The sequence below is a fragment of the Equus caballus genome, chromosome 28, assembly GCF_041296265.1.
Source record: "Equus caballus isolate H_3958 breed thoroughbred chromosome 28, TB-T2T, whole genome shotgun sequence".
In the NCBI taxonomy this organism is placed as follows: Eukaryota; Metazoa; Chordata; class Mammalia; order Perissodactyla; family Equidae; genus Equus; species Equus caballus.
This window is the reverse complement of record NC_091711.1, coordinates 23,996,379-24,065,108: the sequence shown is the minus strand read 5'-3', so window position 1 is coordinate 24,065,108 and position 68,730 is coordinate 23,996,379. Positions and strand designations below refer to the sequence as shown.

At 41.5% G+C, this 68,730-nt stretch overlaps 2 long non-coding RNA genes across 3 annotated transcripts; both read right to left on the bottom strand.

Moving 5' to 3' along the window:
• Positions 1–15,957: 15,957 nt before the first annotated feature.
• Positions 15,958–17,156, bottom strand: LOC138921285 (uncharacterized). Its single transcript, XR_011433744.1, has 2 exons — positions 17,022–17,156; positions 15,958–16,127 (listed from the first exon to the last, which is right to left on the bottom strand). It is a non-coding gene; the product is annotated as an uncharacterized lncRNA (long non-coding RNA).
• Positions 17,157–25,517: 8,361 nt separating this feature from the next.
• LOC111771091 (uncharacterized) lies at positions 25,518–56,641 on the bottom strand. 2 transcript variants are annotated; one of them, XR_011433739.1, is made up of 7 exons: positions 56,509–56,641; positions 55,637–55,714; positions 51,096–51,201; positions 45,838–45,910; positions 45,475–45,729; positions 29,346–29,477; positions 25,518–26,147 (listed from the first exon to the last, which is right to left on the bottom strand). It is a non-coding gene; the product is annotated as an uncharacterized lncRNA (long non-coding RNA). The 2 variants fall into 2 exon arrangements; XR_002804729.2 differs by lacking the exons at positions 25,518–26,147; positions 29,346–29,477 and having other exon boundaries at positions 43,583–45,729.
• Between the last annotated feature and the right edge of the window lie 12,089 nt (positions 56,642–68,730).

The window sequence follows — 68,730 nt, the reverse complement described above, 5'->3', positions numbered from 1 at the left end:
CTTTGATTGACCCAGTAAATCTCCATCATTTCTGTTGGGGTAGAGCTTTCTTGCCAGGATACCTCAAAGGTTTTTGGTTGCTGCATTTGGGTCAAGCACCAACTGGATTCTAATCAGGTATGCCAGGTTGGGCAGGGGGTGTGTCACTGAGAACAGATCATGGCCACTGCTCTATAAGGCCTTGTCTAGGAATCCTCCTGGGAGAGACTGTAGGTGAGGACGTTCCCTGAGAAGTTCGTTGGAGGTATGACCATCCCTATTGTCAAGCATGGATGAGTGGATTTAGGGAACAAGTTGGATCAAGCTATCCGTTAACTTGCCGGAGCCCTCTTGGGATAGGTTAGTAAGATGACTAGCTGTGTTTAGAAATCCACTGTGTGGCTTTCTAACTCATTGTGTGGCCATGGAATACAAGAAAGCTAACTGTCCCATGCCTGTCCTAAACATGCCCCATATTTAAAACTTGAAACTTAGGCCTTATTGGTCTTAGTTCAACCCAGCTAACTGGTATCAGTGACTGTGAAAAGCACAGACACTAGAACAAAGTGTCTTTATTTCTGGTCCACCATAGACTCCTACTTGTCTCAAGTCGGACACCATAGATCCAAAGACAGATAAGACTTGCAACCAGTCCTTGCAGAGATCACATAAGAATAGACGTTATATTGTTTGATATAAATAACTGAATTGAAATGGCAATAGGCTGGGAGCCAGAGGGCCGGAGTTCTGGTGCCGACTCTGCCACTTACTGGTTGCATAAGCTTGACTCAGTTATTTGAATCCTCGAACCACAATTTCCTTATTTTTGAATGGGGATAATAAAACTCACCCTGCTTGTCTCTGTGCTTGTCAGAGGGACTAAATAAGATAATATATGTGAAAATGCTTTACTTTAAATTGCCAAAGCAAAACAAGGCTTTAAAAAATTATTGCCTTAGTTTTGGGTATTATTGGCAGGACCGAACTACTTATTACTGGCGCCATGCTAGTTCCTATCATTAAATACATTCTTTGTCCTCTCAAGGTCTTTGTGAATAGATTTAAAAGAAATCTGATCACGCTGGAAACATGTATTTTAGTGGTATGCATTTGGTTTCAAAGAACATCTGATAAAGGCTTTAAAAGTTTAAAAGTACAAACTGAATATTAAAAGCACCAGTTAAAAGTTAACGAAGCAAGGCCCATCAGGAAAGAGGCTGTTTCCTGAGGGTGACACCGTGCCTCTGTCTTTTGAAGAAGTTTTGAACACTCAGAGTTATGCTAGAAATTTCCAGAGGGGTTGATTGGTATAATGCCTACAGTTGTATCAAACTTTATGTAGGACTTTTGCCCATGGGCCCCCAAAGTTCCAGAATGATTGTGATTTTAAATGATTGATTCATGCTGAGTAAGGTATGTGAATAAGAGTGCCTTTTCTGATTTTAGTCTGGTAGAATGAGGTCTGTGAGTTGGTTGTTCACATAACAAAGTAGCAAGGACTTTTTTTTTGAGATTTTTTGATTCTCTGCATGTCCTTAGTACTGTCTGGGCCAGTGAGGACTTAAATTGTTTATGTTCTTGAGTGTTACTGAACTCTGTCTCCAGTCTCCCCAGTGCAACTGTAAGATCCTTGGGGACATAAACTGTGTTAGACTCCTAAAACTACTTACAATACAGTAATGGATACTGCGTTGAGAGACCATAAGCCATATTGAGGCAGAATTCTGAACAGGGGATAGTTATGCATTTTCACCCTTTCTGAGTTCCAGAATCTCACTGATAACAGTCCGGTATGGTTTGCTGGATCAGGTGTCTGTATGTGACAGCACTTGAAATGGTTCCTTAACTTTAGATTTTACGAAGCCAACAAAAGGATCTGTTGAAAATGACTCATCTACCATTGAAATGAGGATCATATGTAGTTTACTGATCATATCTCTAAACAAGGAACTAAAAAATATCCATAGTGGTATTCACCACCAGTTATCCTTAACTGAGGAACTGGCAGTGATGCTCAACCAGCATTGTGGTTAAAGAATTTAGGTTCTGGAGTCAGGCAGACTTGAGTTTGAATTTCAGCTCCACTACTAATCAGTTCTGACCTTGGTCAACTCACTTAATTCCTCTAAACCTGTTTTGCCATCAGTAAAATGGGGACAATCATAGTATGTCCTTGATAAGGGCTTTTGGGAAGATTAAATGAGGTGATATATGCTATAGTGCTTAGCAGAGAGCCCAGCACATGAGATGTGATCAAGGACTGGTAGTCATTACTGTTAGCTGAGGGACTAGTCTTTGAGCTGGTCCAGGCTGCAACCCATTTAACGTGCCCCTCAGCATCCTGTCTCAAGGGCTCTGTGCTGGGTCTTCTGTTGTTGCTTTATTAGTCACTATAGATTATTCCCTTTGTTTTTGGAGCCTAAGAATGGCTGCATAATGAATGTTCCTGTCGCTACCCTGAGTTAGAGTTAATCCTGTCTCATCTACTGATTGTATGCAGGGTCAGCCATAGTGACTGGAGGAGGATTTAAATTTCTGTAGCCAAAAGGAGTCACTTTCTGCCGGGAATGTAAACTGAAAACAGATTCACCATCCACTCAGGGCTCATGATGCGTAGCATCATTAAATAGCCCAGCAGCAGAGGCTCCGGCCATTATAGTTCAATCACTTCATGCCAAGCGCCATATGGCAGAAGGCAACTTCACGCTGGATACTGAAGCTCTCCATTAAATGAATGCCTTTTAATTTAATAATCATTAGCATTACATAGATGCTGAATTCAAGCATGGGCTTGAGGGAGAGGTGAAATCCGGAATGCTCTTTTAAGGTCTTTACTTTGAGGTAGGCCTCCGTCTGAATTGACGTCTCTTGAACTAGCCCAAAGTGAGTGGCCTTTTGGCATTAAGGATCATTTACTTCACAAAAGCATTGGTTTCTTGTTGGGCTGGGGTGCCACTGCTGCCAGCTGGATGTCAGAATCTCCTGTGAGCTCTGAGGTTTATGCCAGATCCGGTTCGTTTGGCCAAGGAGAATGTTAAGAGAGGGAACGTGACTCATTCCAGGTAAGCTTGTAATGAGTTGATACAGCTCTGCTGTGGGAAAAGAGTAATCCCCAGGAGCAGGTATCTCACCCTAGAACCGTTGGACTAGAGGAAAGTGGAGCTCTCTTTCTATGAACTCACACCTGTTCTCTGCTGACGTTCCAGACTTCTACCAGCCTTCCCTCAGCTTTCTCTCCCAGCACTGTTGGCACACTGAGGGCTTCTAGATTCAGGTCAAGGAATCATAGTTACATCTGGTCCACTAGGTTAGTGTTACAAAGGCATCAGCTAATCAGAACCCTCAAGCTTGGAGGAATGATTGTGGTCCCTGAGAATTTTAATATACTTTGAAATTTAATAGAGTTTGTAATGTTGCCAGATGGTATCCAACCAGTCTAGTTCTCACTTAACTGAAAGTCCCTTGAGAGTGGGGACTGCTTTTTGTATTCGTATACACCCCATCTAGCCAGTGGCAGACCCACAATACATGCATGTTGAATAAATGAATGAATAAATGGGTGGATGGATGGATGGATGGATGAAGCATCTGTAATGGGCTATTAAAGATACTGTAGTTTACATTTGGTGGAAGAAGCAACATTGAAGGGAATGAAATGGTTGCCAGAAGGATAGTAAGTACCAACCAATCAATGTGGAAGTATTAAGGGAAGGTGAGGAGAAGACAGTGAAGCCAAAAATAGATTGAGTTTGGTAGAACAGAAGCTCACAAGTAAAGATCGAGGCAAAATTCCCTTCTAAACAGACGCAAAGCCTATTCTTTGTCTTAAAGAAATTCTCTAACATCACTCATGCTTCCTTCTTGAGTCAAAATGTTTTTGTCTCTGTTTCAAAATAGTCCCTTTATTTCTATACTATATTTTGAGCACATTTTAATCTTTTCATGAAGGCAGTGGACAAGAAAAATGTTCTTTCTGTAAAAAGCTGCTCACCTTTTCTCATTTGTTCATTAAAAGTAGGATTTTCAAAGTGACACATCCAGACCATCCCATAATAGATTTCCCTGGAAGCAAGTATGCAAATGAAGGTTTGAGGTGAATTCAGTCCTTGAGCTCCACAAGTTTGAAAGTTCTTACAAATATTTCACAGCAGTCTAATAAAATCTTTCTGTTTTCCTAGGATGAAAGACCACATAAGTTTCCTCCTCACTTTCAGCAACTTCTCTAAGAACATAAGAGGAATTAAGCCTCGATACATTGACAGTGGCTATTGAAGATTTAGTTTCAAAACCATCAATTACTCTCAGCCCAGCCTTAGAAGTATTAAGTGAAAGCCATCATGTAAAGTTATAATTAGAGATCGAAAATGCTGACCAGGGAGCTCATACGGCCTTTCAAAATGTTCCCAGGAGCTTGCTCAATTTCAAAAGAACAAAATTAAAGTCAACAGGGGGAAAACATCCTCTAACAATTTCAGGGTGAGAGAAGGGTAGCAGCCAGAAGTAACTTTGATTAGAAGCTTGTCCCCTCAGCTTCCCTTTGAGACCATCAATAAAAACTACTACAACATAAGACTGAGTGACATCCAGAGTTTCTTTGTATATCAAACCTTTTGGGTGTGGAGTTAAGAAGCTTAATTCTGCCGTGTGGAAGAGCAGAAGGCCAGCTCCCATATGGGAATTATTTCATGGTATGAAGAATTAGAGAGCAGAACCAAGCACATGCCTAAGAACTGGGGAAAATTTCCTACAACTTAGTAAGATAGTATAGTTTTCATTTCTGTCACCCTGGATAAGAGGCCTGTGATTTTCAGCCCATTAGGTCTATAATTTAACACACAAATGTTTATAAAGACCTACTATGTGTTAGCCATCATAATGGCATGGGGACGCAAAGACTGGCCTTGTCCTCAAGGAACTCGCAGTCTAATGGAAAGAGAAAGGCAAATAAATAGGAAAGTGATTGAGACAAACTCATGGTCTCTGTAACTGGAAGAGAGGGGCAGGTACAGGGAGATAAAGAGAGATCTTTTTGTCTGTATGGAAAGTGGCTGCCTGTTTGGTACATCCAAGGCAGTGCAGGTTAGGTCAAGATTTCATGAGCGGGGTGGGAAAGCTAAGCAGAGTCAGCATGAAGGCACTAAAGAGGAAAATGGCTTCTCTTTCATTTTACCTCCTTTCCTCTCCGTGGTGCCCTCTTGTGGGAATGGCAAAGAGCCAAGAATGCTTAAATAATTGACTTCTAAAATGTACATTCACTGACAAAAATGCTGGTGAACAATTAGGTCTGTTTAAGTAAGACATCTGACACCCTCCATTGCAATGCTGGAGGGGAGAAAAGCCAAGGGCAACATAAAGCTCATGACTTTATCCCTAGGGGTTTACAGTAAGAAACAATTGGCAACAAGACTTTCAAAAGTTAACTCTCTGATAGCAACACCATCGAATGAACCTAAAATAATGCACTTTGTCACCTGTCACCCTTACCCTCCCTGTGAGAGGCCTGCACATGCCTTCCTTCCTAATTATTTATCTGGAGCCCAGGGCCAGGATTGGGAGTGCCGTCTATGGGCTGTGTTGGGGGAAGAGTGCGGTAATCAATTACTGATGTCTGCTGAGGGCATGGGATGGGGTGGGTGACAGCACCTGTGCTATGTATTTGCCAACCCTGGACTAGGGCATATTCTCAGTAAACTATGTCTGCAATGTAACTGTTGCCTATAAAGCTAAAATGCATTCAATTGTAACTTCTCTGGCATGAGATAATGGTGATTTTGGTGACATACAATGGGAATTTTCACAGACTTTACCAGCATTTTTCACTATGACAGACACACTGTGGTAGATACTAATAGTCCTGCGATTAGATAGATGTACTCCGTTGTAGAACAGAGACGGTTCATTTGTAGTGCTCACATCCTGGAGGATGCATCTTTCGAGACCTTTAAGTCTCCTGTGGTCTGGTTTGATACTTGCCAAATGCCTCTGAAAAGGAAGGATCCTGATTAATTGAAACCTGTATTATTGTTACTGGAAAGTTATTTCTTCAATGGCGACAATAATAGTATCTCCTTGATAGTAAGTTGGCTTTTGGAGATATATGCCAACTCTTTGTAAGTGCAAATTGTAAAGAGATTGATCTCTCTGGGGGTTTGGTTAATTAAGTTTTTCAGCTTAATTGCTCTGCAGTGGGACTTCCACCCCGAGAACGCTCTCCCACATAGAGCTCTAACTTCAGCAGCAATAGGGGCTGAGTTGCTTGCTTGTTGCTGATTCAAAGTTGGTCGCTGTTCCTAACAGCATTGATAACCAAGCTGGTCAGTGCTGCTCTCAATAGTAGATGATATTACAGTTGGTAGCAAAAATGATTCAATTACGTTGATAATAATGTATCCTTTTTCATAATGTACTTTTTAGTTCATACTTTTTTTGGTTAAAGATGGAATTGCAGACAGAGGCATATTTTGGGCACAGTCAAAATTTCTTTACTAGTGAATAATCTAACATCATCATCATTATCTTTTTTAAATCTTATTTTTAAAAAATTATTTATATATTTATTTATTTTTTCTTCTTCTTCTCCCCAAACCCCCCCTAGCATGTAGTTGTATATTCTAGTTGTGAGTGCCTCTGGTTGTGCTATGTGGGACGCTGCCTCAGTGTGGCCTGATGAGCGGTGACATGTCTGCACCCAGGATCCAAACCAGCGAAACTCTGGGCTGCTGAAGCAGAGTGTGCAAACTTAACCACTCAGCCACAGGGAAGGCCTCTAATATCATTATTAATGTTAGAGATTTAATTACCTTTTTGTGTTTAGTGGCATAGTAAATAAAAAGAAGTATAAGACAAATAGCTCCGTGTTCTACCATGTATAATCTAGTTGGGGACACAAAAGATGAGAAGAGCAATAATGATGCAAGGTAGTATACACTTCATTACAGAGGTGTGCTGGGGTTGCTCAGACTGGCTTGCAAGAGCCAACTGCTAAATTTTCCAGAGTTTTGTTAGCTGGTTGCTAAACACAGCCATTATTAAAGATTAAATTATATAAACTTATAATTACAGAAGTTATATTAAAAGCAAAGGTAATAAATGGCTGAAACTCATCACTCCCTAACTATTTGACTACATTTTGCTAATATCTCTGATCTTGAAGTTACTCATGTCTATTGTATCCGTATGGTGGAAATTCTCTATAATGGCACGCACTGTGCATCTCTTCCCAACTGTGTTCAGTGACATCCGGTTGGGGGCTTGAAATCAGCCACAGAGGGAACATTTACCCTACGGAAACTGATGAGCTCTACAAACCAAGACTTCCTCCTCTCTCTCTGCTCCAACCAGTTGTTAAACATTTGTATAGCACGCCACTGGATTCAAATATCGAATAGGAAGAACAGACACTAGGAACTATCACAGGTCAGAGGAGAGTGCCGGGGTCAAGGAGGCAGGTTTACTAAGTTGGCTCTGGAGCAAACTTGTTTTGATGTGGGTCAAGACCACCCTCAGGGACATTTAGAACCAGGACAAATCACAGAATGCGCACATGTCCCCAAACATTTCTATACAGGCGAAATCAGGTTAACGTAAATATTAAAAGCCTCTGAAGGTGAAACAAAGTAAGTAAGAAAGTAGCGGTGAGCCTGAGAGGGGAGTGTGTGAGGGTGTAAGGTACTAGAACAATCTCGCCCACTCTGGCTGGGGGCCAGGAAATGAGCAGATAACGATGGTGATGGCCTGTCGAGGGTTAAAGGCCTTTCTGTGCTTCTCTTCCTGCCAGTAGCTGAAGCCCCAGGGTCGAGGTGTTCCCTTTGATCTTGCTGTATAACTGTAACAGAAAAAAAGAAATTGAAATAAGAAAAAAAAGGTAGGCTAATCGAGAGAGTGTATTTAGGTGGCTTTCTGGAAGTGGGAGAAGCACCGTCTTTGAACTAGCACCCTGGGTCACTGTTCTTTTCTACTCCAAATCATTGCAGGCCTCGAAAGCCTCCTGGGAGAGAACAGGGGCAGTTACTGGTTTTTAATCAAGAAGGTTTTTCTTGATGTAAAGAAAAAGAAACCTAAGAAAAAAATTAATAAACAAAGAGTAATAATAGTGAAACAAGGTGATAGTGACGAGCATTAAGGAGTTTTGGAAAAGTAAAAAGTAAAAAAGAAAGCATGAGCCTTAATAACTGGCCGCTGAGTAGGCTCTGCAGCCAGCCCTGGGAGGACCATCATGGGGAAGACAGAGGAAGAGGAAGCCTCCAAGGACATGGATAGGATCCATTTGTCCCTTGGGGCTGGAGCTGATGTCAGGTGAGGAGAGGCTATTAATGGCATGAGATTCTTATCTGAAGAATACAGGTACCATATTTTATCGATGCTGAAGTGCCATTTTCTTACAATTTAACAACTTTGAAATTAGGTTGCAGCTTACCATTGATGGTGTCAAAGTCACTGTTGGTCAGGTGGCAGACATGACATTGCTGTGCTCACAGAAACTTGGCATAGGTGTTCATATCATGGTCAGGTGTTGCCTCATAATCATGTATTTATATCAAATAAATTTAACACAACAGAAAATGAAAATTTCTAATAAGAAAGCATGGGGTCGTGGTTTAATTGGTGTCTCTTTTCCTCCACGACAGATTAAATAATGGTGTGTCTTGTGATCAGTGGCACTTTAGCTTCAGTGAAATACAGGTTAATTTGCTGTTTATGTATCTAAGTTAACTGTTTATAAATTTGTGTCCTATTTACACACATTTGGGGCTTCTCATGTAATATTAATAGTTTCTGTTGAAACAGAAATGTGTGAGTTTGATCCAGATGATCATCCAGAGGTGACTATTCTGTGTTCAGAGTTGGCTGACCATTTACTAAGTTTCGTTGTTCATTTATAATAATGCGTGCCCAAACAGAGACCATTTTGGCTTGGTACTGCTGGCTGCTAAAGCTTATAATTATATGTAGATGGGTGAGTTTCTGGGGTTTTCTTGGCATCAAAGAGTTGAGCCACACTCTCATCTGTCCTCTTTGTGATGGTGAGCTGCCGCTGACTACATCAGATCAGTGTCCTCCAACGTGGGCGGCTGGGACAACACCCAGCAATTTGGTATTGGCTCCCAAATGGCTCTGCAAGCAGAGTGAATGGCGTAGTGATCAGAGAGCGAAAACTCTGGAGATGGTGGGTGGTCATGTGTCTGGAGTGGATTGGGTTGGTACGGGAGAAGGGTTACAGGTAAAGATGGTGAGTTTGACTGGTGCCGTGTATGGGGACAGGTCAAAATCAAGGCATAAGATGCACGCTGACATCCATGGACAAACCAGCATACAGAATCTTTTGTTAAGTGAAATGAGCAGGCTAATGAGGGAGTAGGAAGCAGCCAGTCAATGATGCAAAATTCTTGGCAGGCTTTGTCAAAAATCAGGGCTTCTCTTCCGGGTGCAGAGTTGTAGGGCATAATCCATTTCACAGCTGGTGGCCTGTTTTATTTTTCAGAAGGGATCGGAGAGGGACGTAAGAAACCTATCCCCTGGTGGCACAGCAGAGGCAGAGGTGGGGAGAGGGGATCCAGCTCATTTATTTCCCTGTCATTAGGCCCCTGCAAAAATACAGACTAAGGATTTAATTGCACTGTTGGCTTCTATCTCTAGAGAAGCTGAATTAGTAATTGCATTAGCTGGTTACTATGCTTTGCTCGTATGGGGTAATATAATTTTAACTACTGCTTCCTAATTATAGGGTTTTCATTATTCTGAAAATCCCATTCAGCATGTGTTCCATTTTCACTTTTATGAAGTGTATCGTGGAAAAACGGGGGCTGCTTCTTTGAAAGACCCAAGCTGAGCTGAAGCTGTGACTTGCCCAAAGCCATTACCTACTGTGAAAAGCAGGGTGCGATTGTGATTTTTATCCTCCTTTGATGAATAATGCTGTTGGCAAAGACCATATGCTCTGTTGCACGCTGGAGCACTGCACAACAGAGGGATAATCAGCTCGAGCCAGTGATGGTTTTTACTGGGTGGTAGTAACGGCGGAAGTAACGACGGTCATTAAAATCATGCTGCAAATGGCCTTGGGCCTTCAGACCACAGTTAAGTCAGGATGTGTCAAGGACAGGTCAGTCCCAAAAGCTGTCTGGAAGGGACTGCCCATCATCTCTTGTATCTATGCTGGGGTGCTTTTGATGTTTCCAGAAGATCTTTCTTAGGTGAGAATCAAAGTGGACTGATACAAAACCGAGTTCTTTATGAAAAGGTAGCAATATCCTCGGGAGGTGTCCCTTCAATTCAGCAAATATAAACTTTGCAATAACTGGATGCATTTGTTGTTATCAGGGCTGTTGAGTTGATTCCGACTCCTAGTGCGCTCGTGGACAGCAGAGCGGAACCCTGCAGTCTTTTTGCGCCATCCTCTCACCTTCCGGCGCTGTATCAGACAATCCTCCACTGCTATTCATAGGGTTTTCACGGCCAGTGTTTTTGGAAGTGGGTGGCCAGGTCCTTCTTCCTGATCTGTCTTAGTCTGGAAGCTCCGCTGAAACCTGTCCACCATGGGTGACCCTGCTGGTATTTGAAATACTGGTGGCATTGCTTTCAGCATCACAGTAACACTCAGCCACCACAGTATGACAACTGACAGATGGGTGGTGTGTTTCCCCCGGGGGGAAACAAACCCGGGCTGCAGTGGTGAGAGCACTAAATCTTAACCACCAGACCAGCAGGGCTGGGTATCTTGGTGCATAAACAATGCTAAAAGCTAGGAGAGGTTTGGAGACCAGAGTGGTTACTATCTTGTGGGTCCTACTGTCTGTGGCGGGAGGAATCTACTCACAAGGAACTCTGGAAGGCAAGGCAACAGGTGCTACTCTATATGTGTTACAAGGAACTGGACTAGTGAGGGGGCTGTAAATTGGTTCAGACTACAGGGATTTCAGAAGACATACCTGGGGTACAGGGGGAAATACATGAGTTAAACCTTTCTGTAAATGACACAAAGGTGACCTAGAACAAATCATTTAATCTCACCGCTGTCAGTGTTATCATCTTTAAAAAGGGAATAACTATCTTAAAGATTATTGATAGGAGAAAGAACCACTCAATACACCTCATTGAAAATTTCAGATTTTAACAAAACCCTGAATTCTAGGTATGACTGGATAGGTAGAGATGGAAGAAAAAAGAATTCCAGGTGGAGAGGACAGCAGGAATAAGGGCCCAGCAGTAGGAAAGTGCTTTTCTGGTTGGAGCGTGGAGTTTTTGTGGACGTTGGTGTCTATGTGTGTGTATATGTTGGGGTGTGTGTGTGTGTGGAGGGGTATATGCACGTGCCCTTTCTTCGTGAGGCTAATCCTCCTTTACCCTCTCTCTTTACAAGAGCCCCTTTAAGATGTTAAGAAACCCCAAGAGAGAGGTAGATTTCTTCTTAGGTTATATCTGCAGAGATGTTTGCACAAAGAAGGGGAAATGAACAAACAGATGATTCTTAGACTTCTTGACTCATACAGAGTCGTGCTTGGACAATGACTCAGGGGCGAATTGAAAATGTGTAGCTGTCACCTTAGTTAAGGGAAGATGTTGCTTATAGTAGACAGTCTGAGTGCCAACAAACACATTTTTATAGTCTGGTTCCAACCTGCGGATTTCTACCTGCAGGAGCACCAACGCTTGAAAAGATTATAGGAAAATGAGAAGACTGAGCATAAAAATTGGAGTAAATAGAATTTTATTAACAATATTACCTTACATTTATTTAGTGCTTTATAGTTTGTAAAGGGCTTTCTTCATTATCTAATCTTACGCTCACCAAAAACCTGGGAGAGGAGTTTTTCTGATATGACTGTGCCCATTTTCCAGATGTGGAAACTGAGGTTCCACAAGGATATGTGACTTGCTGTGAATTTTACACCCAACAAGTGCTAGAATTAGAACTTGAGCTTTGGACTCTCTCTCCAGGCTCCTTTCTAGCCCATTCTGTCGCCTTAGGATGATGCAGTCAGCCCACTTTTCTTATTTTTTTTGAGGAAACAGGTCCAGAGGGTTGAAGTGATGCACTCAAGATCACATAGGTGGTGGCTGCGTTGGACCTCGAACTTGAGCTTCCTAACATCTTGCTCAGCGCTCTTTTCATAATGCAAGACTTTGTTACAAAGGACACAAGTGTGAACTAAAAGCACTGTGGAATTCTTCCACACGGTATTGCTCCCATAGGACAATCTCACTGTCAATGTCACATGGTAAAATTCCTACAGGTCATTTGAAGGAAAATGAATAACGCACTTACTGTGCATTTGGCTTTTAAATTATTTTACATGAATTAACTCATTTAATCCTCCCAGCTACCCTCTGAGATAACTGTGATGATCATTTTCATTTTGTCATTGGGGAAACTGAGGCACAGAGAGGTTAAGTAATCTGGCCAGGGATAATCAGCCAGAAAATGGCAGGCTGGGATGCAGATCTAAGGAGTAAGGCCCTGAAATCTATCCTTAGACACTCGGTTATTAAGTTAGAATACACCAATACTCGGAATTCAAAACAGGTGCCAAAATGAAGTCACATCTGCTTAGGAAACTCTTTTAACAAATTGAGCAAATTAATAACACAAAAAAGCAGTGTAGGGTAAATGTTCAGACCCATTGAGCACATAACTAACTACTATCAATTATACATCATCTGATCCAGTCACTAGCTGAGTACATCTACTACTTGCTTAGACGACAGCAGGTTTGGAAATCACACGCCGTTGCATTTTTAAAAACAGTCTATGCACTGCCTTTTCGCTCATTCAGATCAGCATTTCTATTGTTAGTCTGACCTCCCAAAGTTTCCTATCCATTATATACTTGCCTTCATTATCATGTAGTAACGGTATCTTGGGATTATGAAGAATTGTCTTCTCAGGACCTTGGATCATTTTATTTATTTTCATGGCACATCAGAGCAGGTAAGTGTGCACAGGCTTTTTTCTCTCTGTCAGAGATGGGGAAATGGGCTAAGGGATTCTCAGACGTCCTGGAGGAAAAACGGTCAGGGGACAGAACCAGGGTAATTGCGCCTGTCTTTAGAATGCTGCTCCAGGGGTCAACCGAGAGAGGGAGGGAGCAGTGCCTTTGGAGTCACACGGGCATCTGATGAGGTTATCTTCTCTCCTGGTGAGACTCAGCCACTGTCTACAGATTCTGTAGTCAGTACAAACACTCAAGGAATTCTTCTGGGTTTTGTATGTCCCAAAGCAGAAGCTTGCTAGCTTCCCCTTGCTAGAAAATTTACTAGTTCAACTGACACTGAGCACAGTGAATGAGCAGAGACCTCTGAGTCTCCATGAAGCATTGACTGTCCGTGTGAGACACCGTCCGGAAAACTCTCTGTGTTTGCAAGAGTTGGCTTCGTCCTGAAGATGTGCAGCTTGTGGAGAGCTCATTACCCAAGCATCCCTGGGGGCGTGCAAATATAGACCCAGCCAGAATCATGATGAAGAAGAGGAGCCCTCATTTTCGCTCCTTTTGGTTCTCTTATTTCCGTAAGTACAAATTCTACCAACAACTTCAGTCATTTAGTAGTTCCTGAATTATAGGAAAGCTAAAAGCCACTTATTTTGCTTATTACTTATAAAGAGCAATAAAAAGTTTGAGGGACGTCAAAATTTTCTAACTATGTTTGTCTTGTCTTTCCAAATAAATTAAAACGGATAATAATGATAATGTTATTATTTAGTCCTTGTGATGTGGCAGACCGTATAGAACCACGCTCTCATTTACTCCTTCCCACAAGCACCAGAAGTGGGTCTTATGATCTTGAGGACTGTGACAACCGCCATCAACATGACATAGCTATTTGGATTTAGAGCTAAGATCATTCATGTCAATATGACTAAGTTATTTGTTCCATAAAACATTTGCCTCGGAAAGATAAGACTGTAAACCAGTAAATAACTTCCCTGTTTGCTTCAGGAAATTTCTGCAGATCAGTTTATCTGAGGTAACAGTCTGCTCACCCTGGTCAAACTTCTTGTTCACATCAAACCACAGTTATCCATCGAGACTTGCTTTAAGATGCTCACCCAGCTGTATCCACCGATCCTAAAGCATTATGTCGATATCCTGGCCCAATTCCAGACAGTTCCCTTCTTGAAAGACTCTCTTGCAGTCGTTTGAACCCAGACCCCCAAACCCATAAACATCCTCCTCTGACTTCCCTTTTCTGAGATGCTACCAAGAGTTTGCCAAGGTGATGTCTCCCTTATTTAGTTATCTCGTAATGTTTTGGAGAGTTCCATAATCCTTAACTTACAAATGAGCAAAGAGAAGCCCAGAGAGTTCCAGTAATTTGTCCAAGTTCACCCTCATATTTAAGGGGTTCCTATCCAGGACTGTCCGACCCCATCCCACGTTGCTCATTAAACTTTAATTTTTTCAGTTTTACTCCTCAACTTATTTGGCTTTCTAAGATTACAAAAATCCCATAATGCTGTATGTCAATTATATCTCAGTAAAAAAAATTGGTCATTTTTAAAAGATGATAGAAAACTAAGTCATTATCTTGGTAACTGCTAAATAAAAGGAAATATTAAGCAAAAAAAAAAAAATTTCAAACAAAGGTCTAGTTTACAATCCTGTAAAATGCAGTTGCTATGTGACCTTATGCATCTAATTAGCCATAGAAATTTAACACTCTATTCCTTTTATATATATATGTTTTAATTATTTTGTTTTATTTCATTTTATTTTTATTATGGTAACCTTGGTTTATAACATTATATAAATTTCAGGGGTACATCATTATAGAGTTCGTTTTCTGTGTAGATTACATCATGTTCACCACCCAAAGACCAATTACAACCCATCACCACACACATGCGCCTAATCACTCCTTTTCCTCTCTTCTCTCTCCCCTTGCCCTCTGGTAGCCAGCAATCTAATCTCTGTTTCTCTCTGTTTGTCATTTTTTGAATTTTCTACTTATAAGTGAGATCATATGGTATTTGACTTTCTCCCTCTGACTTATTTCACTTAGCATAATGCCCTCAAGGTCCATCCATGTTGTCACAAATGGCCGGATTGCATCATTTCTTATGGCTGAGTAGTATTCCAGTGTGTATATATACCACATCTTCTTTATCCATTCATCCCTTGATGGGCACCTAGGTTGCTTCCGAGTCTTGGGTATTGTGTATAATGCTGCAATGAACATAAGGGTGCATGTGTCTTTATGCATTGGTTAACACTCTATTTCAAAACAAACTCCAGCAATGGTGACTCACCAACATTCTCTAAATAAAGGACGTAAGTCAAGCAAGAGCTAGGAGAACCAAACTTGTGATTGGTGTGACTTTAACACTGTTAATAAATTATTCTACTGGTATATTAGTTTCCTGGGGCTGCTGTAACAAATTACCACAAAGTTGGTGGTTTAAAACAACAGAAGTTTATTCTCTCACCATTCTGAAAGCCGCAAGTCCAAAATCAAGGCGTCAGCAGGGCCGTGCTACCTCCGGAGGCTGCGAGGGAGAATCCGCTCCATGCCTCTCTCCTAGCTTCTGGTGGCTCCTGGCAACCCTTGCCCTTCCTTGTCTTGAGATTCATAATTCCAATCTCTGCCTCTGTCTTCACGTGGCTTTCTCTCTGTGCCTTCTTTTCTGTCTGTTATAAGAACATTCATCATCGTGTTTAAGGCCCACCCTCATCCAGGATGATCTCATCTTGAGACCCTTCTCTTCTTTACGTTAGCAAAGACCCCTATTCCAAATAAGGCCGCGTTCTGAGATTCCAAGGAGACTTGTCTTTGAGAGCCACAATTTAACCCACTATAGCTGGTAACATTTATTACCGACCCTATGTTATCATCAACATTAAATGAAATAAAAATGCCAATGAAAAATAATATAAAGAATAATGTAAAAATGTCTCCTTTTAAAAATATGCAGTCTTTGGAAAAAAATTGATATTAAAGCACCATTCTATGGGGTATTCTAGTGATCATATGGAAATTCGTATATGGAATTTTCAAATACTTTATTCATATCATTGATTGTGATGCACATACAATGACTTTGTGAACAGATCATTTTTCAGAACGTATCGATCGAATGCTTATCCAGAGCCTTTGATGTTCCAGGCGCTGGGGAGGTACTCCAGTGATAACAGTGCTGTCAAGACTCTTCCCTTCTTTAGTTTGCAAAAAAGGGAAAGCAGGAAGGAAGATGATGAAATGGTTACTCGGTGGCCAGTCCTAACTTAAAACCATCAGTGGAAGGACAGATTAAGTCCCAAAATATATGATCCCTATACATGTTAGCAAAATTATTTACAAAAACTCAGTGTTTTCTTCCTTTTTTACCCCCACGTTGACAGTGTAGCAGAGTAATTTCTGAATCACAGAGTTTAGTTAGCTAGAATTTTTCAGGTTTTTTTGACCCTATAGAAATGCATTTTACATTGGGAATCTAATATATGTATCACTGAAATAAAATTTCACAAAACAGTATTGACTCTTAGAACCACGATGCCTTCTGACTTTTCTATTCCATTGTATTTCATTAGTCATCTAAACTCAAAAGTTACTAATGGATAACCATAGTTTATTAAATAGTGTTGCCCACTCCTCACCATATCCACTCAACACATACTCTATTAACAAGATTTCAAAATGAGTAGCATTCTTGCATTTTGTGCAGTAAATATTTAACCGAAGTCTCATTTACATGACTTTGGTGGGAACAATATTTCTGGGGACTTTAAAGATAGTTCAATAGCTGTGAAAACCATGTTGGATGATTTTACATTAGATTGTATATTGTTAGAACACATTTTTTCCTGGATATATTAAAGCCTTTACAACATCAATAAACGACACTTTGCATCTGCTCCCTTTCGTCCCTAGACAAATTTTTCGACTGTCCTATAGAAGCTTTGGCTTGCTCCCAGTTTTGGGTTGCCATGGCTCCGACTCTTTCTCTACCTCTGCAAGATCTTATAATTTTCGAGCTCTCCTCTGGTTCAGTCGCTCAGTTTCTGTGACTCTATTCCAATTCTCAGCAGAGAGCTTGATCAGCTGCTCACCTCTGGTCTCGTCTGCGGTGACCTGGGTGTGTGGGCTCATGTAGGATACGTGGCTGCCTTTCCACGGGTCTCTGAGAGAGTAGGTAGCAGTCAGGGTCCCAGCAGAAGTAGAAGACACACGGAAATTGGGAAAACTGGAGAAGATTTTAACAAAAAGGTGATTTATAAAGGTCCGGGCAGGGCGTAAGAAAACCACAGGAAACCACAAGGGAGAGTAGCGCAGGATCCTTGGGTCAGTAACATGGGGTGCCATTACCACTCCTAGGCCCAAAGCGGCAGTGGGAGGCAGCAGTTACCAGAACGTGGGGAATGAGAGAGCTGGGTGGAGAGGACTGCTCCACAGCAACTGTGACCTTTGGTGGGTGGACATAGCCAGTCCACAGGGACCCCCCCCCAAGAGAGGGCACGAAGGGAACAAATATCCCCACCTCACGCTCTTTCACCCTCCAATTTCCTGCTGGTTCTCTCCCCCCGACTGGCCCCACTCAACTGGAAGCAGAGGGCAAAGGCAGCACACTGTGGTGGGTCAGGATCCAGAAGAGGAAAGGAGTGGGGATCTGGAGGAGCAAATGCGAAGTCTCTCGAAGCATAGGAAGTGTGGAAAGGAGGGAATGACTGGCATCGCAAGTGCAGGGGGAGATCACGAGTGCTTTCTAGAGGCACTAGCATCTTTGGTTGTACATACTGCCGCTAAAGATTTAGAGACCTCCTATGTGTCAGGCACCATTCTAAGTGTGTTATCTGTTTTGATTCACTGAATACTACAATAGCCCTCCGAGGAGGACATTATTGTCCTCCTCATTTTGGTGGGGAGGGGGTACTTTTTATGGAAATCTAACACACATATAGGAAAGTGCACACAGAAGTGACAGCTCAATAATTTTCACACAGGCAACCCACTCAGGTCACCAATCCCCAGATCAAGAAACAGAACATTACCAGGCTCTCCGAAGTCCCTTCCCAGTCTCCACCACCCTCAGTGGTACTCACTGTCCTGGTTTCTAACACCATGGATGATTTTCGCCTGTTTTTGAACTTCATGTACTGACGTCAAACAGCACTAATTCTTTTGTGTGACCTCTTTACTCAGCATTATGTTTGCAGCAACAGCCTTATTTTTTTTAATGTGGTAAAATATATATAGCACAAAATTTACCGTTATAATTTTTCTTGCTTTATTGAGGTATAATTGACAAATTAACATTGCATATATTTAAAGTATATAACTTGATGTTGTGATATATGTATACACTGTGAAATAATCACCACAATCAAGCAAATCAACATATCTATCACCTCACGTACTTACCATTTTCTTTTTTCATTTTAACTGTTTCTAAGTGTGCAATTCAGAAGCATTAAATATATTTACAATGTTGGGCAACCATCGCCACTATTCATTTCCATAACTTTTCATCATCCCAAACAGAAACTCTATCCATTAAACAATAATTCCCTATTCTCTCCTCCCTCCAGCCCTAGAAAGTTCTATTCTACTTTCTGTCTCTATGAATTTGCCTGTGCCAGATGCTAGACCTTCAAATACCCAACACATATCTCCTCCACACCCTTCTCTTCACCAACTCAGTAATCATCTCTTCCATCTAACAAGTTGCTCCAGTCAACTTGTTGGAAGTGAGCCTGAATTTCTCCTCTCCTCTCACACTACATCCAAATCATCAGCCAGCCCCTATGGCTATACTTGGATCATACAATATTGGTCCTTTTGTGTCTGGGTTTTTTCACTTAGCATAATGTTTTCCAGGTTCAAATTGTCATCCTCATTTTACAGGTGAGGAAAGTGAGGTGCAGAATCATTAGAGGAGGCAAGAGCAGGCACGCTGCTTCAGAACCTGAGCACTTAAGTGCTTCCTTAGGCTGTTTATCAGTGGGTCTTGTTTTCGTAAAGTCAATGATAGCTATTTAAATCATAGGCCAGCTGGATGGCTCTGACTATTCTCAGAGTCTACCCATCTAGAGTAAGATGACTTGAAATCCACATTTTCTCTCCTGTGTTGCAAAAGGAAGAGTTTCCCTTTGTTTTCTTGTGTCTGATTAAAAGGGCAGACTTCTTCTAATTGCAGACTCTGCCTCCACTGTTTCCGCAATCCCTGCCATTTGTCAACTCTAGGATAACTCTGCTCCCGTTCCTAAGCCTGGCTTCCCACTCCAGAGCTGTCATTTGGTTGTCTCAGTTCCCTATTGGGTAGAACTCATCATCCCACCACTCCTAACTCCGGACCATTTGCTCAAATTATCAGTGTGCTGCAGAGCCTACTGTTGACATGGGAACCAGAACAATCCCTTTGGAAGCCAAAGATGGCAGCCTGGCCACTGTTAGGAACTGGGGAGCCTTGTTGGGAGACACCAGTCTGTCTCATCCGAGGTGAATTCAGGGGCCAGCAGAGCCCGAGTCAAGCTCCTCCCTGTCTTTGAGCAGTCAAACCGCAGAGAGCTCATACATATTTACAAACAGTCTGCACATGTCTGACTTCTCCCAGCCAAAAGTCCTGAATCCCCACATCTCAGAATGCTGAGTGCCAAGAGAAGGCAGGTAGCCAATGATCGCTATCTTGGATGGCATGACTCAGCGGCAACGGAGCTCTCAGCAAAGAGGTGCTGTCCTTTGATTGCAGGAGTGATGCAGCAACAGCGCAACACAAGTGACTTTTTAAATTGAGAATTTTCAAACATAAGGAATATTTTAATTTGGGAATTTTCAAACTATGTATCTATCATTCAGTTTAAAAAATATCAATATTCTGCCAACAGATTTTCTTCCTGCAGTACAAATGAATTATCTTATCTTTCTGGTCCCATTTGTCATCAAAGACAAGAGACAATCTACCAAAATGCTGGTTCCTCTCTTCTACTGGATCTGTAATTCTCCCCCTCTATCTACATTCTCCTCCTGTGTGGTCTCATCCAGCTAAGGGGGCTGTAAATACCATTCGTTCTTGTCAGAAATCACTTGGCTGTGAGTAACAGAAAGTCAACTCAACTATCTAAAGCAAAAATGGGATTTATTGACTGACATAATCATGAAGTTAATTTCAGGAATGACAGCATCAAGGGCCTCAATGCTGCATCAACACATTGCCTCTCTCTTTTGGTCACCTGAATCTGTTTTCTGCTGTATTGACCTCATTCTCATCAGACTATGGCCCCAAGGTGGTTAAAAAAAAAAAAAGGCCTGGTGGCTCTAAGCTTGCATTGTACCAGTTTAGCAATCCTGCCAGAAAGAGAACTCTTTGTTCCTGATTGTTCTGTCAAAAGTCCTTTGGCCAATTCTTACTGAACTGACCTAAGCCATTTGAGCATCCCTTAAGAATTTCTGTGACAAGCCGAATGATGTAAGCTGACTTTCCAGGCCTGAGATCCCCGATTGCTATTCGGCCAGAGGAGGGTTTGGCACTTGATTAATAACACCATCAAGATTACTAACCAAGAAGGAGGAATATTTCCCCCAAGGAGATTCAGGATGCTTTTAGCAAAAGACATGGGACATTATGCGAGACACCACTCTATCATCTACGTATTGACAATCCACAAGTTTATTCCTCTCCATCCCAGATTTCAACCCTGAGCTCCAGGTGCATTTATCTAACAGCCTCCTTGATTTCTCAAACTTGACCTGTCCAAAACGTATCTCTTGGTTCTCAGCACCCTAACCCCACCCTGTTTCCACCCTGTACTCCCTTTGGTTAGAAGCAACAAGAACTGGCCCCAGCTAACTTAGGCAGAGGGAAGGTGCTGGAAGGCTTTGGGACTCACAGAATTGACGGGAGGCTGGAGTCCCGGGGTTGGGAAGTAGGAAGCACAGCTACTGCCTTTTAAAGGAAAACTTTGTTAGCAGGCTGCCCCTGGAAAGACTGAATTTTGTTCTTCTGCTCGATTCATATTCCAAGAAAGGAATATCTAATAGGACTACCTCTTGGCTTGGCTGCTACCCATAAGAAAGAGGTGTTCCCCAACAAGAAACAGGGATGCTGTTAGGGAAATGGATGCTAGACCTTCAAATACCCGACACATATCTCCTCCACACCCTTCTCTTCACCAACTCAGTAAACATCTCTTCCATCTAACAAGTTGCTCCAGTCAACTTGTTGCAAGTGAGCCTGAATTTCTCCTCTCCCCTCACCCCTACATCCAAATCATCAGCCAGCCCCTACGGCTATACTCTGAAAAGGTTTCCTGGCAATCCCAATTTTTGTCTCTCCTCACCGCCCCCTGCCTCATCCACACCATCATTATCTCTCACCTTGACCCCCACAATGGCCCCTAACAGGGCTCTCTGCCTCCCCTTTTGCTCCATGCAGCTGCCGTTATGATCATCTCCAAATATAAAGCAGGTCCTGTCACCTCCCTGCTTAATGCCCTTCAATGATATCTCGTTGCTCTTAGAATAACATCCAAACCCCTGATCACAGGATGGCCATATAGCAGAGCGGTTATGAACTCAGATCCAGGAGGCAGATTGCCTGGGTTTAAATCTAAGCGGTCTCCCTTGCCAGCTGGATCTCCTTGGGAAAGTTACATAACCCTTCTGGGTCATAGTTTCCTCATCTGCAGAGTGGGGATAAGAATAGTATTTAGTTAACAAGATTGTTGTGATAATTAAATAACTAATACATATAAATTGCTTGAATAGTATCTAACATATAGCAAGTGCTCTATAAACGTTAGCTACCATTGTTATAAGACCCAAATGATCTCAGGTGCCTGGTCTCCTATCTGACCATGTTTCCCTCCACTCTCCAACCTTCGTCTCCATGGTCCCACCAGACTGACATCCTGATCTTCTTAGAACGGTCCAATTCTTTTTACCTCAAGGCCTTTGTATTTGCTGTTCCACACACCCACACGTTCTTCCACCGGGTTTCATACGGCTGGTATCGTCTCAACTTTAGGTGTCAGCTTAAATGCCACCTTTTCCAGAGCGGCCTCATGCCATCCAAAGTCATCCTCCCTCTCCCCGCCTTGCTACTCTGTCCCATCACCCTGGTGATTTCCTTTAGTGCACTTATAACATTGAAATGGTCCCGTTTCTTTCTTTTTCTATTTACTGCCTGTCTCCTTCTCTAGAATTTGAGTTCCATAAGAGCAAAAACCTTAGCAGCCTTGTTCAAAACCCTTAAAAACATGCTTGGCACCTAATATGTGCTCAAGAAATACTTGTTGAATGAATGAATGGAGGCTGACGGGAGGAATGAAATGTCTGCTAAGTCAATAGGACTGACTTTTATCAATGAAACACACACATTTCTACTCCAAGAGTTCCCAGTGGTACACTGCGCTGTCACTACTATGAGAACAACTGGGGTGGTAACTCCCAGAAATCAATTCTGTCCCAGATGCAGTTCTGCTTGCTGTAGGTTTCAAAGGGCTTCTGCTTCTCCTGTTCTGTGACTGAGGCAGTCGTGGGGCCAGGGAAGCGTGAGAGACTTGGAGTCAGGAATCCTGGCTTCCCACGCGGGACCTGCTCCTTAGCAGCTGTGTAACTGCGAGGAAGTCACTACTTCTCTGAGTCCCAGTTTGACTATAATACGGAGCTAAAAAAATAATACGTTCCTAGGATGTGGAGAAATTGGAACCCTCGTGTATTGCTGGAGGGAATGCAAAATGGTGCAGCTGCTGTGGAAGACAGTAAGGTGGTTCCTCAAAAAATTACAGACAGAATCACCATATGATCCAGCAATTCCATTTCCAGGTATAGACCTAAAAGAATTGAACGCAGGGACTCAAACAGATACTTGTGCACCAACGTTATAGCTGCGTTATTCACAATAGCCAAAAGGTAGAAGCAACCAAAGTGTCCAACAGATGAATGGAGAAACAAAACGTGGTATGTACATACAATAGAAAATTATTCAGCCTTAAAAAGGAGGGAAATTTTGGGACTGGCCCAGTGGTGCAGCAGTTAAGTGCGCACATTCCGCTTTGGCGGCCCGGGGTTCGCCGGTTCAGATCCCGGGTGCAGACACGGCACCACTTGGCAAGCCATGCTGTGGTAGGCGTTCCACATATAAAGTAGAGGAAGATAGGCACGGATGTTAGCTCAGGGCCAATCTTCCTCAGCAAAAAGAGGAGGATTGGCAGCAGATGTTAACTCAGGGCTAATCTTCCTCAAAAAAAAAAAAAAAAAAACCCCAAACAAACAAACAAAAAAAAAAAAGGAAGGAAATTCTGATGCATGCTCCAACAAGGCTGAACACTGAAAACATTATGGTGAGTAAAATAAGCCAGACACAAAAGGACAAACGCTATGTGATTCCACCACATGAGGTGCCCAGAACAGACAAATTCATAGAGACAGAAAGTGGAATGGTGGCTTCAGGGATTAGGGGGGAGTGAAAATGGGGAGCTGGTGTTTAACGGGCACAGAGGTTCAGTTTGGAATGATGGAGAAGTTCTGGAGATGCATGGTCGTGACGGTTGCACAACAATATGAAGATACTTAATGTCATTGAATGGTACACTCAAAAAGGGTTAAAATAATAAATTTTATGGTAAGTATATTTTACCACAGTAAAAAATAATAATAGCTTTCTCACAGGGTAGTTTCAAACAGTAAATGAGATGGTGTACATCGCCACTTACCATAGTTGGTATTCAGTTAAATTGGTGTGAAATGAGTGGCAAACAAGGAGCACCTTTGAGCCTTGAGACATCGCTCAGCAGAGACATTACATGCAGGGAAGGCCTAGTAAAAAGCCTTTAGCACTAGTGGATGAGGTGTGCACCCAGTTGGTCTTTACCAATATTCCGCCGCGACCTGACCCAGGTTGAGGGGAGGGAAGTCTTTTTCCTGAGCGCACACCGGGTCATTACACTGGTTGACTCTAAAGCAGGCCAACAGGCCAGGGAAGTAAATCCTGTTTGAGAACGGTGACAAGACGCCAGGGTGTCCCCCACACTCAACAGCAAGGCCTTCGCCACCGTCTCGGAAGGGTGGCGGTGGGGGCAACATTGGGAGTGGGCTTCTCTGGACTTTTCTTTGCAAATAGCACCCTGCCCCGTCTTCTTCCTTCATCCCCCTTCTCAGTAAGGAACCATCACTCACCCAGCCCGTGAAGTGGAAGGAACTGATTCTTAGCTCCAGGGTGAAAAGTCACAGAGTATGAAGGGTGCACAATTACACAACAATAGGGGCTCAGTGAAGTCACAGAACTGGTGCTTTACCTCCCGATGGTTCCTCTACCTCCAGGCCTCTCTAAGTTTTCTTGCTCCCATTCCCTGGGTCCTAGAGAAAACGATACTCCCTCTGGCAGGTTCTGGGCCCTTGCCCTCGGTTTAGGAAAATACTGCTCTTTGGTTGGCTTCCTGCGTCCCATCTGAAGACAACTGCCCTGCCTCTTGAGTCCCCAGACCAGTTGTTCCCTGGCTGGCCTGGTGTTTATGTGCCCAACATAGCTCAACCGTCTAAGGATTCTCCCGCAGTGCCTGTGCCTCCGGCCACTGAATCACTCCAGGTCTCAAGACCTCCGCCCCGCTCTTCCTTTTGTGGCTTCATCTCTAGTCATCTCTTTTACTTGTTAGTTGGAGGTGAGCCTCTGTGTCTTCTGGTCCATTTTTGCTGTCGACTTCGGTAAGGTGACTGCCCCTTGCAAGCCTCAGTAGATTGCATGCCAAGCAGGGGAAGGACCAGCACTCAGCAGTGTAACCCATGTGAAACTGAAGCGTCTCACTTTGCCGTCTCAAGGCTGTGTGAGGAGAGGCGGGATGGCATCACTGCGAAGAGCACAAGCTCTGGGGCCAACCTGTCACTCACAAAGTGGGTAACCTTGGGCACATCTCATAACCTCTCCAGGCCTCAGTTTTCCTCTCTGAAAATGGGAAGAATATAATAATAGTACCCAACTCACGGGGCTGTTGCGAGGACTGAGTTAATCTTCTGAAAGTACTTAGAATACAATCGGCATATAGTAAGTCCTCAATAAATATGGCTTCATCAAAAAAGTTATGGAAATTTGTCCCTAATTGTTTTGAGGGGGTGGCAACGGAAGGGTGGGGGACACAGTCCCTCACGTTACACAACATGTAACAAAGCCTCTTGTATTAGGACACTTTTGGTTGCAAGTGACAGGAACTCAGTTCAAACATCTTAAGGAAAATAGAGAAAGAAAGGAAAAGGAGGTTAATTGATTCCTGCAGTTGGGAAAGATACTAGAGCAGCTCAGGGAAAGGCTTTAGGAATCGCTGTTTCAAAAACCGGAAAGAGACTCACCAGCTGGAATTTTCTCTCTCCCATCTGGCTCTATCTCTACTCCTGTGTGTTGGCCTCATTGTCTCCTGTTGCAGATGGCACAGGGTTTTCTACATAGCAAGGAATGTGTCTGCTGGCCACCCTAGCACAGCCATGTCAGCAGAAAAAATGTCCTGCCTCGATTCTGTATCAGCTACACAGGCCAGGATGCTGTAACAAACAGACCTGACCATGCTTTTTGTTCACACTGTGCCTCAGGGGGGCTTCTCCAAGAAGCAGACTTGGAAAGCTTCGAGTGCGGGATGTTTATTATTGTTAGATTGAAAATCTGTAGAAAAGAAAGAAAGGAAGCAGGATTGGAGAAGAGAGAAGTTGAGCTGCAAATCAGGCGTGATGACAACCTTGGTCAACCCCACAGAAGCGTTGGACTGCAGTGGCTGGACGTGAGCTCTCACATTGCTTGGTCTCTGGATGTGGTCTTTCCCTGGAAGGGCATGACCTTGGATGAGGCAACTCTCTGAGAGCTGAGGCAGTCCCTGAAGGGGCTGAGAACTGAAGGTTCTGCCGACAGCACTCCCTTAGCCGGGGTAACAAGTCCTTCACTGAAATGGAATCTAGGTGGTGGATCACAGAGTCCACCATGCAGTAGAAATTTATTTCTTGCTCGTCTAACAGTCCTGGTAGGTGTTCAGTTAGGGAAGCAGGCTCTCTTCCATACAGTCATTCAAGGACCCAGGTCCCTTCCGTCTGTGGCTTCACCCCAAAACATAGGATCTCACCATCGTTTGCATCCAGCTGAGAGAAGATGATAACACACAGAGGAGCATGCACCGGAGGATTTTATGGGCCAAGTCTGAAAGCGGCACACATCATTTCTGTTCATATTCCATTGACATGGTGACATTAAACTGCAAGGGAGGCTGTGTGCCAGGAAGAAGAGAAATGGATTTTGGTGAACAGTTACCCAGATGTTTACCCCTCCCCTGTCACCCCTGGCTTCTGACACCAGACCTTCTCATGACATAAACCTCCTGGAAAGTGATTGCTTTTTCCTCAGGTGGGGGCTTCCTCTTCCTCACCCACTTGCAAATCCTGATGAACATGATCCTCTCGTTACCTATTCACGTCCTCCAAATTCCCTTGGTTTGCTTTTCATACTGGAGACTTTAAGCCTTCAGAGTAGATAGCATCCCTTGATAATGCTTCTCTCAGGAGCCCCATAAGCCTCCTCTTTCTAGAGCCTTTCCAATCTGGCAGCTTCCCAGCCTTCTCTTCTTCTCCCTCCCTCCCTCAAGCTAAGACACGGAACTCACTCAGACATACTCACACCCTCGTCTCCTACTCCTGAAACCTACCTTCCTCTTTCTGTGCTTCAGACATGAAACAGCTATGGGTTTCCCCGTATTTTTATTTTTATTTTTATTTTTATTTTTAGTGTGTTCTGAGTTTATTGTTTAACTGCTTTCTACATCTGGGTTTTTCTGGTTTTTTTTGAGGAAGATTGACCCTGAGCCAACATCTGCTGCCAATCTTCCTCTTTTTGCTCAGGTAGACTGGCCCTGAGCTAACATCCGTGCCCATCTTCCTCTACTTTATATGTGGGACGCCTGCCACAGCATGGCTTGCCAAGCAGTGCCATGTCTGCACCCTGGATCTGAGCTGGCGAACCCCGGGCCACCGAAGTGGAATGTGTGAACTTAACTGCTGCACCACCAGGCTGGCCCTACATCTGGTTTTAAGAGTCTAACAGATGGGAAATTTGAGCAGAATTCTTTGCACGGAGCTTACAAGCTAGTGCTTATGTATCTTGCCATTAAGTTCTTCCCTCCTTTTCTCCCTCCCTTCTTCCCTTCTCCCTGCAGCAGACTTAGCTAGCTGTCTACCAAAGGCGCAGACTCTCTTTCCGTTGTGTGAATCTTGCCCAGCCAGGCCCCGTTAGTGACGGAGTGGTGCCATGTGACTTGTTCAGGCCAGTGGAACAGGGGTAGAAGTCATTTTTGTCACTTCCAGCCAAGGTGGTGAGTGTCTACGGTGCCTTCCCCTGCCCTGTTTCCTATGTGCTGTGCCCTTAGGGACCACACGCTGATGACGGCAGTGTTACAAGTTGGAAGCAGACTGGATCCCTGAGTTACCACTTGCAGGAGAGCTGCCCAACCAGTCACATCTGCTTCAGACTTTGCGTGATCTTTGCATAAGTTGGGCTTGTTTGTTACTGGACATACATTTAGCCTACTCCGACCAATACACTTTCTTGCCTTTGTCAAGTATTTCTTAGCCCCTACTATTTGCCAAGCACTATGCTGAGTATTAAGGATGCAAAGATAAATAAAACACAGTCTCTATCCTCAAAGAGCCCACAGTCTAGGGGAAGATATTGATGTATACTTAAAAGTTTTGTAACAGTGTATTAAGTCCTATGTTACAGATATGTACAGGGTATTATGGGAGAGCAGAGGAGGACATCTAAGCCAGCCGCATGGGGATGGCAGTGTGAACGGAAAGATGATAGAGATCAGCTAGGCCCATTCCAAAGAGATGGGCATAAACAAAGGTGGAAGCAGAGAGGGCAAGTTCATGGGTCTATATGTGCTGTGGGGGGAAAAGGCACAAGAGATAACAAACTAGGAAATGTTGATTAGGATGGGCTATTAGTGAAATTCCACGGGAGGAGACATTTACTCAGAGGGGAAAATTATAACAATGTCTCAAATGTAATTAAAGCTCTACTTAAAAATAATAGTTGCCCTGTGGGACCATAAATCCTGTGACTCTCCAGGGACAAATATTATTGGGACTCAGCTTTGGAGGGTTATTTTCACATAATCCTTAAACTCTAATGTGTGCTTGATCCCAATGGAGCATAACTCCACTTAAAGGGGACCAAAGTGCTATTTTGGAGACAGGCAATTACATGCTTTTCATTTCCTGCGTGCTTAGCAAATCTACCTTCTAATGGGGTATTTATCTTATGCGCTGCTTTCCAGGGAGTTCTAGTAGCCAGTAGACGAAAAGCTTGGCTTAAGTCTTAGTTCTACTGATGGCATTACATGAAACCATATGAGACGGTCAATAGTCAAACATTTTGTACCTAAAAGATGGCAATTTCACAATGATCTACGTGATATAAACGTGAGCTGTAAATTGAATTCTTGGTCTCCCAATTCTTCACTCCCGGTAGTAATATTAAACCTTCACACCCTTGTCCTAGCCTCATCATAGGAGCAGTAACTTCCCTGACCTTGGGTTTTGCCGTGGAATTTGCTTTGGGCAATGGAATGTTAGCAGATGTAATGTAAGCAGAGGCTTCAAATGTGCATGTGTAGTGGACTTTTCTTGTGCTTCTGTATCGTGAAGAGAAGTACATGCTCTCAGGTAGCCCCTGTGCCTTCACGCTGGGCCTAGAAGGAGGGAAGTTTCATCTTGATTCTAAAAAGGGATTCAAGACAGAGATATTCCTTTTCTACCTCTCATGGTTGTCATCTGCATGTTGATTAGATCTAGGCAGCCTTCTTGGGACCATTATAGGAGCCTGCCTTAAGAAGACAAGCCATTGTACACAGGATGGTAGAGAGGCAAGATGGGAGAAATATCTGTCCTGATAATGTCACTGAGCTACTGAATTCGCTGACCTTGGAACAGCTCCATCTCATGCTTCTTGCTACATGAGATAATAAACATTCCCATTTTTTAAAGCACTTTTGATTTTCTATTACTAGTACTTGGTAGCATCCCAATGAATCACTCAAGAATCATGTCATGACTTTAAATTGCTAGAGATGTTTAAGGTTGTAAAAAGTCTTAAGTGAAAAACTGAATAATTATCCCCACCTTAGAGATGGAGGTCCTCATCAGCCTTGGTAGGAAGATGCTGCTGGAGAAGGTCCTTTGAGGGTGGATCAAGTCTGATTTCTTTTGGCCTGAACCAATCATTTTGGTCCATCAGCAAATTCTGTCTTGTGTTATCATTTCCACTCTTTTTAAGAGCCTAATTTCCTTAAAGGAAGGAAACAGTCCTAGGGTCTAGAAGTTGTATATTATGCATTTTGTTGGTCTGGAGCTTACAAGAGAGGATAACTTGTGATTAATGTCCAGGCACACTCTCACCCTGCTGCACCCACCTTAGGGAGAAGGTAACACTGCATAGATGGAGGACAGGGTCTTTGGAGTTCCTCAGTCCTGAGTTCCGGTCTTGGCTAGCTGGGGAGATCTGGTGCAAGTCACTTAATATCTTTAAGCCTCGGCCTCCCCATCTGTGACATAGGGATAATGATATAGACTTTTAAGTTTGGGGAGTGAAATATAAAGTGTCTGGCACATAACAAATGCTCTGCAAGTGATCATTGTCTTCTTTCTCCTCATCTTCCAGCGCAAAATGTATCTTTGATTATAAAGAAGACTAGGCTAAAAATAGTAAGTCGCTGGGCTTGGAAAAGTCCATCCTTGCTACTAAAATCAGTAAAAATCATTTTCAAAAACCAGGAACAAGACAGGGCTGTCCTCCTGAAAAGTATTATGTGTTCTCAGGAAGAAAGATGGAACAGTAGCACAAGGAGGTATTATAGCTACCCTCACCTCTGTCCCCCAAACCATATATTTATTTTTAATATAAAGCATGTGATGAGTTAGACATCTTTGAATATGGCAAGTTATTTCTAGATTCTTCTGCCACCCAAACTCAGGAGTTAGGTTCCTTTTCCCCATGACTGTTCTAAATGTCATTTTTCTCAGGACGTCTCTCCCAGTTAGTTTGGTTCTCTGGAATTTGGTGATGTCAGTTCCTTCAGCCAGGGTGTAACATGTGCACACGCACATGCACACACACACACATACACACACAAGTCTTCTAAGGGCAAGAGTTCAAAGCTAACTGGTAGAATCCAAGCTCTGTGGACCAAACTGGAACGACCTATCCCCTACAGGATCCCTGACACTGACTCCTATTGGTTTCTTTGTACCTTTCTTTCATCCCTCAACACCGCCTGAAAATCAGAGATTGCCTTTGGGCTGTATGAGCTAAGGCTGTGGCCTAACAGGTTAGGCAGCTCATGACATCAAGTGCATAGTTCAACAGCAGGAATGGGGCCTCTGGGTGGAGAACAGACTTGAGGTAGAATCACCAACTCATAGACTTTTTACAAAGGGCAAAATTAAGCACAAAGAGGTAAAAATGACTGCTCAGTCTCCCACTAACTGGTGCCAGTGAAAGGCAAATGATTGCGAAGATTGCGTAAAATCACCCACCATACATATATTGTGTGTCAATTACAGGCAATTCTAGTTATAGTCATTCTAGGCAATGGGGCTACAGCAGTGAGCAAAATCCTAATTTCAGGAACTTACATGCTAGGGAAGAGAGACAAATGATATATAAGAAAATAAGTATCAGTTTCAGTGTAAGGGCTTTGGAAAACAAATAAAGAAGGAAAGGGGGCTGGGATGGTGTATGGGGAGGGTTTTGCCATCTTAAGTAGGGTAGTTGGGAAAGCCTACCCCAGGTTACATTTCAGAAAAGTCTTGAAGGAATGAGATGTAGGGGACAAGGATTCCAGGCAGAAGGAATGGCCAGTGCAAAGGCCATGAAGTGGGGACATGCCTGGAAGCTCAAGAGAAAGCAAAGAGGTCTGTGAGACTGAAGCAGAGTGAGCAAAGGGGTATTGTCAGATGGTTTCAGGGAAAGAATGTGTGTGGTCCAGTTGCGGGGCTGCCTTGCAGCACCGTAGACTTGAACTTTTCCTCTTAGTAGATGGGAAGCTGTTGGCTAATTTTGAGCGGTAGAGTGACATGATTTGACTCTCATGTTGTAAAGATCCTCTGGCTGCTGTAGTGAAAACAGATTGTAAAGGGACAAGGGTGGAAGTGAGGAGACCACTGCAATAATCTGAGTGAGACACGAGGGTGGCCTGGACCAGGCTGGTGGCAGTAAAGGTGGGGAGAGGTAGAGACATTCTGCATTACATTTTGAAGGTAGAACCAACAGAATTTCTTGACAGATTGGGTACAGAGGAAGAGAGCAATAGAGGAATCAAGTATGACTCCAAGGCTTTTGACTTGAGTAATTGGAAGGATGGAGCTGCCATCAGTTGGAATGAGGAAGACTGTGCGTGGAACAGGATTTGGCGGGTAAGAGAAGCAACTCAATTTGGGATGAGTTTGAGATGCCTCAGACATACAAGTGAGAATGTTGGGTGGACAGCTGCTTATATGGGTCTGGAATTCAAAGGTCCTGAATATGAAGTCCAGTCATCCCCCCAGCCCAGTGCCCGGAGCAGAGTGGATGCTCAGTAAGCGGCAGTTCCCTTTTCTCCCCATATCCTTGACTCCCGGATTTGGCTCATAAATACTACACAGAAGAGAAAACGCCCAAGTCAGTACTGACTGTAATACTACATGGCATCTCCTTACTTGTACAAGTCTGGAGTTGCTTTATTAAAAAAAAAGAAGTGTCTTGATCCAAGGACCAAGTTTGTTTTTTCAATCTCATCTTTATAAAGAGGATGACATAATTATGGACACAATTCCTTTTCTCACCTTCCAAAGGAGTAGTCAGTAAAAAAATTCAACACCCCCACTGAGCTTTCTCCATATATTCTCTCTCTAGCCCTTAAACACATACCTTGTACCAGGAGAACAATTTCCTCCCTGGATCCCTCAGAACAGCTATCCTTCATTTTCTGCTTTAGCACCGCCCCCCATCAATAGTTTTAGTTTCTTCTTTCCTGTCTTGGAACGGTCTTCCTCTTGGCCCTCTCCTTTCTCTAACGCTCCCCACTCTCCCTAAGCCTCAGAGCTAGTCATCTTCTGGGGTTTCTATTTTTACAGTCTTCCTTGGACACTGAGTCTTGGTTTCCTTGGACAAGGTGATAAGGAATTATTTGGGAAATTCATCTGGAATTAGCTCCTGAAGGCAGAGCTGCTGGAGAAGTCTCAGTCCAACGACCTCTGGGAATTTGAGTGATGAAGGTGGTCATAAGAGACTCGTGCTTCTGTTCCCAGGAGCGGTAGGTGTCCCCACTCTGCAGGCCCTTTAGGTTTGCAAAAGCTGGCTGTGAGCCAAGAGGTGGACGCCATTCAGCTTAGAGCATTTAGCCAGTATTTACTTTGGGGTGGAAATTTTATCAGAAGGCCAGCTCCTTTGGAGTTTCAGCTTTGAAGTTGGTCCTCAAAGTTTGGGGAAAGTACACCAAGTGGAAAAGGAGGTAAGAGGGGGCACATGTGGAGGCAGCTCAGACTTCTTACCTCCTGACTTCTGTCTGTGCAACAGGGGAGGGGATTGCAGAGGGCCAAGGGACCCGTGGGTTTTCTGCCTGTGTTCGTGCTTAGTGCCATTTCAGCAAAGTCCTTGTTTCCCAGGATCAGCTCTAAACAGGAGGCACCTGATGTTTTCTGAATGGCTCATTGGCTTTTACATGACAGGTGTGTCTGGTGGCAGGAACAAGAGCTCAGTGTGGCCAAGTCTGGTCAAGAGGGCTTCTCAGCACAGTCTTCTCTTCTGTTTCAGCTGATCCTTGGGTCTGTGCTTGTGAGCATCTGGGAAACTGGGCATGGACGTAATCCCACCCTTTGTTCAGTAACTAGCAGACACACAGGCGAGACAAGCCAGGAGCACAGCCAATTCCCTTAAGGAGTGTGGGCAGAGACCACACCGATGGGAGGAACAGGGCGGATGGGCACTCAGCACTGCCACAAGGGCACCAAGCCAAGCTGGCAGCCTCAGCATCTGGCATGGGCTCCGAGTCTCTGACCCCCATCTTATTCCATCCTTCCTGACGATTCATTAAGAGTGCTTAGGGGAACACAGAAGGCTTTTTATAGGCATCCTGGTTCAGCCTTGGTAGGGTTGCTGAAAACAAAAAAATATTTCTGGAGTGGAAAGATCTTTAGAAATGTCCTTGCAAAGATTTTTTATGTAGTTCTCCATCACGGGACATACTGAAGCAAGGAGGCTTTTCCTAACACCTTCAGAGTTCAGAGGGGTGTTGTGTGCATGAGACGTTTGCGTCAAGAAGATCAGAGGAGCAGAGGGGAGGGAGCATTTTAGCTTCAGTTCTGACACTTTTAAACCTGTGGTGATTTCTGGAAATACCAAGTCCTGTGGGGACCCTCAGCTACCACACTCATTGTTTCCATGGAAACAAAAGAAATTTCTGTTATAAAATAGAAGGCAACCTATGGACATCATCCTTAAAAAAAACAAAGGTCTGGTTTTCATCTCTGCTTCTTGAGCTGGGGCCAGCTTTGCTTATTGTCTCCTTTCTGGAATTTGGAAGAAGGAGTGAAAGGAAAACTCCTAAATGGGAAAAAGACGTTCTCTCTGAGTCCAGACAGGAGTGAGTAAACCGGTTTCCAGTTCACAGGCAAGTTTTAACTAGCGGCTTCGCTCACGACCTTGGAGACCCCACACTGAGCTTGTTTTGAAGTGGGCCCCTGAGTTTTTCTTCCTGTTTTCCGGCGTAACTGTCTGGACTTCTAAATTACAGGGGGATCAGCCCAGGAACAGAAAAGCTGCTCTCATCTGCTTTCAGTCCTGCCACAGACTAGAGAGAGAAACTGCCACTATCTTGAGATTTCCAGTGTGGCCTCTCGGATCGGCTGGTTGGAATAATCCTCATGAGATTTGGAGAAAGGGCACGGCCACATGAGCATTTACAACCCCTGAGTAGAATCTTTATCCCTTTCAGGTTCATTGGAATGTCACTGTCACCACAGATAAATCAAGTGCGTCATCTTTTCTGCTACCTCAGCCCTGTGCTTGGAGGGCACCACGTACTGGAAGGGACCCCGCAGCCAGGGGCAGAGTCCCAGGTTCTGTCCTGATTCTGCCTCCATGAGCTGTGTGACTTTAGATGAGTCCATTACTTTCTCTAGGCTTCACTTTATTCATCACAAAAGTAGGGGTGGGAGGATGCTAGATTATTCTATTAAAAAATTTTTTTTAATTGTGGTAAAAACACAACATAAAATTTACCACTGTAACCGTTTTTAAGTGTCCAGGTCAGTAATGTTATGTATATTCACATTATCGTGAAACAGATCTCCAGAACTTCTTCATCGGGCAAAGCTGAAACTCCATACCCATTAAACAACAATTCCTCTTTCCCCCTCTCCCAGCCCCTGGTAACCACCATTCGACTTTCTGTTTCTACGAATTTGGCTACTTTAGATATGTCATAAAGTGGAATTGTACATTATTTGTCTTTTTGTGACTGGCTATTTCACTTAACATATGCCTTCAAGGTTCATCCGTTGAGTATATGTCAGAATTTCCTTTCTTTTTATTTTCTTTTTGAGGAAGATTAGCCCTGAGCTAACATCTGCCATGGATCCTCCTCTTCTTGCTGAGGAAGACTGGCCCTGAGCTAACATCTGTGCCCATCTTCCTCTACTTTATATGTGGGATGTCTGCCACAGCATGGCTTGACAAGTGGTGTGTAGGTCCGCACCCAGGATCTGAACTGGTGAACCATGGGCCACCGAAGCGGGACGGGCAAACTTAACCACTGTGCCAGTGTGCTGGCCCCGGAATTTCCTTTCTTTTAAATACTGAATAATATTCCTTTGTACGCGTGTTCCAAATTTTGTTTCTCCATTCATCTGTTGATGGACATTTGGGTGGCTTCTACCTCTTGGCTATGGTGAGTAATGCTGCTATGAACATTGGTGCACAAGTATCTATTCGAGTCTCTGCTTTTAATTCTTTTGGATATAGACCTAGAAGTAAGATCGCTGGATCATCTGGTAGTTCTATTTTTAATTTCTTAAGCAACCATCATACCTTTTCCCACGGTGGCTACACCATTTTGCATTCCCACCAGCAGTGCACAAGCGTTCCAATTTCTCTACATCCTCCCCAACTCTTGTTATTTTCTTTCTCTTTTTTAGATGGCAGCCATTTTAACGGGTACGAGGTGGTAACATTGTGATTTTGATTTGCATTTCTCTGATGATCAGTGATGTTGAGTATCTTTTCATGTGCTTATTGGCCATTCGTATATCCTCTTTAGAGAAATGTCTACCCAAGTCCTTTGCCCATTTTTAATGCAGTTATTTGATTTTTGTTGTTGTTGAGTTGTACACTAGATGAATCCATTGGCTGTCATCTTATCGTTTATAACTCTAAGTTCTTACTGTCTTCAACCAACTTTTTCATCTCTCTTTCCTTCCTCTCAGGGGACAGATAATGGTTGATTGCTATAGGATATGTTTGCAAGAAATTGAATCTATCAAGGACTCTGACAGACTTTTGTGTTTTGCCTGCTGAGTTTTTGCTCCACGTGAGTGACAGGAAGTGAAGGGGCATTGCTCAGGGTTTGATATAATTGGATGTCCATCCCTTGAGGGAAAGTGTGCAGTGGGAATCTTTTTCCTCCTAAAGCAAATGCTGCTTCAGGACTAACTATATGCTGATCAATTTTCTAAGTATTTTACATGTATTAACACATTTAATCCTCACAGCAACAGTACCTTATGAGACAATTGTTAGTATTATCCTCATTTTATAATGATGAAACTGAGGCACAGAGAGAACAAGTAACTTACCTAAAGTCACACAGCTAGTAACTTGAGGCCAGAGGTGTCTCTGCCTCCGTCCCTCTCGTCTTTAGCTGCTGCCTTGGATACAGACCTCTTTAGTCTTTATTCTGTTATATGGTATCTTTCCAGGATGCTTTCTGCCTCTTTCCACTTCCTCCCTTCCTTCCACACCTTTCCACCATGAACCCTGGAACACTATTCCACGATACACAGAGTCCCTATATCTTTATCATTCCTACTAAATGCTCCTCCTGCTTTCAGCCATCAACTGAGACCTTGGTTTCCTCTGAGGTTCCTGCTTCCCTTTTATCCTTCTCAATGGCAGGGAGCTCACGCTTATCTACCCTCTGCCCCTCAGCCTGGGAGTTGGGAATTAATGTCTCGCTTGCTCTCCTGTTGCCAGGCCACTATTCCACCCCCTCATATACAATTCCCTTTGGCTTTGAGGCTCACTTCTCATCCCTGTGTCATCCCTGTCATGTGTCAACCTGCTGATCAGTCTCTGCTTTCACAAAAGATTTTGGCGCAGGCTCGTGACCTTTCTCTCCCCCAGGTTCTGCCAGCTATCAACCTGGGTGACTCCAGTGTCCAGGAGGAGGACCCTCCTGACCCATTAGGTCCTCTGAGTTTTAGCTTCAAGCCCAGTATTTTTCACTTGGCCTCTACTTTGCCGTGCTGGTCTTTCAACTGCCCTGACCTGCCGTGCCATCACTCAGGACTATCCCATCCCCAAATCTCAAACTCCAGTGTCCTCCCAGCTCATTCATACCCTCACTCCCACTAGTTAGTTCACGGAGGTGTCCAGATACTAGATTCTTCCGTGTCCGCCAGTCTATATCACCCTCCTGGCCAACCTCCCTCCATCCTCACTTAACCTAGACCTGAAGTGATCATCTGAACTATTTTCTCCTTAACATCCTCAGAAGCATTTACACTCATCTCCACCCTCTTTCCTCCTGTTTTGGAGAATGAAGCATCTCTCCTTCCTCCAAATTTAGTGCTTCAACTTGTGCCCCCCACCTCCTTCTCTGTCAATCATTCCCTCTGCCCTGCGTCTGTACCCTCTCCCTAGCTCCCTACGAACATTCTCAGCTCTCTCCATTCTCCATCCTTCCCTTGACCCTGCACCCGTACCCCAGCTTCTATCCAATCTTGCTCCTTCCCCTCCTCTAAATTTCTAGAAAGAGAGTCTCTACTTACTCAACTCTTTTTCACCTCTCAGTCCACTGCAATTTGGCCTCTATTTACAAGGAATTTAGGTACATGTGAGGCTGAGTGAGACATTTGAAGAAGTGAATGACTGGTTACCTCCACTGACTCAGTGGCGGGGAGGCCAAGTTGTTTATCTAGTAAGAATGCAGGACAAGGAGATGGGTGAACTTGGGGAGCACAGGAACATTGCAATGTGTCTGAGGGGGGACGAGAGCAGAAAAGGATACTAAGCGCCACTCTGTGCATCTTAATTGAAGGTTAACTTGCACAGCGCCGGGACATAGAAGATATTCAGTAAATGAGTTCCCCCCTCCCTTGTTCCCTCTCTTTGGAGCTCAGTTTTCTTCTTTGTACAGCGTGGGGTTGGACCGAATGATCATTAAAGCCATTCCAGCTCAACCCGTCTTCATACAACAGAATTTCTCCTAGCAATGTCTTGAGTTTGCAATGCCTTGGAGACAAGCCTTTCAAGAACTGCTTACAAAAAGGCCTGTGTTCTTTCCACAGAGCATTCTAAACAAATATCAACAAAAAATGTTTTTTAGGAGACATTGAAACTCATTGCATAATAGCCTCTTACCTTATTGTGCCTCTTCTCGAGTAACCTAAACCAACGTGTGTGTGGTGGTGGTGGTGGTGTTGTAAGGATTAAAGCAGTGTTGCAATTTCCATCCAAGTCAGTATATGTCCATTTCAAAGCAATATTTAGGGTTTAGCCCATCAACCTTGAGGAGTAACTTGATTTGGTCCAATTTTGGACTAAACAAAGAAAGGCTGATCGCTTTTAGACAGATAGGGGCTTTTGTGGACAGAGCTGGACAAAAAGAATAGGAAAAGAATGTAGAATTCAACCAGGCGTTAAAGAGATTAGTTGAATCCAGCCTAGGCTGGAGGGTTGCTGAATTCCATCTACCCAAATTAAGCTTCTCTAAAAAGGGCCAGGATGTTTGCTATTTCAAGAGAATGTAGCATATTCTGACCCTAAAAGATTGTCTTTGTGATTTCAATATAAAATGGGTAGCATTTTAATCTTGAGGTTTTAAGTTGAGAGGTATAAGAGATGATGATGAAGTTCATAAACAGAACTGGATTATCTAGGAGAACTCAACTTATGATTTATTTTTATTTTTATTTTTGGTGAGGAAGATTATTTCAGAGCTAACATCTATGCCAATCCTCTTCTTTTTTGTATGTGGGATACTGCCAGAGCATGGCTTGCTGAGTGGTGTGTAGGTCTGCACCCAGGATCTGAACCCGTGAATCCCAGGCCGCCAAAGTGGAGCACGCGAACTTAACCACTACACCACCCACCTGGCCCCAAATTTATAATATTTTTAAATTTATTTGATTAGAATTGCAACAAGAGAGCTTTAAATGCTAGGAAAGTTTTTGCTTGTTATGGTTGTAAAGTTGTCCTGTAAGACATTGGAGGCATGTAAAATAAATTTGAGTATATTACATTTATACGTGCTGTTTAAAATGAAGACTATTTAGTTGATTAAATTTGTAGATGGGGCTGATTATTTAAGAAGTTTAGTCTATCAATTGGAGTTTCTGGAAACTTGTCAGAGAAAACTTGAAAGTGATTTTCCTATTATACTAGTTTTATAGCTAGAGTCATAGGTTGGACTGAAAGTAATGAAAACCAGGCTTTTAAATTTGTAACTTTGAGAACTTGAGTCAAATAACTGAAAATCCTTTCTATGGGAAAGGCTCCCGTTAGGAATTGGATAAGCCAAGACGGGAAGGATGGAACTATCAGAGTGTACGGGCAAGGTGAGCTGTCTCGTGCCGCAGGAAAGTAGGTACCCAGGGATGTAATGGCAGATATCATGGGGAATAATGGAGTGTATTGAGTGTCCTGAGGATTGTGACCTAAAATATTTTCTCTTAGATATTTATCATGTGAATACTTCTGAGAACACTCTAATTCTTTATCTTTGTGTCTCCTTATTTTACAGGTAATAGGTCAGGATTAAACAGAACAAGTCAACACTCAAAACTGGCTGACGCGTTAACTCGATGGGGAGTATTAATTGGTTTTCCAGCAGTTCAAGTGCAATATTATCTCACTGTCAAATGGTTTTCTTATTTTGACTCTTTTGGAAATTGGGGACCAGAAAGAGGTAAAGAAGAAATGAACAGAAGTTCCTAAATAACCAGCAGACAAAGTTAAATCCATTATCCTTTCTCGCTCTCTCAATTGACTTGGACCCGATGGTGAAGCAGGAGAAGCAATTGTCTTTGAGATGCCCCAGATTTCCCACTCTCCTTCCCCACTTAGAGTTAGGCCTTTGTCTTCGCTGCTCATCAAATTCTGCTCTCAGGAAGAATCTGAGTGTTGATTGACATTTTAACGTAAATTAAAGTTCAAGGTGTAGTTTTTCTCTAAGTCTGGCCTTTAGTGGCGGAATGGAAGTAACTAACGGTATGCGGCCATCACCATCACGTTCGCTGAATGTGTCTCCGGGGAGGGTGAGGTGCAGGTGGGAGAACCACCTATACTTAATGTTCATCTCTTTCGAGAGATTTGTGTAAGAGAAGGGGGGTCTGGTAATAATGACTCTGGGACTGTCCGAGTAGATGGGATAGATGGTGGTCCTATGTATAGGCCAATAGTTCCTAAATCTGGCTGGTCATCATAATCACTTGAAGAGATGTTTTTTAAAAATTCCAGGCCCGACATTCTGCATTCAAATCCCAAGTCAGTTGCTCTGGGGTGTTGTTCATGGTCAGCTCCCTCAGGGGGACGCTGTCGTAAGACCAGTGATGAGTTTACTATCCTGTAACGACTAGTAAAGAAGCAAGTTTATACTCCATTCACCTCTTTTTATTCTAACAACACAGTTATGATTTAGGCGCACAGATTTCCTCTGCTCTTGCTTATAAGCAAGCAGAAGCCCTGATGGCTATAGGTTCCAACGATCTCTACACAGTTTCTGTCTCGCCCTTTCTCTCTCTCTGTCTGTCTCTCTGATCTTCCTCTTCTCCCTCTCTGTTTCTCTCTAATACTCTCAGAGGCTGCCTCAGCCTCTTTTTAGTCGCTATCTGTCCTTCTTGTTTTTATATCCTTCAGAAGAAGTAAATCTGAGTACATCCCTACTAGTTATGGAGAATAGGGTGCTGATAATCTCTCCTCCCCTCCTAGATGAAGTGATAGGAGTATCTACTATACGCCAGACACAAGAGTGCAGTCTTACATGCATACTACTCCATTTCCTCCTCAGCACAACCCCGGAAAGCAGGAGCTTGACTCAAAAAAGTTGCCCAAGATGACTCTGCTCAGAACTGACTAATTTTAGTTTTCTTCATCATCCGCCAGCACTGATTGAGTACTAGAGGAGGCAGAGCACCGAGACCTGCCGAGGCTGTCCTGAGCTTGTTAATTAGATCATGCTGCTCTTTCTTGGGTACATCCTGTCTTGTGGTATTGATTAAAACCAACACATTAAAAATAAACCTGGAAAACTTTAGACCTTTGTCTAGCTTTTTTAAAAAAACATTGTACTCTCTCCAATCCCACAAGTGCTACAATTTGAAAAGTTCAAAAAAGCACAAAGGAGAATCTAAAGATCATCAATAATTCTATTAATCAGAGAAAATCACTGTTAACTTTTTCATGTATCTCTGACCTGCTTTTTGCTAAACACACACACACACACACACTTATGCATCCTTATACTTTAGAAACATGAATTTGACAAATCCAGGTTTATGTATCATTTTCTATTTTCCACAGTGGGTGCAGCAAATGTAATGGCTGTATGAACCAGGGTTCCATTATTTAACTGAGCATACTTTGTTTATTTAACCAATCTCTGATTGTTGAGAAATTGGATTGTTTCCATTCCCACTTTTAAAAACACGGCTGTGTTATCTAGCCCAGTTATCAAGACTATAGGCAAATAGTTTTAAACACGCGAGAAGTCAGCATGTACGCAGTCCTGATCCCATCCGGAGAAATCTATCAGACAATGAACTGTCTCCCACCAGGGATGACTGGGGAAAGAGCAGCAAACCACTGGTGATGAGCTCTGATTATATTTAACTGTAGCTCTAAGACTTAAACAAAGATGGGAAAAAAGTGGAAGAATAATATGTAAATTTTAAACATTCTGATAAATTAGAAATAGCACAACTGAAAATACCGGCAAAAAGAAAGGGAAAAGTGAAAGTAAAATAAGACTAATGATTGGCATGTAGGTAATACACAATGACAAGTGGGAGTCAAAAGCTACCACTTAAAAGGTCTAAACCAATTGCAGGAGTCTAAGTAAGGGAAAAGGGGATTATGACCATTAAAAAATAAAGTATTAGTGTAAAGGTAACCACTATAGTAAAAACATAAACTTCTTAAATGCTGAAATACATAATAATAAAAAGAGAGAAATATTTGCAAAAATAAATATATTAAAGATAATCTACAAACTCATAAAAATAACCACCTAAGAGAGTTAGAGGTAGTAAGGGTATAAAAGATAGAAATGGGAATACGACTTCTCTGAATTTGCCTTTTTATAAAGTTTTGACTTTTGAATCATGTAAAAATTATACGTATTCAAAAAATTAAATTCAATTCAAAGAATAAAAAGGGAAAACATTCAAGCTGAATATAGACAGAAACAATTCAACCTAACTGCATATCAGATTATACATCAAATATAACTACGTAGAAAACGAAATTAATTCAAGTATACTTTAATACACGATCATAGAATGTAGTCTAGGAACAGAAAGAATTTTAAAGAAATATTATTTCATTTTACTTAGTCTTCTTTGTTATCAGTAAGTAATTCTGAGACTATTCTGTGTGTATTGAAGTATTATAGGAAGTGAAAAAATATCTTAAACTTTTTGAAAACTAGGATTCTCACTATGGGAGAAGATAAAAATATAAAATGGGGTAAGAGAGGAATATTTCTGTAATATTGCATTTGAATTAGAGGTGTCAGTATGAACTCGTGATTTTTTGAAAAAAAATATATTTCTTGATTGTGTGCCCTGAAAGGGTCTAGAAAGAGTGATACCCCACTAGCAATGAGCATACCAAATGCCAGATCTTGGTGTCTAAATATTGTTCTTCATTGAAAAGAACCAAGATTCCCTGGAGAAATAGCTGATTCCAAGTCTGAGACAGGAAAAGTAGAAGATGAGCCTAGAATCACGTGTGCCAGAAAGCAAGGAAGTGCTCAAAGGCCAATGCGACAGTGTTGAAATGATGCAGAAGCCAGATTATAGCAGCTCCCATTGGACAAATTTGTGTCAATTTGAGAACCTAAAAGAATAATGATGGTAATAGGGGAAAAGAATACAAACGAATGCCAGCTAATAAATGCAGAAATGATGAAAATAGAAAATTATGAGACATGATACCACTGCAGTGCATATATACCTTGATAGGACTCTGGATTTAAAATATACATATTATAAAGACCATTCTGGGATAATTGCAAAAGTTTTTCTTGAATTCTGCATTAGACGATATTGAATCAATGTTAAGTGTCTTGAGTGTAATAATTGTGGCTATGGTGAGAACGTCTTTGTTATTAGGGACAGAGGCTGAAGTATTTTTAAGGTGAAGTGTCACAATGTCTGTGTTCTACTTGGAATGGAAGAGCAAAAAATAAGAATATATGATGAGAGTGATAAAGCAAATGTGGCAAAATGTTAGCAACTGGTGACTCTAAGTGAAGGTTTATGGGTATTCATTCTATTGTGACTTCAACATTTTTCAAAGTAAGAAGCAGGGTGGTGGACAAAGGCTACTTCATTATAGAAGAAACAGATCTAATAAAACAAGAAGGTATTACAAAGTTACAACATCATTTTTAAATTTCTGATGAAATAACGGATTTAGGCAATGATCAATCAATCACTGCTAAAACCATTAGATGAAAAATTGATGAGAAAATGTAAAATTGGGGGATTAAGCTGAGAGCATCTGAATCCATTAAGCGATGTAAACATCACTAAAAGTTAGGTGAATAGGCCTTACAAGCACTTGATATTTGACATGATGTAATATGACATACACAGAGCCACCTACGCAGCATTCTTGACAAAAAAAAAAAAAAAGAACCTGAATTCAATCAAAATGCTAGCTCTGGCTACCAGTTTCAAGGAGATAGAGGAAGATATTAAATGATACAAGGCAGATACAATCAGCTAAATCCAGAAGATGAGAAATTCTACAGGCCAAAATGACCTGATTTTTTTCAACCAATAAATAGCATAATAAAAAGTTAAAAAATTGTAATAGATTACAAAGACTTAAGAGAAATAGGAACTAACTCTAATAAAGGAACTTTTGGGATCCAGATTTGAATAAAGTGTAAAAGACATTTCTGACATCTTGCAATTACACATCAATGGGTAGTAGATGATATTAAGAAATTATTGCTAATGTGGATTGGTGAAAGAATGATGTGAGGGGATATCACCTTACACTGGTTTGAATGGCTATAATGACCAAGACAAAAAACAACAAATGTTGGAGAGGATGTGGAGAAAAGGGAACCCTCATACACTGCTGGTGGGAATGCAAACTGGTGCAGCCACTATGGAAAATAGTATGGAGATTTCTCAAAAAATTAAAAATAGAAATACCATATGGTCCAGTTATCCCATTACTGGATATTTATTTATCCAAAGAACTTGACATCAATGATCCAAAGAGATTTATGCACCTCTATGTTCGTTGCAGCATTATTCACAATAGCCAAGACGTGGAAGCAACCCAAGTACCCTGCTACGGATGAATGGATAAAGAAGATGTGGTATACATATACAATAGAATACTACTCAGCCATAAAAAAAGACAAAATCATCCCATTTGCAACAACATGGATGGACCTTAAGGGTATGATGTTAAGCGAAATAAGCCAGACAGAGAAAGACAAATATTGCATGATTTCACTCATATGTGGAAGATAACAACACATGGATAAAGACAACAGACTAGTGGTTACCAGAGAGGATGGGGGTTGGGAGGGTGGGTGAAAGGAGTAAAGGGGCACATATGTTTGGTGACAGCCAAAATTAGACTATTGGTGGTGAGCACAATGAAGTCTATTCAGAAATTGATAAACAATAATGTCCACCTGAAATCACGCAATGTTATAAACAATTATGATCTCAAGAAAATTATTGGGAAAAAAAGGAGTGATGTGAGAGTAAGGCTAATTTTAAAAATCCTTAGTTTTAGAGATTCAAACTGACATATTTAAGAGTCAAATGCCACAATGGCTGGGATTTGCTTTAAAATATTCCAGCAAGAACAACAGCAGAAAAGAATGGTGGGGATAAATGAAACAAGAACTGGGCAAAAGGTTGATAATCTGTAAGGCTGGGTGGGGGATACACAGTGGTTTGTTACATTATTCTTTGCACTTTTGTGTATGTTTGAAAATTTACATTATAAAAGGTTTTTTTTAAAGCTATAATGAAATTTGAAGTACATATATCTTTATAAAGCTTTCTGATTATTTATCGGAAATAAATTCCTGGAAGAGGAACTGTGAAGTCAAAGACTGTGCAGGTTTTGAAAACTCTTGATGTCTATTGCCTTATTGCAAAAAAAAAAAAAGAAAAAAAAGGAAGAAGCTCTCTTTTAACCAAAATTATATATTAGCTTCTTCAGAAATATGTCATTCATATTAAAGAAATCTCAACATCAATGAGCACATGAGAGTGATTTTCATTTGTTTTGTTATTTGTCAAGGGAAAATTGTCAGTGCCTCTTGTGATGACAGTCCCTATTCTTATAGAATAACCCCTCAGTACTGTCTTGTGGATGCTGAATTAGTTGCAAGGCCGTGCAGGTGCTTTCACCAAATAAACTTCTATTCAGGTTTTGAGTAAGAAGTTAAGTTGGCTTCTGTATTTGACTTTTAGTTAAGAGAACTTAGGTTTTTGTTTCTTAAAATAGGGACGTCAGGGGGATTTCATTCTACAGTGTAAGAATCATTGAACTGTGATTCCTTTCCTAGGGGAATCTAAGAAGACAGCACAGGTGGAAGTTATGCCTGGGGAGAAACAAAAGGATCAAAAGGTAGTAAGGAGGATGAAAGGACTAACAGAGAAGGCCGCCAAGGGTTTCAGGCAAAGTATGATAGCCAGAACTCAAAGGAAGATAGAAAGGGAAAGAAACGATTCTTTCTTAGCTCTCATGTGTCAGTGATTTGCTGACGGTGGCCGACATGAGAGATATCGTAGTTGCAAGAGAGATAAACATAAAATTCTCAACGATTTCTCTGACTCCTCCACTACCGTCCATCCCCACCCGCCCCTCACTGACAGCCAGCACTGCTCTCCTCCAAGATGGAAACTCGGGGTTCGGGGAAAGCGTCACAGGATTTGTTCAGACACTGTTCTTCAGTAAGTATGTCAAAGTGACAGTCAACATTCTCTGCTTAACAGCCGTAGGGCATAAAGTGAGGAACACATGCATATTGGGAAACAATTTTGCCACAAAACTGAAGTCCAAAGGTTCCTGTGAATACTCACGATAAATGTGATTTTGAAAGATGACTTGTACCTTGCAGATGCATTGTCGTGTGTAGACCCAAAATATTGTATGGAGAAACTCTTCGTGGCATAAGGGGGTTGTAGATACTCCCCAAATATGCCCACCTGTCACTTCAGCTGGTCTCACTTTGTTACACCATAGGTTAGTTCCTATCTCATAGTTCCTTCTTGGGGGATCTTCCTTATAAGGTGACTTGGTCTGGCAGTGGAGTCTTCATAGGAGCTTCGATGCCCCTGAAGATTAGAGGATGGAGTGGTCAGGAAATCAGCCTGCAGGAGCTCCAGTCTCCAACCCTCCAGAATATCTGGCAGCATGCAGTGGTCTAGGTGCCCTCTCTTCACCTGAGATCTCTGGAGGCCCAGCTTTCCTGGAGTTGTCAGAGCACGAGGTATTCGTATCAGCCGCCTCAACAACCTGGAGGCAAATTTGTTTAGATTCAAGATTCTGGTTGAAATGAACTGAAACCCATTAAAGCTAACTTCCATAAAATTTAAAAGAAGAAAAGAAGGAGGGATGGGAGGAGAGGAAGTGAGGAAGGGAGGAAAAGACAAAGACATTTTATAAAAACACAGGGTTTCTCACAGAGACCAAAGGCACATTTACAGCTGAGCCTCAAGAAGGAATTGGGACTTAGGAGTTGGAAAGCCAGGGAATTCACTCTTTTTTCTCTCATCTTCTTCGTTGAGTTTCAGTAGACCATGCTTCCGAGTTCATGTGTTACAAGTACAGCTGCCCTAAGAAACTGTCTTAAAATCTTAGTGCCAATCTCATCGGCTCAGCTTGAATCATGTGTAAACTTCTGGCCCAATCACTTATGGCCAGAGAGGAGAGTACATGTACAAGTACAGCTGCCCTAAGAAACTGTCTTAAAATCTTAGTGCCAATCTCATTGGCTCAGCTTGAATCATGTGTAAACTTCTGGCCCAATCACTTATGGCCAGAGAGGAGAGTACATGTTGCAGATATGGCCACCATGCCCAGGGCCCAGAGACGGGAGAAAGGTAGTAAGCAGGGCAGCATACTAAAAGTTATCTACTCATCTTGTCCAGTGTTGTAATCTAGGTGTGCATTTCCACCCTTCTAGGCCATTCTGTTTCATTGTCAACTATATATTAAGTACCTCTGGTGGGCATGCTTATGAATTAGATGCCACGAAGACACAAAGAAAAAGTCAGCTATGTCCCATCAACTTGGGAAAATGGGACACTTAGAAATTAAAATAGAAATTTAAATTTTAAAAAAGTAATAGTTTAAACTTTTAAATAAAATAGACAGAAATTAAAATAGAAATTAAATCAGAAGTTAAAATAGAAATTGTTAATCTATTTATAGATTATTTATATATTTATATTATGATCTTGTGTTAAAGTAACTATATATTAGGTGCATTAATCAAATCAATATTAATAAAATTAAAATAGAAATTAAATTGCACTCCAAGGTGTTCAGCAGAAATGACCATAGTAGAAAACTAACACAAGTCAGTTTGCAGACGATGTGAATGGGAGATCACAGCACATCTTAGGGGTCAGCGGTACAGGCTTCCTTTCGCTTGCGGGATTCCTTCTACAATACCAGTGGCAGATACTGGGTCCACCAGCCTCTCCTTGAATGTATTCAGAATGCTTTGTGAAGCAGAGAACATTTTGCGTTGAGGCACAATGTTAATTATTAGACTGTTCTTCCTTATAACAAAACAAAATGAGCTTCATAATTTCTGATCATTGATGCTACTTTGAGTATCCTTTACACATGACAACCTAACCAATATTTGTAGGCTTATGATGGCTTCCTCTCCCCACACACACACCAAAGAGTTGACTACCTTCCACCCTAAATCATCCCAAATTCTTCAATGCTTACTTAGAAAACTTGCTTAGATTCCTCTTGACACTCATTCCCCTCATGTGAATGTTTTATCTATATCCTTCTTAAATTAGGGAACCAGTCCTAGACACTATGTGGGGCTTGACCTGTGCAGACTACAGAGAGAATCTGATGAGAGATTTCTCTGATGCTGCATAAAAAAGACGGATGGCTTTTGGAGATGGTGGGTCTGGGGCTTCCAGAAAATGAGTGTTTTTTAAAAAAAATCAGACTGCTGCCCAAATGATAGCTAATCCTATGGTCTCTCATGAAATGCGGTTCACAGACCACCTGAATCCAAATTAACTGAGATTATTTGTTAAAAATGAAAAATAAGGGCTCCTACCCTAGACTATGGAATCAGAATTTCTGGGTGTGGAGTCTGGGAATCCACAGTTTTAATAACTCTCCTGATGTTTCTTACATACACTGAAACTTCAGAACCATCAATATGGTGATTGGGAATACAGGATTTTCCAACTTCTAGCTGTGTGACTGTGGGCAATTTACTTGACTTTTTGAGCTTCGGTTTCCTCATCTATAAAATGAGGATAATAACTCCTTGGAAGATAATTAATTAAAATGATAATGTATGTGTTAGCAGATACTGTTGCTTATCTACCCAATTGCCATTTCCCAGCCCATCCTCCCCTTCTTTGCATGTGAGGCCCAGTTTTGTTTGGGTAGGGTGGTCACCATCCCATGTGTTCAAGGAAGGAGGGCCAGGGATGAATCAAGATTAGTCTAAGATGATATTGGCGATCTCATTCCCCTTGCCACTGATTGGTTTAGGTATGTGTAAGTGCTTTGATCCTGGACAATGAGATGTGAGGGAAATCTGTAGGGACCTTCTGGATAAGGTTTTCCAAACCAATAGAAAGAGACATGTAGGAGATCTACTTGTCTAGATGTTGAGGTATCTCTGTGGCACCTGGAATCATTGCAGCCATTGTGCAGCCACAAGGGGAGATGTTGCCCACATACCGAGAATAGCCATTGGAGGTTGGATCCTCCATGATGCTGTTATGCTTCTCAATCAACCAACCCTAGAACAGCCACTCCTCACCAAGGGTTATGAGATAGGAAACCCCTACTACTTAAGCCCATTTTGCTTAGGTACTCTTTCTTGCTGCTGAAAGCATTCTAATGGACATGGCATATAACGCCCTGAGTATAATGTCTAAAACATAATATTTGCACAATAAATGGCAGCTGTCATTATTTTATTATTATTATTATTAATGAAAATATTGGACTTCTTGTCTATTAAATTTAGGGTAGGGATTATAGTGCCAATCTATCACAAGACACGTCTCAAAAATATTGGCTGAAAGTTTGCATTAATTCTCCTTGGCTTACACATTTTGTTTTAGCCTATTGAAATCATGGTGGTTCTATTATAGAATGTATATCAGCTCTTCTTCCTAGCCTTAAATTTGCCAAAAATTTGACATTTTTTTAGCCTTTTAAGTTTCCCTTAAATTTGGCCTCTCTTAAAAGGTGGTTATGATTTGAATAGAGAGAGATAGGCGTCTATGTTGGAGGTGGGAACACACCATGACTGCGAATTATTCAGGGAACAAGCCTGGTTTCATGATTTGTCATGGGTGATCCTAAAGTAAGCATTGTAAAGGCATTTGAAGAACAGCTTGTGAAGCGTAAGTGTTGGAAATTTATCCCATAAATTCCTGGAGGTTTTTGTCTGGTTAGGCATCCGAGGCAGTTAGCTGAAGTGAGGTGCCCTGCCCAAGGTCATTCAATGATGCTGTGACCCAAGAGGGATTAGAATTCACAGTCACAGTTCCTGGAATTCCTGTACGTGACTGGACTATGCTACGTGATGTTACTTGGGGGCAACAGTAATTATTGTGGCAACAATATCTCCAGAGAACAAGGGTAGGGACAATGGTGGAGACAGACTCATTGACTCACAGAATGGTACAACTAGAAGAGATCCTGGGGACTGTCTAGTCCAACACTCTCATTTTATGGAGGAAGAAATTAGCATCCATAGAGGTCGAGTGACACATCTAAGGTCATCTATCCACCAAGTGGCAGAGCGGAGATGATGACTTCTGTCTTATGATGCTTGGCTTCCTGCTTTTTCCCTTCATCATTTCTGCTGAATTTATTTAAAAATACTCTTTCTAGAATTTGAAGACATGAGAACTGCAAACAGTTGGGAAAATTGTGAAGTAGACTGCATTCTCTGATTAGAGCCATTGCTTAATTTTCATTTGTTCGACTGTCTGGTTTTATCAGAACTTCTTGTATTTCTTTTGAATTTGTAGCAGATGTGCTAGGCCAGTGCTTACTTTCATGGCTGGTTTATCAAGCCATATTTGAAAGTATGTCCATAAGGTAAAGAGGCTGACTCTTTTGGGGCTCCAGAAAGGAGTGTTATTGCTTTATACTCAAATAGCATATGTGAAAATTGGGGAACTATTTCTTCTGACTGAACTATCAGGATAGTGCACCAATTACGTGTTGCAAATTGATTTTGGCACAGCACACATGGTCTATCATTTTTATCCTTATAAAGAAGCTGAAGTTCGTGCTACTTTGGCAGTTTTACAGATGAGGAAAGTGGGGATCAAGGTCACACAGCTAAAAGTCATAGAACTATAATTAGAAGCCAGGCCCATTTGAATCCAGAAAACTTGATGGATTTTTTGAAAAAGAGGGAATGGGAATTCTGATGGGTTTAGAGATACAGAGAAATAATTTGGGGCCTCAGGCACAAACCACAGAGGACAGTGTTGGGAGTGGAGTCATCTGGGTCATCTATAGAGGTGGTGAGGGCATGGAATTCCAGGAAAAACGATCACCAGAAATCAAGAGGGTTGCCTATTTCACAATAGTGCCTGGAATTGGCCCTGCTTCTGAACATCTACCAAAAATATGTTCGGTTTGGAAGGCAACATGACACCATGTACCAGCCAATTGAAGATGCCAACTAGGGGTTGTGGTTTTCAGACTGACGCTTCATTCACAAAAGGAACCGTGCTCTTGAATTCTGCACCGGGGGGAGAAGGAGCCTTATTCAGTTTTGACAGATGTAGTATCACGCAGGGCCTTAGAGCGTGGCCTATGGGTTTAGACTTGGTCTGTCTAGTTCCAGGTCACCAGTTACCAGATATGGGACCTTGGATTGGTGACTTTCATCTCTAAGTTCTCATCTCTAAAATGGAATAATAATAGCACTTACCTCATAGCCTTGTTGTGAGTGTTCAATGAGATGATGCGTATGTAACACTGGGCACAGAGCAAGGCTCTCAGTAAATAACCGTTCACAGGGATCGTCATCATCGGTGTTGTTAATCTGGTGGCTCCATGTGAGGAATCAAGGAGAACAGGGCTCTACGTTTTCACTTCTACAGATCTGCATTCTGATTTTCTTGAGTAGGTCATGCAAGTTTTCTGGACTTTGGTGTCATGATGGAAAGTCAACATGAGAGTGTGTGTCTCAGCGCCTCACTGTGCCACGTGGAAATAGGCAGAGATGAAGAGAGAATGCCTGGCTCCCATTCTGGGCTGTGTGTTAGAGTCGCCCATGATGCTAATGTGAAAGTACATCATCTCTGAGCCAGATTTGAAGCCAACCTGCCATGTTCCTAAAAATGACTGCAAAGGCCCACTGTCTCCTTTGTGTCCATAGGATTTTAATTTATGGAGGTGACTGAGTGACAACACGGAGAAGCCAATACCACTGAAAGAACAATTTATTACTTACATTTCCTGAGAGGAGTGGGCAGGCCATGTCATGCAGGGCCACATGGGGAGCACCAGGTTTGGTCAGGAAGCAGAAAGGAGCAAGAGGAAAGCCATTATTGGGGTATCTGCAGAAAAGACAAGGCATGGCAGAGTAAACAGCTAAAATTGGCTACTTTGAGTAATTCTGGCAGGCTTTGGGCTACAGGGGTCGTCTCCAGTTGCGTGGTGCCTGGCCCTGGGATGATTTAGGGCAGAGGAAATATTGGCTTGGTGTGTGCTAGTTAGATAATGGAAGTGACTGGGGGATATGGGCTCAGGATTGATTGATTTGCATATGAAAGATGTGCTCAGGGGTAAGATGGTATCTTTAGGAATTAGATAGTCCTGGGAGGGGCACTCTCTGCCTGGGTCTACAAAGTCCCCAAAATGTCAAAACAGAAATTAAAGAACATGATTAATACACCCATTCATCTGGTCCCTACTCTCATTCCCTGGTCCCCCAGCCTTCAAAGTTCTCTAAAAAGTAGACGAACGAAGTCATAGATATGAAGGTCAAGAGCACAAGTCAAATTGTTTTGGGTAGAAAAGCAAAACTTATATGTTCTGGTAGATGATGCTAAAAGTAGCCTTGCATTATCTCTCAGGGTCTGTGGTGTCACACAATCTACAATCTGTTTACAGCTTGCACAGAGTAAAGAAAAAGAAAGGCAATGACTAAGAGTCCCGAGAAAACCTACTGCAGCCGCTGTAACTTTTTGGTAGTGCTACCAGGCAAGCAGCAAATTCCCATCAGCCCTGCAGCTGCCTGTTGCTGGCTTAGAATCTTCATGTTGCCATATCAGAAAGGAGTCTATGCGATAACTGCAGATTTCATCATATAAAAGGTGACAAAGGCAAACACCACTTCACTCCCACCCACACAAGAGCTTTTGTGTTGTGAATTATTCACCGTATCTGATTTTCTTTTATGGCAGCTATTTTTGTAGCAGGTGTAAAAGATGCAAAAGGCTGAATCAGCTCTCAGAGCGTAGTGTTTTACAGCGGCTAGTTAACCAACGCACATATTCCTGAGCCTTGAGCATTTTATAGAATTATGCTTCATGCTCATCCACACTTGTCACCCAATAAACTGGAAACCCAGACTTTAGTTCTGTTTTGTTACCACAGACCCATGCCTGGTCTCCAAGACGCTATTCCCATTGCAATTTATCTTGGGTGACTTGCCGATGCAGGTCATCTTGTTGGTTGGTTGGTTTGTTTGTTTTGCAGAGAAGGATTCGCCCTGAGCTAACATCTGTGGCCAGTATTACTCGTTTTTTTTCCTTCTCCCCAAAGCCTCAGTGCATGGTTGTATATCCTAGTTGTAAGTCTTTCTAGTTCTACGTGAGCTGCCACCACAGCATGGCAACTGACAGACGGGTGGTGTGGTTCCTTCCGTGACCAGGAATTGAACTGGGGCACCAAGGTGGAGAGTGCAGAACTTTAACCACTAGACCATCAGGGCTGGCTCATCATCAAGCTTTTGATATAGTAAAACAAATCTTGAGACCACAGTACTGAAACAATTACATTTATTCTCAACATTGCACAAAAGCATTTTCATTCGTCTAACAATATGAGGCATATACGTTGCTTTGATCTCTAATACACGATCTCTCTAAATCTTCATTGAGCATCTCTTAGATTGTAAGCTTCTCAGGGCCTGTTCATATTTTTATATCCCTCTCACAAGCAGTTAGCTGTATTAGGCACTTCCTGGAAGCTGCAATGAATAGTCGATTAGGTAATTGTTTCACTACAATGTTTCTCAAGGTATACTCCATGCACTTGAAATGCCTTCTGACAGGCATCGAATGAATGAATCAAACAATGCAAGACCTTTCTGATCTAGGCGTCCTAGATTTTCACTATTACATACTAAGACCTACGTACTAGTAAAAGTTTATTGAAGGTTTCTAAAATTAGTTATTCATATTTTGTGTTGAATTTGTTGAGTATTCCATTAGAGAATTCTAGATTGTCGAGTATTCCACGTGCAATGCTTGTCAACACTGCAAAATGCCCATTGCACACATACATATGCAGGCAGATAGTTGGACTTCCCACTGTATTTGGGAAGACTCTTTGTTATGAGTGCATCACAGATTCTGTCTTGAGCTGATCATGCTTTTCAATTGCTATTATACTTGAGTTAACTTATATTTTAACATTTTTGCTTTTGTAGTCTTTGTTACTGTTGAGTTAGGTTTTTTTTTTTTTTAGGAAGATTAGCCCTGAGCTAACATCTGCCACGAATCCACCTCTTTTTGCCGAGGAAGACTGGCCCTGAGTTAACATCGGTGCCCATCTTCCTCTACTTTGTGTGTGGGACGCCTGCCACAGCATGGCTTGCCAAGCGGTGCATAGATCCGCACCTGGGATCCGAACCGGCGAACGCCGGGCCGCAGAAGTGGAACGTGCGAACTCAATTGCTGTGCCACCGTGCCGGCCCCAAGTTAGGTATTTTTTGGAAAATAGAATTGGGTGGACTATAGGAACCACAGGAAATTTTGCTGTGACTAAACTGTTCCCATAAAAAATCTGGAGAGCTACAGTTCTAGACATGAGTTTCTCATGTCATGATTGATGTGATCAACTGAGAGGTACCATGTGAATAATTTATTACTACTAATAATTGAAATACCAAGTTTGTGAACAATTTGTCTTGCTGTAGAAGTTAGTGGGGACTCAAGGTTCCTCCTGTCATACGGCTCTTCCTGCTTACTGCCTTCAATATGCTTTCTTGAACGGCAGAGACACGGGAGAGAATTATAAAACTGGAAATTGTATCCAACCTGAAATTACCTTGTTAAAGCCAAACCCTGCAGTGAGTGGCTGGCTGATATTCATAGCAGTGGCAATTACCAATTATTGCGGTGCTTACGAGCAGTGACTTTACGGCTTTTCCAGTTTTTTCTGTTTGTTTGCTTTATTCCTTCCTGAGTCTGAGGCGTGAGTTATTGACGGCTTCAAGAATGTTCCCATCTCCCTTATCTACCTTATAAATTTTATTCTGGCATACATGCTCGCTAACACAGCACACCATTTTCTTTCTAATTTGATCCGTGGGCAAATTTGTAATAAGGAAGAAGGCAAGGGAACCGTGATGATTTCCCAGAACTGAACAGTCACAATTACCAAACGACAGGCACCTGGAATGAGGCTGTGCCTGAAAACTCAGACCACCATTTTTATTATTTATCAAAAGTCTGTACATTGTAAATTTTCAATTTTAAACACACAATGATTTATGTGTGCTTGTTCTTTTTTTCTTTTTTATTAAGGATTGGCACCTGGGCTAACAACTGTTGCCAATCTTTTTTTTTTTCTGCTTTATTTCCCAAACCGCGCCCCCCACCCCGGTACATAGTTGTATATCTTAGTTGCAGGTCCTTCTAGTTGTGGGATGTGGGACGCCGCCTCAACGTGGCCTAACGAGCGGTGCCATGTCCACGCCCAGGATCCGAACTCTGGGCCATGGCGGAGCGCGCAAACTTAACCTCTCGGCCACGGAGCCGGCCCCAATGGGTGTGCTTATTCTTAAATAGAACTTATTAATTGATTTAGCAAATTTGTTTTTAAATCAAGACTTTATTTATTTAAAGATTTTATTTTTCCTTTTTCTCCCAAAGCCCCCCGGTACATAGTTGTATATTTTAGATTGTGGGTCCTTCTAGTTGTGGCATGTGGGACGCCGCTTCAGCATGGCCTGATGAGTGGTGCCACGTCTGTGCCTAGGATCAGAACCTACAAAACCCTGGGCTGCCGAATCGGAGCACACAAACTTAACCACTCGGCCACAGGCCAGCCACAATTTAGCAAATATTTATTCATACCTTACGTGTTGGATGTAAAATGGTCAATAAAGTAGTCATGAAATTGTTTCTCCTGAAGCTGGTGTTGTACTGGGGGGGGGGAAATGGGGAGACACTGGTTGGGGGCAGGAATAAGGGATGGGGCCAGGGCCATAGAAAAGTAAACGAGCAGTCACAGAGCAGAGCATTAAGATCTTTGGTAGGGTAAGTTTGAGGTCCCATGGGGGCACATAACCCCAATTTGAGGGAGTCACGGGGAAGTTTTTAAGAGGGAAGTTATATCTAAGTTGAGATGCAAACAATAAAAAGCAAATTGATTTATGATATTATCTATAGAGTGGAAGGCTAGAAAAAAAATCAAGATTCCTTTTTCAAAATATAGTTTAAAAATGTCAATTTGATTTGCTATGTTTTCTTGTAAGATATGGGTATATTTTCTTTTATAAGAGCTTTGGAACCTTTAAATGGCCGATTTCATCACTCACATGTTTGTAAAATGCTTCTGAATTCTATGCCCCAACCCTATCTAAAGCAAAATGGCACCATTTGTTTTACTTGCCAGAAAATTAATTTTAAGATTTGCCACAATTTGTATATTCCCCAAGGACATGTGCCCTGCATGAGAATGACACTGTCATATGTATCACAATGAGAAAAGAAGATTGAGATTTGTTCATTCTATACTGACCATTTATTGAGCACTTACTGTGTACCAGGCAGCGTTCCTGTGCTGGAGATATAGCAGTGACCCAAACCACGTCTTTGCCTTCATAGTACATACATTCTAGTGGAGAAGATAGATAAAAATAATTTAATGTACAAAATGTCAGGTAGGGGTGAGTACCACGTAAAAAGGCAGATACAGTGTGATGGGATGGGAAGAAGCTATTTTAGATGGGGTCATTGGAGAAGCTCCTATAGTGAGGTGACAACTTAGTAGAGACCTGAATGAAGTGGAGGAGTGAGTCATTCAGCTATCTGGAGAAAGAGTGTTCCAGGTGGAGGGAAGAGCAAATGTAAATGTCCTGAGGTAGGAATATGTTGTATTTAAAATTGACTGCCCAGATGATGACAGGTGGAAAGTTACATGGTGGTAGGAGGAATAACATTCGAACCTAGCATTTTTAGGAGGAAAAAGAAAGATTTGAGTAGTGTCTCAACTGTCAGATCTCTGTAAAGGAGTTTAAAAATTATACTTTAAAGAAAGTAACAGTTCTGCCCTAGAGTCTAGATTATTGGTTCATATGCCCCAGAGTATTTTTATTTCTATTTCTGATATTTTATAGACCCAAAATAGTCCTCTTCTGCCTTCACCTTCTTCTGTTTGTTTGGATGAATGTCAGAGAAGAGAAGGATAGGTTTTTTTTCTTATAATCACTGCTTTCCTCCTTACATTATCTGCACACATACTGAGGAATCCACCTCTGCAGCCCCACTGACGTTTACCACCCCCTTCCCGGACTTTTCACAGATCAGACACCTAAGGCTTAAGCACCCTGTCTATCTTAGTCTGCTCAGGCTGCCATAACAAAATACCATAGATTGGGGGGCTTAAACAACAGACATCTATTTTCTCACAGTTCAGGGTGCCAGCATGGTTGGTTTCTGGTGAGGATTGTCTTCCTGGCTTGCAGATGGCTTCCTTCACGCTGTGTCCTCATAAGACAGAGAGAGAGGGAGAGAGAGAGAGAGAGAGAGAGAGAGGGAGAGAAAGAGAACAAGCTCTTTGGTGTCTCTTCTTGTAAGGTCACTAATCCCATCATGAGGGCCTCACCCACCTAAACATAGTGACCTCCCAAAAGTCTCATCTCCAAATACCTTCATAATGGGGGTGGGGCTTTGACGTAGGAATTTTGGGGGGATACAACTCAGTCCCTAGCATTGCCCAAGGCACATGGTGGATAAGAGGAGAGTCCAGGACTCAAGCTTGGGTCTTTGGTTTCCATATTTGGTACTCTATCCCTTTGTTATGTTTTTACAAAATGGGAAGTTTGGTGATTACTGAAACTAATTCTATTTATTTTAAAATACTACAGTAAGCAGTGAATTATGCTTAAACGTTGGTTCCCCAAACAAAATATTTCTCTGGGTTTTGGTTTCCACTACTTCCAGCAAGTCCCTTGCATCTCGTGAGCATGGGGACTCATTATGCAGCCCCTGGAGAACGTACCATCAACTTCAATAGTTCCTCCATCTGTGAGTTGAAGCCAGTAATTATAGAAAAAATAAATCCACAGTGGTAACAAATGTCAATATTGACCATAGTTGCTCATCAGAGAACACAACTGCTCAATAAGGAAAATCCTTCAGATCACCCATTGATGTTTCCTCAGCCATTGGGCTAACAATGTAGTCAGTTTTAATACAAAAGATCATACAGAAACTTTTCTTAAAACTATAAGGAAGAAAGAATTTGTCTTCTGCCTGGAGCTGCTGAGAAAGTAAGAAGTAAATCAACAGCTGATGGTCACTGTGTTGTCATCATAAGGGGAAGTACTACTTGAGAATGGAGTCAACCCAGAGGAGAGCAGAGCCATGACATTGTTTGAGAACCTGGAACCAGCTATACCTGAAGCCAGGATACCTCTCCTTGGTCTTTTCAGTTATATGAATCAAAGAATTTTTATCAAAATTTAATTTTTTCTGTATTTTAAAATGCTTCTTTTCTTGGGACAATTAGATTGAGTTACTGTTATTTGCAAGTGAAAGAGTACCTTTCTTCTGACTCCCTGATGGCATCTCCCAGCAGGATACTATAGCATCCAAAGGAGGGAAGATGAGGGGAGACCTGTACCTCTCTATTGCCAAGAGGAAAAATTTAAATTCTGGACATATGATGGGGTCATCCAAAGTATACAAATCAGTTAGGTCAGTTTTGTGAGTTATGAAACCTAAGCCTTTGTTCTTTTTGCTCTGCTACAAATAGAATAGAGTCCACCACAACTATGTCTAGTCTGAGCCCTGTTCTCCAAAAGTTTTAATCATGCAAAGCCTATGTTAAAAGATATCTTCAAGAAAAAACACATAAATTGGACTTTATTAAAATTAAAAACTTTGTGCATCAAAGGACACTATCAACAGAGTGGAAAGACAACCTACGGAATGGAAGAAAACACTTGCAAATCATATATATGATAAGTGATTAATATCCAGAATATATAACTCCTACAACTCAACAACGTAAAGAAACCAACCCAATTTAAAAAGTGGGCAAAGGACTTGAAAAGATATTTCTGCAAAAAGATATACAAATAGCCAATAAGCACATAAAAGGATGCTCAACATCATTAATCACTAGGGAAATAGAAATCAAAACCATAGTGAGCTATCCCTTCACACCTATTAGGATGAATATTATATTAAAAAATCCAGAAAACGTGTTGATAAGGATGTGGAGAAATTGGAACACTTGTGCACAGTTGTTGGGAATGTAAAATGATGCGTGCAGAATGGAAAATGGTATGGTGGTTTCTCAAAAAAAATAAAATAGAGAATTACCGTATGATCTGGCTATTCTACTTTTAGGTATATACTCAAAAGAACTGAAAAGACACTTGAACGGGTATTTGTACACCTATGTTCAGAGCAGCATATTCACAACAGCCAAAGGGTGGAAGCAATCTAAGTGTTCAATGACAGATGAATGGATAAACAAAATGTGGTATACACATACAATGGAAAATTATTCAGCCTTAAAAAGGGAGGAAATTCTGACCCATGTGACATCATAGACAAACCTTAAGGACATTATGCTAAGTGAAATAAGCCGATCACAAAAGGACAAATACTAGATAATTCCATTCATGTGAGGCACCTAGATAAACTCATAGAAACAGAAAGTAGAATGGTGGTTTCCAAGGGCTGGGGGGAGGGAGGAATGGGAAGCTGTCATTTGATGGATTGCAGTTCAGATTTGCAAGATAAAAAAGTTCTGGAGATCTGTTTCACAACAGTGTGAATATATGAACACTACTGAGCTGTACCCTTAAAAATGTACAGTTAATTTTATATTATGTATATTTTGCCACAATAAAAAATAAAATAAAAGATGTCTTCCAGAAGAATAGTGCTCCACTGAACAAAAAGAAGAGGCTCAAATCTTAGTTGGTTGATATCAGGAAAATAAAAAGGGAGGAACAATTGGCTGCCATGATTGAGATTCATTAGCAAACCTTGGTTCTTAAATTCAACTAAATACCATAACTGGGTCATTTTCAAACATGGAGCCTAACAGCGCGAGCTTTCATCTTACTGAGGCTGACGAGGAGGAACAACAGACACGCGGTTGCTAGCTGTACCCTCTATATTCTTTGCATATTCGTTAATTGTAGCAAGAAAGAAAAGCTTGTCTTTATTTTTAGCTTAGCAATAGCTCTGCCAGTTTTGTTTAACTTTTGAAATTCTTCATTTTCTCTAATGTTCTGAATGCAGTCAACATGAATTTTTTCAAGTTTGACTAGACATGACGGTCAGTGGTTCCATGCGGGTTATTCTGCTTGCTCTTCTAGATAGATCGTTCTCAGCCCTTCTCTGCCCCATTCTCTGTTCCAGGAGGAGGAAATTACAGACGGCGTCACTCTGGCTTCTAGCAGGTTTTGGCGATTGGGAGGTAGCAACAGGAGATCAGAAGGCAGGCAGAGAGCAGCTGTCCCTCTCCGGCTGCTCCCTGCCTCGCCATGGGTTATGCAGTGGGCAACACCTCTACCACCAGAGCTCCTGCAGGGCGGCTGCGCTCCCTTGACTGTAGCTTTCACAGAGCCTGGAGCACCAGTTCTCTCCTTTGCCGGTTCAAGCCTAGGGGAGGTAACAACTCCCCATTATTGCTAGTTGCTGTAAGCAATTCCATCCCTTGTTGGATTCTTTCACCCTGCCGAAATCCTTGAATTAGTCTTCATATGCTCTCTTCAATTTGTCCTTTGAACCAGACATTTATTTCCTTCTAAGTCTGTGACTGACACAGCCACTCATATGCCACCAATACATAGTCTGATCTGATGATCTTACATCGCTAATAAATAATGATATGCCCAGAGAGAAGAGGTTAAAGGGTCAGGTTGTTGTTGATGGGTTGATGTGCATATCTCTTAAATTTGCTGATTATATGCAAAGCATTAAGCACAGTTCCTGGCCCACAATAAACTCAATAATAGTGATTATTATTGCTGTTGTGATGTCATTTGAATAGCCAGAGAATGGCAACCATTGTCTTTATCTATTAAAGAGATTAGCCTTATTTAACTACTGATGTTTTATTTCAGCTTTGTGGAGGGCTTCATATGTGCCAGGCCATTTAGTGACTTTACCTCATTTAGTCTTCACAACAGCTCTACAGGTAACTACTACAGAACTGTTATCTCTGTCTTACAGATGGGGATACCAAAGTTTGGAGAGCATAAATGATTTGACCAAAATTACACAGAGAGTGAATGACAGAGCTGAGATTTGAACTCAGGCTGCTGGCTTCAGAACCGAACCTGTGTTCTTATCAAGTCATCCACAGGCCACCAGGATAAGAGGAAGATGGTCCCTCCTTTCTTGGAGCTGCAGGAGAAAACAGGAATCAAACAAGTAATTACCAATACGATGCATCTTACCAGGAAGATCTAATGTCATCTGGAGAAAGTGACATGTAAGCTGAGAACTGGAGGAATAACAGATGTGAGAGACCTCTGTCAGGCCTCTCCTCTGCAGATTTGGGAGCAAGTTGAGGCAGGGCAGTCTATGTCTTACCTTGGATTCCCTCAGCAGTACCTAGCATCCTGCAGAACAAAGTCTATACTCAACTCATGTTTCTTGACTCAATTAAAGTAAAGATATTTAAATTTCTTCTATATCACTGGTAGAAATCTTCCTTAATAATTGTTTGTAAATCAAGTCTTCACAGTGCCTTATTAGGTCACAGAACCAAATTCTTCTCTCAGTTACCTGTAAGTGACACCCACTAATTTCAATGGAAGCCACATATATTTACTCGAAGGGAGAATTTGGTTGACGGCATATTGCAGAGTAATTAATGACAATTCCAGCCCCTTTGAATGCACTTTAAGTTTCTATAATCATTGTTTAAGAAGATTACATGCCACGTGAATTAGAGGTTGTGGAGTCTGAGCCACCTCCGCATTTTGATAGTTGCACATTCCTTATCTTGTACTCCGGTTACTTTCCTTCTTAGATTAACATCATGATATTATTATTATTTTTTTAATACCTAATTTTCCAGGTTTTAGAATAAGAACCACAGTTTAAGGAATTTTTCTAAAAAAGATGGAAGTGTTTTCTGAATTAAAATGTAAGAGAAAAAATATCCTGCCAAATATTGCTCCCTAAAGATCTTTGCAAATTGGAAGTTCGTTCCAAAGACCTTTCTAAATTGTCCATCCACAATGGTCCAGTTGGATTCTGTCTGCTGCTGACCCAAGGGATCCTCTCTGGCCTTGTGCATCTGTTCTCTATTTTCTTAGCACCATGCTCAGGAAGGAAATGCTGTTGTCTCCTGCTTAGGCTGTGGTTTTGGATCTGTGAATCATCTGGGTATACTTTTGCATGCTAAAAAATATTTCAAACAAGGAATAAACCAGTAAATGTTTAATGGCTGGAAGCTTCAGGCTATAAGGCTGAGATGTATGAAAACAAAAGCCTTTAGAAAAATCCTTCTAGGAGTGACATAACCGTCACAGTGGAGTGAGCTCTTGCCTTAGTCTCTCCCCTATAAGATACAATAAAAAGGACATTCATAAACCAGCAGAAGACATTCACACAACACAATAGACATCTGAGAGATCCACACAGCCACAAGTCTGAAGGTGGGGGGCTGGACCCCCCAGAAGGCAGTGGAAGGACATAAGGGAATCTCCTCTCCCTGATGAACGACAGCAATCTAGGGCACAGGACCTCACATGGCAGCCAGCACTCGACTCCGAGAGGAGAGGGGGGAAAGGGCAGCCCTCCGTGGGAATGACTTCCCTCTTGGAGTTGCCTCCCAGCCTGTGGGAATGCTCCACTTTGAGAATGCTAAGCAGCTACAGGGGTGTCTTCAAGCCAAGCAGCCCAGGAAGGTAAACAACAAGTGCAGAGTGGGAATGCCCAGGATCACATACACAAAAGAAAGCACCCCTCTCCCTCCTCCTGCTGGGTGCATCAGCTTGGCGGGTGGGCCAGAGCAGGGGACCCCAGCCAGAGTGCCTGTGCACTTATGTATGTAAAGGAGAAATGGCCAGTGGGTAAACGCAGACAGACCCTGTCAGCACAGCTTCCAACAGACAGGCACTGGTGCCAGAGACCACAGCAGGCTCAGAATACACAGCTCCTGCCTCTTCCAGTGACGGCAGGAGGAATCTGTGACCAGATACTACCACAACGTGATGGCACAAGTCCATCCTATTGAATAGCAGGAAGAGGTATATTAACACTCCAGACCAGAAGGAAGATGACAGGTATCCAGAAATAAATCGTGAAGTCACAGAAATTTACAAGCTAAATGACAAAGAATTCAAAATAGTTATCATAAAGAAACTCAATGAGTTACAAGCAAACTCAGAAAGGCAGTTCAGTGTGCTCAGGAATAAAATTAATGAACAGAGGGAATTCTTCAAAAAAAGGTTGAAATTATAAAAAGAAAATCAGAAAAGTTGGAGATGAAAAACACAATGAATGAGATAAAGAAAAATCTGGAATCCTTAAATAACAGAGATGTTATTGTGGAGGACATAATTTGTAATTTGGAGGACAGAAATATAGAAATGCTTCAGATGGAGGAGAGAGAACTAAGACTAAAAAGAAATGAAGAAGATCTCTGAGAAATATCTGACTCAATTAGGAAACGCAACATAAAGATTATAGATATCCCAGAGGGAGAAGAGAGGGAGACAGGAAGAGAGAGCTTGTTCAAAGAAATAATTGAGAACTTCCCAAAGCTGGAGAAGGAGCTGGAATTACATGTAAATGAAGCTAATAGAACTCCTAACTACATCAATGTAAAAAAATCTTCTCCAAGGCATATAATAGTAAAAATGGCAAAAGTTAATGATGAAAAATATTAAGGGCAGCATGGCAGAAAATAATAACTTACAAAGGAACCCCTATCAGGTTTTCAGTGGATTTCTTAGCAGAAACCTTAGAAGCTAGGAGAGAGTGAAATGATATATTCAAAATTCTGAAAGACGAAAACTTTCAGGCAAGAATATTCTATCCAGTGGAAGAAAGTATCCTTCAGACATGAAGGAGAAATAAAAAATTTCCCAGATAAACAAAAGCTGAGGGAATTCATCGCCACAAGAACTTTCCTACAAAAAATGATCAAGAAGGCCGTCATACCTAAACAAAGAAAGGGTTTACAAAGCCTTGAGCAAGGAGATAAATAGGCAGACAAAATCAGAAAATTGCAGCTCTCTATCACAAGAGGTTAGCAAACACTTAATTATAACATTAAAGATAAAGGGAAGGAAAACATCAAAAATAACTATAATCACTTCATTGTAATCACAAACTCGCAACACAAAACGGAATAGGTTGTGACAATAATAACTTAGAAGGGGAAGGGGAAAGGGATGGAACCTGCTTATGCTAAGGAAATGAGTCTATCAGAAAATGGACTATTTCATCTGCAAGATCTTTTATACAAACCTCATGGTAACCAATAAACAAAAAATCAAAACAGAGGTACAAATTATAAATAAAGAGAAAATCATCATAGAGAAATACCAAACTGAATTGGCAGTTGGAAATATAGGGGATGAGAAACAAGGAAAATACAAAACAACCAGAAAATAAGTGATAAAGTGGCAGTACTAAGCCCTGATACATCAATAATCACTCTAAAAGTAAGTGGATTGAATTCTCCAATCAAAAGACACAGAGTGGCTGGCAGGATTAAAAAACAAGATCCAACAATCTGCTGCCTCCAGAACACATCTCAGCTCTAAAGACAAACAAGGCCCAGAGTAAATGAATGGAAGATGATACTCCAAGCTAATGACAAACAAAAGAAAGCTGGTATTGTCATACTTATATCAGACAAAGTAGACTTCAAGATAAAAAAGGCAATGAGAGACAAAGAGGGGCAGTGTATAATGATAGAAGGGACACTCTACCAAGAGGACGTAACACTTATAAATATATATGCACCCAATACAGGAGCATCAAAGAACATAAATTGAGTATTAACGGACCAAAAAGGAGAAATTAACAGCAACACAATAAGAGTCGGAGACCTCAATACCCCATTTACATCAATGAATAGATCATCCAGTCAGAAAGTCAACAAGGAAGTAGTGGAATTAAATGAAAAACTAGAGCAGATGGACTTAATGGATATATATAGAACACTCCATCCAAAAACAGCAGAATACACATTTTTTCTCAAGTACACATGGAACATTCTCAAAGATAGAAGATATGTTGGGAAACAAGGCAAGTCTCAATGAATTTAAGACAATTGAAATCATATCAAGCATCTTTTCCAAACATACTACTATGAAACTAAAAATCAACTCCAAGAAAAAAGCTGGGAAAGCAACAAATATGTGGACACTGAACAGCATGCTACTGAACAACCAATGGATCAATGAAAAAGTTAAAGGAGAAATCAAAAAATATCCAGAGACAAATGAAAATGAAAATACACCATACCAACTCATAAGGGATTCAGCAAAAGCGGTCCTAAGAGGAAAATTCATAGCAATACAGTCCCACCTGAACAAACAAGACAAACTTCAAACAAACAATCTTAAACTATACCTAGGGGCCAGCCCGGTGGTGCAGCAGTTAAATTTGGACGTTCCACTTCTTGGTGGCCCGGGGTTTACTGGTTCGGATCCCGGGTGCAGACATGGCACTGCTTGGCAAAAAGCCATGCTGTGGTAGACGTCCCACGTATAAAATAGAGGAAGATGGGCATGGGTGTTAGCTCAGGGCCAGTCTTCCTCAGCAAAAAGAGGAGGATTGGCAGTAGTTAGCTCAGGGCTAATCTTCCTCAAAAAACCAAAAACCACACCTAATAGAAATAGAAAAAGAAGAACAAACAAAGCCCAAAGTAAGTAGAAGGACAAAAATAATAAAAATTAGAGCAGAAATAAATGAAATAGAAACCAAAAAAAAAAAGTAGAAAGGATCAACAAAACTAAGAGTTGTTTGTTTGAGAAGATTAAAAAAATTGACAAACCCTTAGCCAAACTCAGTAAGAAAAAAGAGAGAAGGCTCAAATAAACAAAGTTAAAAATGAAAGAAGAGGAATTACAACAGTTACCACAGAAATACAAAGGATTGGGGCCAGCCCCATGATGCAGTGTTTGGGTTCAGCACATTCCACTTTGGCAGCCTGGGTTCATGGGTTCGGATCCTGGGAGCAGACCTACACCACTTGTCAGCCACACAGTGGCAGCAACCCCACAAATAAAGTAAAGAAAGATTGGCAAAGATGTTAACTCAGGGTTAATCTTCCTCAGCAAAAAGAAAAAAAAAGAAAAAAAAAGAAAGGAAAGAAAGAAAGGAAAAGAAAAAGAAATACAAAGGATTATAAGAGATACTATGAAAAACTATGTGTCAACAAATTGGACTATCTAGAAGAAATAGATAATTCTTAGACTCATACAACCTCCCCAAACTGAATCAAGAAGAAATAGAGAATCTGAATAGACCAATCACAAGAGATTGAAACAGTAATCAAAAATCTCCCAAAAAATAAAAGTCCAGGACGAGATGGCTTCTCACAAGAATGCTATTAAACATTCAAAGAAAATTTAATACTTATCCTTCTCAAACTATTCCAAAAAATTGAGGCAGATGGAACACTTCCTAACATGTTCTACAAGGCCAACATCACCCTGGTCCCAAAGCCAGACAAGGACAACACAAAGAAGGAAAATAACAGGCCAATATCGCTGTTGAACATAGATGCAAAAATCCTTAACAAAATACTAGCAAATCAAATATGACAGTACATTAAAAGGATCATACACCATGGTCAAGTGGGGTTTATACCAGGGTTGCAGGGATGGTTCAACTTCCATAAATCAATCAATATGATACGCCACATTAACAAAATGAGGAATAAAACCCAAATAATCATCTCAATAGATGCTGAGAAACATTTGACAAGATCCAACATCCACTTATGATAAAAGCTCTCAATAAAATGGGTATAGAAGGAAAGTAACTTAATATAGTAAAGGCCATGTATGACAAACCCACAGCCAACATCATACTCAACAGGAAAAAACTAAGAGCCATCCCACTGATAACAGGAACAAGACCAGGTGTCCACTCTCATTCAACATAGTACAGAGGTTTGGGCCAGAGCAAGTAGGCAAGAAAAAGGAATGAAAGGGATCCAAATTGGCAAGGAGGAAGTGAAATTCTCACTGTTTGCAGATGACATGATTCTATACATAGAAAACCCTAAAGAATCCTTTGGAAAACTATTAGAAATAATCAATAACCACAGCAAAGTCCAGAGCAAAAAAATCAACTTAGAAAAATCAGTTGCATTTCTATTCTCTAATAATGAACTAACAGAAAGAGAACTCAAGATACAATCCTTTTCGCAATCGCAACAAAAAGAATAAAATATCTGGGAATAAATTTAACCAAGAAAGTGAAAGACTTATATAATGAAAACCGTAAGACATTGTTGAAAAATATTGATGACATAAAGAAGAGGTATGATATTCCATGCACACAGATTGAAAGAATACACATAGTTAAAATGTCCATACTACCTAAAGCAATCTGGAGATTCAATGCAAACCCAATCAGAATCCCAGTGACATTTTTCATGGAAATAGAACAAAGAATCCTAAAATTCTAAGGGGCAGCAAAAGACCCTGAATAGCTAGCTAAAGCAATCCTGAGAAAAAAGAACAAAGCTGGAGGCATCAGAATCCCTGACTTCAAAATATACTACAAAGCTACAGTAATCAAAACAGCATGGTCCTGGTGCAAAAACAGACACACAGATCACCGGAATAGAACTGAAAGCCCAGAAATAAAACCACACATCTACAGAGAGCTAATCTTTGACAAAGGATCTGAGAACATACAACAGAGAAAGGAAAGTCTCTTCAATAAATGATGCTGGGAAAACTGGACAGCCACATGCAAAAGAATGAAAGTAGACCATTATCTTCCACCACACACACAAAAATTAACTCAAAATGGATTAAAGACTTGAAGGTAAGGTGTGAAAGCATAAAACTCCTGGAAGAAAATATAGGTGATACACTCTTTGACGTCAGTCTTAGAAGGATCTTTTCGAATAACATGCCTACTTGGACAAGGGAAAAAAAGAAAAAAGAAACAAACCTAAAACTAAAGAAAACTAAAAACCTTCTGCAAGGCAAAGGAAATCAGGAACAAAACAAAAAGAACCTACCAACTGGGAGAAAATATCTGCAAATCATATATCCTACAAGAGGTTAATCTCCATAATATATAAAGAACTTTTCATACAACTCAACAACGAAAAAACAAACAACCCTATCAAAAAGTGGGCAGAAGATATGAACAGACATTTTTCCAAAGAAGATATACAGATGGCCAACAGGCACATGAAAAGATGTTCAACATCACTAATTATTAGGGAAATGCAAATCAAAACTACAAAGAGCTATCACCTTACACTCGTTAGAATGACTATAATTGCAAAGACAAAAATCAACAAAAGTTGGAGAGGATGTAGAGAAAAGGGAACCCTCATACACTGCTGGTGGGAATGCAAACTGGTGCAGCCACTATGGAAAACAGTATGGAGAGTCCTCAAAATATTAAAAAGAGAAATATCATGTGGTCCAGCTATCCCACTACTGGGTATTTGTCCAAAGAACTTGAAATCAATAATTAAAAGAGACTTAGGCAGGGGCCAGCCCGGTGGCACAGCTGTTAAGTTCACACATTCCGCTTTGGCACTGCTTGGCAAGCTATGCTGTGGTAGGTGTCCCACATATAAAGTAGAGGAAGATGAGCACGTATGTTCGCTCAGAGCCAGTCTTCCTCAGCAAAAAAAGGAGGATTGGCAGCAGATGTAAGCTGAGGGCTAATCTTCCGAAAAAAAAAAAAAAAAAAAGAGAGAGACTTATGCACCCCTATGTTCATTGCAGCATTATTCACAATAGTCAAGACATGGAAGCAACCCAAGTGCTGATCCACTGATGAATGGACAAAGAAGATGTGGTATATATATATATACAATGGAATACTACTCAGCCAAAAAAAAAAAAAGACAAAATTGTCCTATTTGCAGCAACATGGATGGACCTTGGGGGTATTACGTTAAGCAAAATAAGCCAGACAGAGAAAGACAAACGCTATATGATTTCACTCATATGTGGAAGATAGACAAACACATGGACAAAGAGAACAATTAGTCGTTACCACAGGGGAAGGGGGCTGGGTGGTGGGCATAAGGGGTAAAGGGGCACATATATTTGTTGACTGAGAAATAATAATGTACAACTGAAATTTCACAATGTTATAAACTATTATGATTTCAATAAAATTTTTAAAAAGTGAAACCAAGAAAATAATTCCATTTATAATAACAACAAAAGGAATAAAATACTTAGACACAAATTTAACAAAAGAAGTATAAGATTTATACACTGAAAACTATAAATACTGTTGAAAGAAATTAAAAATCTAAATAAATTTAAAAACATACTATGTTCGTGGGTCAGAAAATTTGATGTTGTTAAAATGGCGGTACTCCACAAATTGACCTATAGATTCAATACATTCCCTATCAAAATGCCAGCTAGCTTCTTTTTCTTTTTTTGCAAAAATGACAAGCTGATCCTAAAATTCATACGG